Source organism: Ammospiza nelsoni, chromosome 11 (genome assembly GCF_027579445.1).
Source record: "Ammospiza nelsoni isolate bAmmNel1 chromosome 11, bAmmNel1.pri, whole genome shotgun sequence".
Classification (NCBI taxonomy): domain Eukaryota; kingdom Metazoa; phylum Chordata; class Aves; order Passeriformes; family Passerellidae; genus Ammospiza; species Ammospiza nelsoni.
In genome coordinates this window covers 2,885,830-2,957,918 of record NC_080643.1, presented here as the reverse complement: position 1 = coordinate 2,957,918, position 72,089 = coordinate 2,885,830, and the positions used below count along the sequence as shown (strand labels likewise).

At 41.7% G+C, this 72,089-nt stretch overlaps 1 long non-coding RNA gene across 1 annotated transcript; it reads left to right on the top strand.

Annotated features, from left to right (window-relative positions):
- The first annotated feature begins 44,060 nt into the window (after positions 1-44,060).
- Positions 44,061-70,406, top strand: LOC132078325 (uncharacterized). The gene is made up of 4 exons (XR_009419245.1): positions 44,061-44,132; positions 67,680-67,736; positions 68,669-68,745; positions 70,309-70,406. It is a non-coding gene; the product is annotated as an uncharacterized LOC132078325 (long non-coding RNA).
- Positions 70,407-72,089: the final 1,683 nt, after the last annotated feature.

Genomic DNA, 72,089 nt, shown 5'->3' with positions numbered 1-72,089 from the left:
TTTCTGTGGGAGCAGCAGGAAGGGCACCAAACCTTCAGATAAAATAGAAGATGGATAAAGCTGAGATGATATCACAAAGTGTGGGTATAACTCGACATCTACTGAGTGTGAGCTGTATTTTCACTGACATCACACAGCTTGAACCAAATGGATATTCAATTTGGACTTTTTTTTAATCAATTCTTCACATTTTTAACTGAGAAAAAAAAAAGGTGACATGAATTAAAGATAATAGAGGGATTGTTACAACTACTATTGATCAAAAAGCAAAATAAGTATTATTAAATAAATTACAGCCAAGGCATGACCTTCATCACAAGACTTTTTATCTGTTTGTAATTTGCTGGATACATAATGCTTTTCAAAAATAGTTTAAAATATGATCATTTGAAGAGCCACCTGTTTTGAGGAGGTGTAAGTTAGGTGTTAGTTAATGCCAAAAATTGCAGCCTTACATGACATTCAAGTCCCTGGGAGGTTCATATTCAAACAAACCAGAAAATCATTGAACTTAATTTCTTCTGGTCAGAGGTCATCAAATTTATAGAGCAAGAGCACAATAATTCGGGAGGGAATGAATTCTGAAATGCAAATCTCAAACAGGAGGCAAGAGGGCATTTTATTTTCCCCTTGCTGTTATAGTTTTGGGGTTTAAGTCTGGCTTCACCCCTCCATCCTTCAGCACATTTGGGTGTTTTATCATGAGAGACACTCACAAATGTGCTCCAGCTCTGGATCCCATCTCTCAGCCAGGTGCACACACCTTGATGGGAGCTGCTCCAGTTCACACCATGGCACGTGCAGACATCAGCTCCTGCCAGAGGAAATGTCTGCACCTGGATTTGCAGAGAGAATTTTAATGTTTGTGATCTCAATTAGAGCAGGTTTGCTGACTGCTGGGCTGCCCCTGGGATGGATGGATGGATGGATGGATGGATGGATGGATGGATGGATGGATGGATGGATGGAGCAAGCTCCTCTGCACGGGGGAAATGCCATTTGCAGCAAACATCAAAGCACGTTCAGCTGTTTTCCAAGTGACTGCTCGGCCTCCTCTCCTTCCTCTCATGTCACTCAGTCAAACCCTCACCCAGCAGTGTGGGCTGGGGCAGCTGAGGCAGCAGGACCCTCAGCTGATGGCATCCTGTTGGCTTTTGTTGCCAGCTCTTGCTTTCCTCTCCAGCCTCTGCTGGCTCCGTTCTCCAGCTCCGAGCATTTCCTGCACCCAGATCCCCCCAGAGCCATCACCAGAGGCACTGCACAGCATCCTCTGACAGCACAACGAGCCCTGGGCAGCCTCAGTTATTGGTTCCATACCCCAAATCCAATTTATGATAAGATTATTTTGATTCACAACACCTTGAGTGGGTCTATCACAGAGTTGAAATGCTTGGATGAAGACTCTGAGCATTGTTGGAGTTGGAAGAGCCTTCCTGTTCCACTGAGTGCTCCACAAAGACACTGTGACAGTTTTTCCTTTCAGATTCTCAGAAGCTGAAAATAGAGGAAAAGTCAAAACAGGCAGGAAAATCCAAGCCTCAAAGTAGAGAGTTTGTAAAGCTTTAAATGCATCCCCTGGGAATTGCTGTTCATCCTTTTTCTATAAAACCCCCAAACTTACAGAGTGATTCTCATATTGGCTATTTTATTGTTCTTTTATGCAAGAACAGCCTAAAGTACTCAGGGTTTCGTTTGTTTTGTTGTTTTGTTGGGGTTTTTTTTTCATTTTTTGGTAAGCACAGAAGCTCTGTTCCCTTCTCACCAGCACTTTCTTTAAATGAAGGCAAAGTTTGAAGCTGACTCATGCTATTTGTATGTGTTGATAAATCACATTCAGCAGCTTTCTGCTGGTGGCTCAGTGCCCCTAACCAGTGAAGTGTCAGGATCTGCCATGGAGGGGATGCAAACCTCAGGGTATTGATACCTCCTGGCAACTACAAAAATCAAATGGGAGAAAACTGAGAATTCTACAGCATCCTGCAGACCAAACCCAGCAGCAGGGAGGCTGAGCCTGGCTGTCACTGCTGCCTGGGCCAGGAGTGATCTGCCTGGATCCTTCTTGCTGTTCCACATCTGAAAAATGAAGTGCAGTGGAGCTCTGTGGCAGCTCTTTGAGAGGGTGAAGCATCAGTCATGCCGCTCCCTGAGAGCTCTGCACTTCCAAAAGCCTTTTGGAATAGTCACCAGCCCTTTGAGGGACTGTGAATGCACTTGGCTGGTTTGAGCAGAGATATCAGCACACAGAATTACACCTTTAAGTAAGGTATAACCTTCACAATCAGAGTCAACACAAATGTCAAAACATTTCAGAAAATAATTAATCTGAGCAGTTTCTTTGAGTTGCTAAAATGGATTTTGGTACAAATTGACTCACCTGTTTTTTTCCCTCCTGGCAAATCCACATTGTGCTTCTCTCTAACATTGTCTTTGCTTTTTCAAGAGCATATCAGATTTGATTTGAAAGTAGAGCAAACAATATATTTTTTTAAAGTCTTCATGTATATTTTATCCTAAAGCGATCTGTATCATTATTGATTGTTCCTGCAATAAGAAAGTTAATAGGATGAATTGCAAGTAGTTGCCATAGAAACTACCATTGGTCTCTTTCTCTTGGAGAGGAAGCACACAATTAATTTGTCTTTTAACCTACTTTATTGCTGCAAAGTCCATACAAATGCAGCAGCACAGGTCCAGATTCATTATACACTTCTGTGTCATTGTGCTCCTAAATCACCTCCTCAGATACACTTCTGAAAGTGTTTATTGGAAAGAAAGTTTTGATTCCATGTATTTTTCTGCTGTTTAATTGGCCCTGGATGAGAGCAGAGATGGTCAGGCAAGGAGGGCCCATTCTTCTTCTGCCATTCATCCAACACTCCACTCCCATGCCCTGCTCCTCTGCCAGCAGAGCCCTTTGGATCAGAGCATCCCTGGGGCAAAACCCATCAGCTCTGCCTAAAGACAGAGGCCAGACAGAATTAAGGGAATAAAAAGCTGTTCTATTTATTGAAGGGCCTTCAGGTACATTTAGGGCAGACAAAGCCCCCAGGGGCTACACCCAAAAATGGATGATGGGTCAGGGTTTGCACACTTTTATTAATTTGGTCCATTTGCATATTGGGGGTGAATCTGCCAATTCCAGCTGCAGGTAATGAAGTCATTGACCCCAAGTTTGCTCCCCCAACTCCCTTTTGTTCCCCTCTCTGGGCCTGAGGCAGTGAGGTGTCCTTGGTTGCCAGGCCTGCAGAGGAATTGTTGTGTCTGCCCCAAATGGGAAAGCAGCAGCTCACTCTGTACTAGAGTTTTACACTAAAGAATTGCAGGATTACAAATAGATGAAAAAATATAAAAAGCAGAACCCTGAGGCGTGAGGGATGACCTGGACAATGGCACCGAGCTGCCCCTGTCCCTGCAGGCCTCAGGGGTGACAGCAGTGCCGGGCAAGGCCGCGGTTCCAAGGAGGCGCAGGGGAAGCTCTGCAGGACACACTGGGGGCTCATCTTCCAATTACAGCTCCTGCTAATGAAGTCATTCACCCCAGATTTGCTGCCCCCAACTCCCTTTTGTTCCCATCTCTGGGCCTGAGGCAGTGAGGTGCCCTTGATTGCCAGGCCTGCAGAGGAATTGTTGTGTCTGCCCCAAATGGGAAAGCAGCAGCTCCCACTGAGTGTGGGGTTTGGAGTTACACACCAAAGAACTGCAAGGTTACAGATAGATGGAAAATAGAAAAGCTGAAATCCTGACGCATCAGGGCTGACAAGGACACCTTGCAGCTTTACCCCAGATCTGCCCACAGAGCTGTTTGGGAGCTCATGCACAACATCTGCACACAAAAGGACAGGAATGGGGGGGGAAGAGGAAAGCAGAGATACCACAGCCCCTGAAATGCCCCAGAGGGGGAAAAGGCTGAGGGCATCCAGAGGAAAGAGGTGAATAAAAAATAACAGAGGGGTCAGGGAGTGAGATCCTCACAGACACAGCTGCAAGAGGGGAATTTTAAGCAAATTCCTGTCAGAGGAGAGAGCAGAGGTAAATCCTTGTAGACAGGTAATTCATTTTTTCCACCTCCAACAACTTCAACCCTCAATTTAAACCCTTATTAGATGTCTGGACATCAGAACTTGCTGAAACATGGCACAAAATGTGGGGTCTCTTGTTTTTTTTTTAATAGTTTATTTTTGGATCAGCCGATAGAATTGTTTGTTATAAGCATGAAAAGTGAGATCATGCTTTTCTTCCCCTGTAAGTGCTGTAGCCAGAGCAGGGAACTTATGAGAAGAATGGCTTTTCAGAAAAACAGCCCAAAAGAAAACAACATGAAACAAACAACTGAGGATTTAAAAACCTTAACAAATGAAGTGGAGCTCAGAAATGAAAAAAAAAAATCTGAAGATTAGTACATGAAAGAACAGTTGAGGTAATTAAAATAGGAATACAAAAGTGAGATTTTATTTTTTTAAAAGTGTGGATTTTTTTCCCCCTCTCCTTTCTTATGAGTGTGAAGTGAACTTTTGTTTTGCTTTTTAAGACAAAGCAGTGGCTGATCTATTCATGTTTGTTGACAAAAGCACTTCAGCTCAAGGAGGAAGAAAGGCTTGATGGAAAAGAGGTGTCAGTCACTTCCCACAGCAACAGTGCTGCCTCTGAGAGGGAAAGACAATAGAAAAACACTTTCTAAAAGGACTTACATCCTGAGAGGCAATAAAACAACCACCCCAGACTCAATTCTCCATACTAAACTGATTTTCAAGCGAATGATTCCTCTCATTTCAGTCCTTCAAGGTCTGCCTGTGTATCTGTGGAAGAGAGAAGAACCACAGCCAGGCCAGGCTGTCCCAGACCTGCAAAGCCCTTGCCCCCATTTTTGTGTATTTTAGCCAAACCTGGCTCAGTGTACCTGTGTCAGTTGTGCCTTTAATCTCAGCTTTAATTGAGGATTTCTCATCAGCAGGATTAGATGTCTGTCTGCTCCCATCATCTTGTAAACACAAGGATAAAGTGAATTTAGAGAGAAGATTCCCAGCCTTTTATAGTCCTGGTAGCCTGCAGGCCTCATTCAGCTGTTTTCACCCACCCAAAGAATGCAGACACCTTGCCACAGGACAGCAGCTTTATTTCCTTTTCTGTGCCTAATTATCTTTCAGGAAGAAAACAGGGTTTTTTTCCCCTCAGGACTCTGGTGCACCTGGAGAGAGCAGAGCCTGTGTGTTTGAGAAGAGTGAGCCTTAACTCTGTGGGGAATATGTGAGATGGCACCCAAAACCAGGACAAGCTTTTCAGAGCTTGGAAATCATCCCATCCCATCCCATGGATCCCATCCCATCCCATGGATCCCATCTCACCCCATGGATTCCATCCCATGAATCCCATTCCAATCCATGGATCCCATCCCATGGAATCCACCCCATCCTATGGATCCCAGCCTATCCCATCTCACCCCATGGATTTCATCCCATCCCATGGATCCCATCCCACCCCACCTCACCCCATCAATTCCAGCCCATCCCATGGATCCTATCCCACCCCATTAATCCCATCCCATCACACCTTATCCCATGGGTCCCACCCTATCCCATGGATCCCATCTCACCCCATGGATTCCATCCCATGAATCCCATTCCAACCCATGGATCCCATCCCATGGAATCCACCCCATCCTATGGATACCAGCCTATCCCATCTCACCCCATGGATCCCATCCCACCCCACCTCACCCCATCATTTCCAGCACATCCCATGGATCCTATCCCACCCCTTACACCTTATCCCATGGGTCCCACCCTATCTCATGGATCCCATCTCACCCCATGGATTCCATCCCATGAATCCCCTTCCATGGATCCCATTCCAACCCATGGATCCCATCCCATGGATTCCACCCCATCCCATGGATCCCATGTCATGAATCCCAGCCCATCCCACCCCATCCCATGGATCTCATCCCAGCCCATGGATCCCAGCCCATCCCATTCTATGGAACCCATTCCACCTCACTCCATCCCAAGGATCCTATCCTATCCCATGGATCCCATCCCATCCCATTCCCCTCCCATCCCATTCCCCTCCATGGATCCCATCCCATTTCCAGAGCTCAGCTGCAGCACCTGACTCCAACCCCACTGGGATGGGGATGCCCCAAACCCCCGATCCCTCTCCAAGCTCTGCCCCACACCCCATCCTTCATTCCTGGAATCTTTCCCTCTATGCTTAAATCATTCATCTGGCTGAGACAGCAAATCCTCTTTCTGCTGCTGGCAGCCATGCCCAGTCTGGGGATGTTTTTAACATCCCCCAGTTCCTCCAGCCTACAGGAACAGGAATTTCCACAAGAGAAATCAGGGCTTTGTATTGTCACCATTATTTCTGCATTTAGGACATAAATGCTGCAATCAAACATGTAGATTATCACTGCATCTTCAATCCATGGCTGCATTTTAGCTGCTCCACATCTTTCAGTTATCAACTTTTTGTGTGTTATCAAAGAAGCTTCCAAATTAGAAAAAGAAAAAAACAAAATCCTTGCTCCAGCGTTTTTTTAATTATGAGGATATTTATTCAGGTTTCCCCTCATGTTTCTTTTGTGTACCCCAGGCAAGTTATTTATGAATACCAAGGGACTGGTTCTATTTTTTCTTGCCCCAGTGGGCTGTGATGTCAGTGGAGTTATTTTGAATAACCCTATTATAAAATAGGTCAGGATCAGGTAATTTTAGTTGATGAAGAGTGTGGTGATTACCCCTTATTAAAATTTCTCATTGAGCTTTATAAACTTTCACAATGCATCAGCAGAACTTCTGATGAAAGCTCTAAAAACCAAAGCTTTATTCATTATTATTATTTATATATTCAATGTTTTGGTGCTATCCATTGCCCTGCAAGTCTCATTTCATGGTCTAGCCTGAAGGGTTGTGGGCAGTTTTATGATTTGGTTGCTTTGCTGGACTCTCCCAACACCTCCTCCATTGGAATTCTTCACAATTAAGTTAATTATATAACAATTTCTACTCTAACCTTATCTAAAAGTGCCACCATCACAGCAGAAGATGGAGGCCAAGAAGAAGGAGGAGAAAGGCTGGACACACTCAGATCCCTCCATCTTGCCCCCTGAACCCCCATTCTAAAAACCCCAAAAATCTATTTTTCCACTCTGTAATAAATTCACTATCATTCTACTTAAACCGTCGTGGCTTGTAATTCTTCATATAAGGTTGGTTATTGTTTTTTCCAAGGGCTAAATCAAAGGCACAGGGGTCCTGGGCTCTGTGCCAGGGTCTCTGAGCCCCCTGGGCAGGGTCTCAAGCCCTCCAGGCCAGCCAGAGGAATTTCCTGGGTTCCAACGTAGCTCAGGGTGTCTCGTTTGTAAGAGAGAAACACCTCACTTACTCTTCTCCGTGGTCAATTTCTCAAACAAAGGCCAGTAATTAACCCCAGGAGATTGTGCCTTTTCCCAGCTCCTCCTGGAGGCCACTGGGAGCTGCCTGATTGCCAAATCAAGCCTGGATACCTGAAATTACGAGCAGAGCACGTGCAGGAACATGGCAAATATAGCTTTTTTAAGACCTTGTATTTCTTGCAGCAGGGATGACAGAGCTGTGTGTTCCCATTAAGGAGGAGGTGGAAGGCTGGAAGCCTCCCTGGAAGTGTGGTGCTGCTGCCTATGCTGCCACACACGTTTGGGATCATTATTTGGCTAATGACATTAATGAATATGTCCAGCCTGCTGCAGCAGTTCAGTTCCATCATCATTCTCTTCTTTGGGAAAATGTTAAAAGCATAAACGGAGGGGGAAAAAAAAAAATCAAACTGATTTCCCAGCCAGAGAAAACTATTGCATCTAAATTGTACATTAACTGGGCTGTGTTCCACACAAAGGAACATGAACTTCTGCTGCACCATTTTTTTTCATATTCAAGATAATTATGTATTTGTCCTTGCCTTACCTTGTTCCTTTTTTTGCAGCTCTAGTTACTTTTTTTCTAATAAGAACTCATTTAAATGCTCAGATTAACAAAAGGACTGGTCAATGTGATAGGTTATTAGAACAAAATCAGCTGCTAAATCCTCCTCTGCTGTTAACTGATTCCACTCCAAATGATGTGCGGCAGCTGAGGGTTCAGCCCCACAGCTTTTCTGGATGAAAAAAATACCTCTGTGTCTCACTGGTGTGTCCTTTCTGGGTGGTTTTTAATGTTGATCATTGAGTGGGAAGAGGGAACAAGGGTGTGGGGGTCCTCAAGAGCATTCAGAGCCATGGAGGACCTGACCATCTGGGTCCCCCCAGGAACCCCTGAAGGACCTGACCAGCCTCACCTGAGTCTCCCCAAGAGCCCCCAAAGGACCTGACCAGCCCCATCTGGGTGTCCCCAAGAGTCCCTGAAGGACCTGACCAGCCCCATCTGGGTGTCCCCAAGAGCCCCTGAAGGACCTGACCAGCCTCACCTGGGTCTCCCACTGGGGTTTATATTTAAGCTCAGCCCTTGGATCCTAATGTGGCTTGACTCTGCTGAGGGAGAGGTGGTTCCTGTCTTGGCTGTGACCCTAATTCAGCTGGATTGGCTTTTCCAGCTGCACCTTGGAGCTGCTTTGTCACCACAGGGTGGTTTGGTGCTCTCTCTGCCCCTTGCTCTCTTTACCCTGCTCAGGTACTGTGGGGCGGCTCTGGGAAGGGAAAAGCTCCAGGCTGAGCTCCCTGGCAGGAATTCCCACTGCAAACCTGTTGGGAAGAACCCAGAGGCTCCTTGGGGTGGGCTGCTGAGGGAGCTTTCCAGCCTTAATGATTCTGTGTTGTGGAGGAACTCTGAATTATTTTTAATATTTTTTTTCTACTCGTATCTTGAAACAATGTGAGTGTCAGTACTTACTGCTCCTGTTTTTGCACTAGAAATCCCCAGGTTTTATAGGCATTCGAACACCTGTGGGTTGCTCAGATGGTGACTTTACACCACTCGTCACCAAAAGGGTTTTGCCCTTCTCAGGCAGCATTTCACAGCAGTTTTCCTGGTCCACTCTTCCTCCCTGGGGCTGGCTGCACCAGGTGGCATCTGCTGTGCTCCCCTTCCTGCATCTCTGGTGGGAGTGTTGCCTCGTTCCAGGGGTGCTGTTTGTCAGCAATCAGCAGGGCTCTTGTGTCTCCAACAATGGAACCACGGCAACAGAGCCCTGCACAAAAGACTCTGCAAAAAAAAGCAGATTATCGAGTACAAAACCCATAATAATCCTGTTCTAATTCCACAAGGTAAATTTGCTCACGACTCTGACGGACAATAGGATTGTCATGGCATTTGGGGAAAATAAAAGCAGCTCTAATATTGCATGAACTTCCTCCTTGGTTTTGTTTTTTTGTACCTTCTGCTGGTTTGTCTCGAGACTGCTGCAACAAATCCTGCGTCTGAGCAAATCACCCAACGTGATTAGACCTTGGATTCCTGCTTGTAGATGAGCCTAGAGGAGAATGTCCAAGATCTTTGAAGCTGAAAATTGAAAAATGAATAGCAGAGGGAAGCCAGATCTCAGAGCTCTTGTACAGCACTGCAGAATGCTTCACAAAACTCCTCAGTAATTGCACTTAGCACATCAGCTGCTCTCAGGGTGATGCCTCGCCCCTTACCTTGTCACTGGTGAAGCAGGCAGGAAAAACCAACTCATAAGCATGTTTTAACCTCTAAATTTCACTCTACCTGTAAAACAAGAGGTTGCATTAACCTTTGCGAGGGGGAGTAATAGCTGGTAATTTATCTGTGCAATTTGAGGGAAGCACAGTTCCATGGGGTGATTACTGCAATAAATAACTGGAGTAGAACACCCTTGTCCTGACATAAACCCAACTTCATTTTTGCCAATCCTCTGTGTGGGGAGTGGGGCTGGGAGGGAAGGAAGCTGGAAGGGAAGCATTGCAATTTCCTCATGGAAGCCAAGGAGATGTGGAGGCAAGGATTTAAGACCCAATAGATGAGGCCTCAGTTTTTCCTGCAGTAACATCAGTGTCTCCCATTGTGTTAGGACAAGCAAAAATAGAGAGGCAGTAGCAGAGGCAATATATGCTATTGTACAGGTAAATTGTTTAGGGCAAGAACTGTCCTTTAGTTTTATGGGAACATTACCTGCCACAACCTTGTTCAGCCCAATGAGTAGAATTTCCCTGAGCTGTGAGCCAAAGTGATGGCAATATTATTACACAGGTAATAAGAAGTCTATGACCTTTGATAAATATTTTTGGCTTAGCTTCATTTTAATTTAAGAATGTCTGTATGTAACAGAAACATCCATCAAGGCAAAACCTCCTTTCTAAACCAGCTGAAATGTTGGTTCCCTCTGCCAGCCCTGCAGTGGGCTCTGCTGCAGGAGCAGTGTTTGGTTTATCTCTTTACTGGCCCTTCTGTAATCTATATTTTTTCCCCTGTCTGTTGCTAAGCTTAATTGATAAAATCCAGGATAGCCCAGCAGGAAATACATTCCAGGAGAGAATTTGCTGGGGATGTGGTGTGGAGAGATTGCTGTAAAGAACAGTGGAGTCTCTTTACACTCTTTTCTCAATTCCCCACCATGACAGCACCTGGCTGTGCTTGGGAATTGGGATTTTGGCACACCCAGGCTGCCCTCACCTAGCCAGCCCTCTTTTTTCTGGGGCTATTATGGGAGAGCTGGGGTGGCTGTGATTACTGTGCTTTTAAATGGTTTTTTTAATGCTTAAAACCTAGCAATAACTATCTAGCAGCCTTATTCCACTGGCCTGGTGCCTGTGGCCATAATGAGCATCTCTAGCAGGGAATTGCTGCACACTGCAGATGAGGGAGCCTGTAGTTTAGTCCTCATCAAGCTCCTGGGTGTATAATCAAAGAGAAGTTGACAGAGAAATTAGAGTTGAATGCAGAAATGATTTATTGGTTTTCTTCCCACTGTGAAGTTTGGGGTTTTGTTTTTTGTTTTTTTTTTTAACTTAAAATATTTTTTCTTTGCTGAAAATCCAAATGTGTCATTCATTTTTTGAGTTTCTAACACCTTTTCAAACTCTGCACACGGAGTTCTGGAAATATTCTAAATTAAGAAAATCAGAGTCAAACTGTTGTGGGTTTTTTGTCAAGTGACTATTACTCAGACATGACCTACCTGCCAAATACTTCATGATTTTCTTCCCTAAAACTGCATTTCACAGTGCATGAGCTCTGCTGCAAAAAGCTCACGCACCCCAACTGCCCACAGCCTCCTGAATTTCTGAGACAATAACACTTAACTCAGATGTTTCAGAAAGAACAGACCTCTCCCCGCCCTCAGCATGCAGATTCCACCTTTTCCAGCCAAATAACCAGCCTGGTCCTCTCAAGGATGTTTGGGGCTGAATTTTGGATTATCAAATGGAGACCAGCATGTGTGGGTGACCCAGCGCAGACCTGGATGGTGAAACTCAATGAGCTGTGGAGGTGCTGCTTGAGGAGCTGGTTAAGCTCCCCCAGTCTGGTTTTGTGGCCATGAGGGAGATTTAAATCTGTAATAAAATTGTCCCTTCAGGGATTTATCCATTAAGATTTATCCATTAGGATTTCCCAGTTTTGTGAGAGAAAGGATTGCGGGAGCCTTACCAAGCTGTGTCCCTCCACACACCTCCAGCTTCCTACCCAGGCAAACACAATGAAATTGGACAAATACATCAGAAATCTTGCTTAATGATGAGGGTTTACTTAGAGCAGCCCTCTGTTAGATGTGGAAATGTGGCTTTTTCCTTCAGGGAGCCTTTTCCTGTTGGCTGAATCCCTGGGTTATGATGTTTTGCTGTCACTCATTTCACCTTCTCTTTGAGATGATAAAATACTTCATCAAAGCGAGTGGGGCTGCCAGTAAAAACTAGCATGATTCCATAGTTTATGATATAAATTCCAATATATTCCAAAGTTTTATACTAGATCTTCAGTTATTTTTCACTCGAAAGGTGTGGTCTGCACCATAATTATCAGAGAATTCCAGAATGGCTTGGAGGGGTCATTAAAGATCATCCAGTTCCAAGCAGGGACACCTCCCTCTGTCCCAGGTGCTCCAATTCCCAATGTCCCACCTGGCTTTGGGCATTGCCAGGATCCAGGGGCAGCCACAGCTCCTCTGTGCCAGGGCCTCCCCACCCTCACAGGGAAAAATTTCACTTTCCAGCAGGCATTTAATGAAAGCATCAACTCCATTTGTTTCTCCATAACTTCCTATTAAAAAGCAAAATAATCAAGAAATCAAATCTTTCCTGGAAGGTTATTTTTAAGCATTTGTTTGTTGCTCTTGCTGGAGAGGTAAAACAGCCTTGTTTCCAATTGTGGAATAATTTGTGTAATATAACAGGATTTCTGGATTTATTGTCTTGTGTTTTGTTTAGCTCCTGACAAAAACAGTTTGTTGTGAGGAGAAATAAATGCACGGTGCTGTGGGCTTGATGGGGATTGTTTTTGGGGAATTTTTGCCTGCTGAATTCACATTTTGTGCACTGCTGAATATTTGCTATTGAAGGATTTAGGACTGAGGCATTAGAATTGGTGAGAAAAGAGAGTGAGGGGTACTGGGGCACCTGGGAATTTAACAATGGGGCTTGCACTGGGGAGGAGAAAAGATTGGCTGCTTTTTATTAAAAATCCTTGTCCAGGTGGTGAAGCTGCATGAGCTCAAATGCTGAATATTTCCTTCTGTTTCCCTGACACAAAACTGAATTTCACAACTGTTTTTTTTTTTTGGTTTTTTTTGTTTTTTTTTTTTTGCTTCTGCTCAATCCCATAAATACTGCATGTTTTTGAAATGGAAGCTGTTCCATAAAGCTAAAATTAGTTTAGACTCTGTCATACTTTAGGAAGGAATTCTGAGTGCTGCTCAGTGGAAGTGACATTGGGTTGTGCTGGAGCGAATGACTGGATGATGGTTTAAATGCCCCTCTGGAACATGAATACAGACATTTTGATTAATGTCTTTGTCATGGGCAAAGATTATTTAGTTAATGATTTGCAGTTTCCTTTGCCTGGCTGCAGGAAATGGCCAAATCCCTGGGTGCAAGGGAGGAACCAAGCAGCTCGAAGCCTTTGGGTTATTCATGTGCTCTCAGCACGTGCCCAAAGCTCCCCAGAGCCAGGCTTCAACTCACAGGGGAATAAAGCTCATGAAATGCCAAAAATAAAAATATCTTGTATTCATATTTTGAATTATGGGGCTCAGAAGGCCAAGGTTATTTGGGAAGGCAAAAGCCATAGCTACGAAGCTATGTGTGAAGCTCCTCTGCTTCACACGCAGCGTGGGTTCCTAGTCTGGAATGTCCTTTTGGCCATGTGGGACCAGCTGTCCTGGCTGTGTCCCCTCCCTCTGTCCCCCTCAGTGCCCTGGCCACCATGGCAGCCCAAAAACCAGAAAACACCTCTGGCTCTGTGCTCAGCAGCTGCAGAACCTCCTCCTTTATCTCCCTGTTTGCGAAGCCCTGAGAGGGGAAAGGGGCATCCTCAGCCCCAGGCAGCATCATGGGGGTGAAGAAGGGGGACTGGGGTAGAGGGGAGGGGACAGCTGTGAATTCTGTGCATTAATTTGTACTATTGCAAATTAACATTCTGTGAATTCTGTGCATTAATTTGTACTATTGCAAATTAACATTCTGTGAATTCTGTGCATTAATTTGTACTATTGCAAATTCAGAGTCTATGAATTCTGTGCATTAATTTGTACTATTGCTAATTCAGAGTCTGCGAATTCTGTGCATTAATATGTGCTATTGCAAACTAACATTCTGTGAATTCTGTGCATTAATTTGTACTATTGCAAATAACATTCTGTGAATTCTGTGCATTAATATGTACTATTGCTAATTCGCATTCTGTGAATTCTGTGCATTAATTTGTACTATTGCAAATTAACATTCTGTGAATTCTGTGCATTAATATGTGCTATTGCAAATAGTCATTCTGTAATTCTGGAACAGGCTCAGGTGACAGGACAGTGCCACCAGCATCCTGCTGCTTCCCTCCAGAGGCTCAGACAGAACCACAAAACTTCAGTTCTGCAGTGCTAAATGCCTTTATCACTAGGGATCTTAATGTTCACTTTTATCAGTAGGACCAGCTGTGATAATTCTGTGTGTGTGAAGGAGCAGCCCCGTGCTCGGTGCCATTTTTAGTTTCAAAGCTCATTTTGAACAAAACGTTTCCATGTTACGTGGGAAATTCTCTGTAAGCAAATTCATTTCTCCAGCCCTGTTGTGTACAGCCTATCTCCTTCTGTTCTAGATGCATTTTTATTTTATTTTTCTTCTCCTCCCTCTTCATTCTCAGCTTTCAGAAATGCAGAAATGGAAGCAGCCATTTGAGGTTTAAACAACTTAAGCAGTTACTTTTAAATTATCTTAACATGTTCAAAAACCTTGCCAGATTTACCCTTTGGAAGGTAATAAAATAATTTTGAATAGAATGTGACCAGATAAAATGAATATGATTTTATTATTCATGAATACTTTAACCTGAATGCTTTAATGCCTACATCTCTCTATTATATTAAATAATGGGGAAACATAAAACTGTCACACTGGGGTTTGCAGATTGATTTTCCCTATGGATTCCCCTTATGCTTTCCTATAGCTATCCCTGCTGCTGCTAATGGAACTATTCCTTGGATACCTTTTTCTCGTTATCTTCTCCCTCTGTTGAATACTCCAAGCCCCTTCCTGTCTGGTTGGGAGATTATTCCTCTTTTCACAGGGAACACACAAAAAACTTCATATATTCTGACCCACATGGGTACTTTTGTATCTGCCTTCTTCTTTGGTACTTCTCTTCTTTTTTTTGGCTATTTTTCAGATGTTCTCTGGGCATTTTTTTCCCCAGACATCCCACTTGAGGGTATGGTTTGGGAGTGATGCTGGGATATTTAGGTGAGGCTCCCATTAAAGTTAATGAGACGTGTTTTAATGCCTGTGCACTGTGTTAACAATACCCTTTACTGTTTATTGTCTGCCTCAGAGGAAAGGTCACTTTCTCCTTGCTCCTGGATCTTTACCTTCTCCTTTAGATCTTGGAGGTCACTGAAAGGGAAGAATGAAAGAACAGGACCTTGGAAATCTTTTTTCTTCAGCTGCCCTAATTGTTCTGCAGCTCCAGTTTCTTTTGAGAAGGAGCTGCAGGAATTACAAACCTAAGCAGAGCATTTATCCCAAGTTGCCAAAAGCACAGTGAGGGCAAGCTGCTGCTGAAGGAACACAAGATGAACTGTGGTGTTTTGTGCAGAAAATTCCACCAGAACCAGGAGGGAATGGCAGATTTCTGAGAAGGAACTTTTATCCCACTGTGTGCCTCCAGAGCCTGGCCCAGCAGGGTGCTGCCTCTGGGCTGGGCACAGTTTGCTTGTGCCAGTCTGGATAATTCATATTAACAATAAATATTTGCCCAGGCACTCTGATTGCACAGCACACACCTCCACCTGTGTCCTTGCCTGAGGAGTTTTGGGTGGAAATTCTGCTGCTGTAGCAGCAGGAGGAGATGAGCACAGGTCTGAGCTGAGCAAGGAGAGAGAAAAGGAGAAGAACTTCAGCTTCAGAAATGAATTCCAGGGAGTGAGAGTGAAATTCCAGCCCCTCCATCTGGGCTTGGGTTAGAGTAGCATCCAATTGATCAGGAAATTGGTATTTCTAAACACTGTTCTTAAATGCTCTAAAGAATAAATGTTATTTAAGTTCTTTGCCCCCCTGTCTTCTCACGGGGATTATGATATTTAAGTCTTGGTAAACATGAGCTGAGAGCCTAAGGTGAAACAAGCAGTAAATGTAATCTTTGTAATGCAAGCAAGAGTCCAGCTTTAGATCCTTCTTTTCATTCATTTATTAGCCCAAAGGTGATCTCTGTTCTCTATTGTGATGGAGTTTATGTGGTATAATGAGAAGTTAGCTATTCAATACAGCCCTCACCAACACTGCATTTTTTTCCTGTTTCTAAACCTCAGTGGAAAATGACATTAACCATTGTATTGAGCTGAAGAGCTGAAGTACAACAAGGTTAAAGACAGCTTTTGTACTAAAAGGAAAATGAGCCTGGGATTAAAATTCTAAAGTAAAAAAAAAGAAAATACATTGGGTGAAATGAAACATTAAAATTAAGTGACTAACATGGGTGGGTGAAGTTCAATATAAGTAGGAGTGTTTAAGATGAGAAGGCTTTTATCCAACAGTGAATTGGCTAATGATGTTGCTAATGTGGAATCCCAGAGCTGACAGCTTGTTTCTGAAGGCTCTGTCTTAATGTTGCTGCCTGGAGAGCTCCTGGAGAAAGAAGAATATGGGAAGGGGCTGTGTTTGCATGGAAGACAGGCTCAGACATCAGAATCACAACAATGTTTTCCTTTTGGTGTTCCTTGAGGAGAAAGAAAATCTAAAACCACTGCCAGGTAAACTCAAATTGCCTGATGGAGAGCATTTCCAAACAGAGAGCAATGCTTGCTGACTTTCCCTGGCAGCAAGGTGAGCTGGGATATTGGCCCATGTGGACAGAAGAATTTTGCCCTTTAGACAGGGAAAGCACTAGTATTGCAGTGCAGACAGCAGGAACTAATTAATTGGTTAATAATGGTGTCATTAATATGCTTATTGCTCATTTCCTCGGCGGGATCACACAGGTGTTCCAGCCCTAAATAGCTGCAGTGCTGGGGCTGTGCATGCCCAGAATGAGAAGTGCTGTGCAGGAGAGGAGCAGTGGCTCCATGGTGATGCCTCAGGATTTCAGATTTTCCATTTTCCATCTATCTGTAACCCTGCGGTTCTTTAGTGTGTAACTCCAAACCCCACACTCAGTGGGAGCTGCTGCTTTCCCATTTGGGGCAGACACAACAATTCCTCTGCAGGCCTGGCAAGCAAGGGCACCTCACTGCCTCAGGCCCAGAGATGGGAACAAAAGGGAGTTGGGGGCAGCAAATCTGGGGTGAATGACTTCATTAGCAGGAGCTGTAATTGGAAGATGAGCCCCCAGTGTGTCCTGCAGAGCTTCCCCTGCGCCTCCTTGGAACCGCGGCCTTGCCCGGCACTGCTGTCACCCCTGAGGCCTGCAGGGACAGGGGCAGCTCGGTGCCATTGTCCAGGTCATCCCTCACGCCTCAGGGTTCTGCTTTTTATATTTTTTCATCTATTTGTAATCCTGCAATTCTTTAGTGTAAAACTCTAGTACAGTGTGTGTTGCTGCTTCCCCATTTGGGGCAGACACAACAATTCCTCTGCAGGCCTGGCAATCAAGGACACCTCACTGCCTCAGGCCCAGAGAGGGGAACAAAAGGGAGTTGGGGGAGCAAACTTGGGGTCAGTGACTTCATTACCTGCAGCTGGAATTGGCAGATTCACCCCCAACATGCAAATGGACCAAACTTATAAATGAGCAAACTTGTAGGCCAGGGGCTACACCCAAAAATGGGGAAAAATGCCCAGAGAACATCTGAAAAATAAAAAAAATAAGAGGAGAAATACCGATTAGGGTTTTCACACCTGACCCATTGTCCATTTTGGGTGTAGCCCCTGGGGAGCTTTGTCTGCCCTAAATGTACTAGGAGGCCCTTCAATGAACAGAACAGTTTCAATAAATAGAACAGCTTTTTATTCCCTTAATTCTTTCTGGCCTCTGTTTTTAGGTAGCCCAAAAGGCATCAGTGGGATCCCTCTGATGATCTCCTCTCCCTTCCCAGCAGATTTCCAAGGACCTTTCCTGTGGGAAGGGTGGTCCTGAATATCCTCACAGTGCTGTTTTCTTCCTCACTTTGTTCAATACCTGTGTGAAATAGTGCAAATTAAATTAGGTGTTTTAGATAGAAAACTGATGCTTTTAAGGTATTTTTCTCTGTCTCCAGCCATGATGATACCTGAGTGAACAATGGATGTTCACTTGCACATGGAGTGGCAAAATTCCCTGGTATTTCCTTATACGGTAACATATAAGGGCAATTCTTTCACATCAATCAAGGTGATTTGGAAACCTGAGTCCTTATTTAAAAAAATATATGAGGAATTACTGCTGGGCAGTTGATGAATTGTGAACAAAATACATCTTTTCAAGGCTTACAATGTGTCACTGCAACTTTGTTTTTATTAGAATTTATATTTCTGAGCAAAGCCACAATTTCTGATCCTTCTGAAAGTTAAGTTTGATGTGTAACAGGTCATTGCAAGTAATCTTAACATGCAAGAAGTTTGGAATTATCAGCAAGAAGTTGAGAATCAATATTTTTAGAGAGGATGGAGATGGAAATGGAGATGGAAGGAAAAAATTTGAACCAGGTGTAACAGGAATGTAAGAGACTGATCTTACTGAAAATTGAGGGCAGTTAGGATCTTGGTTATTCATGTGTCTCCAATTCTTATCAGAAGCAAAAAAGAAGGTGCAGCCCTCTATTTTCAAAGTTTATCAATTAAATTTGTAGGGAAAACTGATCTCTCCCTTGGATTCTGGATATTTCCTTGACTTTGTGCCTTCACATCTACAGCTTTGTCTGGGCTCAGATTTGAGACTCCAGCAAAGAGATGTAACCAGGAGAAGGATTGAGGAATTGCTGGAAATGGATTTACCAGGCAAGTTTCTTAATTCCCTCAGTCTGCCTCTTCTCTCAAGCAGCAAAAAGGAGATTATTTTGCCCTTTCTTCTCTACTTCTTAATAAGTGTAAATTTGCTACAATGCAAACTTTTCCTGTGTCCTGAAAAGTAAAATAAGGACACACCTGCTACCCAAGAATAATAATAATAACAATAATTGCATGACTAATATAAAAGAACTGTTGATGAGGCCTCAGTGGAGTTAACAAGTGATGAGGATGCTCAAATGAGCAGCTCTATTTGCTTACAGATCCCTGTGCTCCAACTTCTTCACTTCAGCAGTTGTTGGAGTGTTCCATGGGAATTTGGGAAGCATTTTTGGACTCATAAATGATGGGGAAAATGTCAGTCATGCTGAAAGATCTCCTCGCTCCTCAGCTGAGAAGACTGGGTATTGATTTACACAAGACTGCATCACATTCATTTAGATAGGTGTTCTGTGTGTTGTATTTTTTTTTCCCCAAATCAATATTTTTTCCAATTTGGCTGCTGGTAACAGTCAGGCTGCAGCCCAGCATTCCCATGTCAGCACAGAAAAGCAGCCTTTGCTTTAATTGTCAAGAGCATCTGGCCCTCTTTGCCTCTTGCTTGCCCCATCTGAGCCCCATCCTCTGGCTGGCCAGAGGGAGCCTTAAATTTGATAAAGAAGTTGGTTACAATGCAGTCCTGCAGCTTAAATGCCGTGACATTTCCTAGGCATTAACATAAGAACATTAAATTAAAATTCGGCTCCTCGGGGAGCGCAGCTCGGTGTGGCTGGGGAGAGTTCACTGGCTGATTCACTGAGTCTGAGTTCCAGCTGATTGCAGCTACAGCTCCCACGTTCCTTCCAGGGCAGCACACAACCAGGAGGCAAATTCTGCTCTGAGGTGCCCTGAGACAGCTCAGAACCACAGAATGAACCAGGCTGGAAAAGACCTTTGAGATCACAGAGTCCAACCCATGACCTAACACCTCAACGAAAGCATGGCACTGAGTGCCAGGTCCAGGCTTTGTTAAACCCCATCAGAGATGGTGACTCCACCAAGTCCCTGGGCAGCCATTCCTGTGCCAAATCACTCATTCTCTGAAGAATTTTTTTCTAATTTCTATCCCAAGCTTCCCCAGTCACAGCTTAAGGCTGTGTCTTCTCATTTTTTTTTTTTTGTTTGGTTTGGTTTTTAATCACAGAGTTACAGGTTTGAAAGAGACCTTTAAGATTGAGTCCAACCCAGCTCTGACACCTCAACTAAACCCTGGCCCCCAGTGCCACATCCAGGCTTTGTTAAACACACCCAGGGATGGTGACTCCACCACCTCCCTGAGCAGAACATTCCAGTGCCCAATCATTCTTTCAGTGAAGATTTTTTTCTGATGTCCAATCTAAGCTTCCCCAGGCACAGCTGAAGGCTGTGTCCTCTGGTTCTATCAGTGGTTGCCTGGGAGAAGAGCCCAACCCTACCTGACTGCAACCACCTGAAAAAGGTGATTGAGAGAGATGAGGTCACCTCTGAGCCTCCTTTTCTCCAAGCTGAGCATCCCCCGGCTCTCCTCACAGGACTTGTGTTCCAGACTCCTCACAAGCCTCGTTGCCTTTCTCTGCACATGCTCCAGCCCCTCCATGTCCTTCCTAAATTGGGGCTCCAGAACTGGACACAGCACTCGAGTGCTGCCCAAATAATGATGAGCACAGGGACAGAATCACTGCCCTGCTCCTGCTGGCCACACCATTCCTGATCCAGGAGCCATTGGCCTTCTTGGCCACCTGGGCACCCTGATGGCTCATGTCCAGCTGCTGTCCATCAGACCCTGCAGGTCCCTTCCTGCTGGGCACTGTCCAGCCAATCTGTCCCTGTCCTGCAGCTCTGAGGGCTTGCTGTGGCTCCTGGGGCTCTGCCTTGGCCTGGTGGGGATTGATCTGAGCCAGGCCCCTACACCCAACAGCCAAGAGCCCCTCCTGGATGGGGTCACTTTGCACAGGCCTCATTGCCTCTGGTGTGGCTGTGACAATGACATCAGCTCAGCTGTGCCCACTGAGTCCCAAATGGGCTGAAAATGAGTGAGGATGGCAGCGGGGCTGGGGTGGGGAGATCTGGGCTCAGCCCTCTGATCAAAGCTCATTGCAATTAAACACATTCCTGCTTTCCTGAGCAGCAATTCATGCTCTAGAACCCCATTAAACACACACACTCCTGGCTTTTCTGTGCAGCAATTCATGCTCTAGAACCCCATTAAAGACACACACTCCTGGCTTTTCTGTGCAGCAATTCATGCTCTAGAACCCCATTAAACACACACACTCCTGGCTTTTCTGCGCAGCAATTCGTGCTCCAGAACCCTGAGTGTTGGCTTTAGTTGTTATCCACATCATCTAAGCACTGCTAAAGCTGGGATGGTGTTCCTGGAGTTGTTATGAAATAGGAGCTGTTGTTCTGCAGTAAATTGGAAACTATAACTCGGGCTTTGATTAATCTTTCTCTGAAACGTGGAGGTCATCCCTAATTCCCAGATATTTCTATTCTCTGTGTATATTAATTTCTAGTAGCCTGGGGTTTAATACATATTTCTCTGTTTCATTTCCACAATTAATGGCTCTAAGACAACACAGATAAAAATGTAAATGAGCAACTCATCTTTATGCTTTTCAGCTCCATGTTTACAATTGCAGTTACAGTGAGCTTTTAAAACTGCCCAAACAGCTTTTCCTGCAGATATGAAAATTATGAAGTTACCCTTCTAAATTACAGATTTTAAAAATTGCTGTCATTTTAAACACCCATATTTTTTATGTTTATTGGAACTCTTTTGAGTATAAATGCAACACACTCTTTCTTTTTTGTAATGCAGAGTAATACATGATATTAGCATAAAGAGAAGCCCACATACATATAAATATTTTTTTTTGCTTTTCTGCAATCTTCTCTGCAAAGATTTTAGAGTAGGGACCCATAAAAGAGAGCATTTCTTGCAATGGTTTTCTCTAAATTCTCTTCCAGGATGCACTGCTGTGACAGCATCTTGGAATCAAATGTGAAAAAGAAAGTATAAGAAAATTGTGGATCTTGACAAAACCACGGGGCTGTTACAGCTGCAGCATAATGGGGGCACTGGGAAATTAAAACTTCCCACTTTTCCCTGAGCTGCATTTCTACAGCTGGCAGTGAGAACTTAATTTCCGATTATGTGTTAGTTAAAGAGCTAATACAGTTGGGAAGAGGCTGTTCTAGCACACAGATAAAGTTTCCATTCACCTTCTTGCAGCTAAACCAAGAACTGAACTGGGGCAAATGGAATAAGGAGGTCACAAACATTGCAAATGTGCTGCCTTGGATGGGCTGGGCTTTAAAGGGGTTTTTTTCCTGTCCTTTCTGACAAAGAATATTCTGAGGCTGAGATGGGTTTTTATTTAAGTAGTACCAGGTTAATTCTTCAGCAGAACTTATGGCTGTGTCTGAAATCCAAGGAAATGTCAGCCCTTGGTGTCCTTGCTCATGGCAGGGGTTTGGAATGGGATAATCTCCAAGGACACACTACAGTGGTAATGATAAAATGCAATGGTAATGCTAAAAGTTGAGTTGAAGGCAGAAATGAAAGCACACTGGAAACGTTTGGGGGATTTTAATACTCAGGGGGTAAGAAAAGAAATACAGGAAGTGAAAAAGGAAGTGTTGGCTGGGGCAAACAGAATTTCCTCACAGCTCTCAGCAGGTTTGGGGTAAAGAGGCAGGGAATATCCCTGGAGTGACATCCACCCCTGTATGGAGCGGGGTCTCCAGCACTTGAATTAAGGGAATCAAAGCCACCATTGCATCCTTTATTTCCTGCAAATATCAACAGTAAATGGGACCAGAACTGGCACTGAGGCTGCAGTAGACTGGCCTGATTTGAGGTTGTTTCTGTCATTCCAGGTAGATAATTTCCATGTAACTTCCACTGAGTGGAAGGATCATAGCCTGGACTTGGGCTGGCACTGAGTTTTTAATCCCTACTTTTCTGTGATTCCATTCACTTTGCAAGATGTCAGAGCTCTGTAAGTAATGAACAGAGATCTGTAGAGGTTTTGGTGGAGATTCCTCATCACTTTTGTGTCAGATTCAGCTGAGCACGGAAAGCTGCACTAAGCACAGGGATTACAGCCACAGTGAAGAGCCTAAATCTCTCCTCTCTTTCCTGATCACATCACTGTGACTGGAATTAAATCTCTAAATGATGTCCTACTCTCAGCTCCTACCTGCTGGAAGAGGGTCTTTGTTTTATCCTTGGTGTTTAGCTGTTTTAGGCAGAGGGGTTGGCAATGTCCCTCTGCTGCTCTATCCACATTTAACACTTCATACCAATTAACAAATAATGGCACTTGCATTCATATCTTTATTTTGGTATTTTAATTACCTGTTGTTTGAGGGATAGGAGGCGTTCTGAATTTTTACTCTTTCACCTGTGTTCTCAAAATAAAATACACTCAAGGCACACTTATCTGGGGGATGTCTTTGCTGCCCAAAATTGTTTGTGCTGTTTGTCTTTGCAACACAGCTTCTGAGGGAGCACTGGCTGCATTTGTGGCAGATTTCTCTTGGTGTAGCAGTGCTGCAAGAGGCACCACCAGTGTCTGTGGGAAGGTGAAGCCCTGACACCCACAGTTCTCCAAAAATAAAGTATTTTGGCATGGCAGGATGGAAGGTCCATCATTGTCTGGTGTTTCTCACCACGTTCCTGCCCAGGACCTGGCCAGGCTCTCCTGTGCTGAGGTAAAGCCTTTTCCACTTGCTTGGACTAGAATTTATCCTGCTAAAATCAGGTTCCCAGCTGCTAGTGATGAACTCAGATCCCTTTTCACCATCAAGGGATCCACATTGGAGAGTAATCTCTATTTCTTTGGACTTTGGTAAAACCCTGGTCCTGGGGAATTCAGTTGCTGAGTTCCTGCTTATCAGGAGGAATAAAGGGGAAAGGTGTTAAGCCCTAAATTTGTGGCAATTCACCTCAAAAATAGAGATCTGCAGTGACTGTTTACAAAGTGGGAGAGAGGAAACAAACAATACAAACAGACACTTTTTAAATTTTTTTAAAGAAGGCTTTATCAATAAAACAATCTTGGTTTTTTGTTTTGGAAGAATGGCTAGAGATCCTGAAAGTGATACCTTATTATATTTACTGGGCTATCTACTGCATATTATGCTTTCCTTTCTATCTTTGGGTATAACAGGGCCATCTATCAAAAATATTGGTAATAGAGAAATACACTGGATAAGGCAAAAGTAATTACTCACTTTCCTTTGGTCTGATTTACAACAACTTAAATAAAAGAGCAAATAATCAAGTTCCCAGGCAAAATCTGAGTGCTTTTGGTATCATTTTCCCCCCAAGTTTGCTTTGCAGAATATAATTAAATCTGCCCTTGGTGGATAAGGAACAGCCCTGCCCTTTCCCATCCCACACATGGGCACAGTTTGCTTCCCTGATGTTGTTTTGCAGAGTTGGCAGGAGGGATCTGTGCTGGTGCTGCCCCAGAGCCCAGCCCTGGAGCTGCACAGCCCTCCCAGCTGTTCCTGCATCCTTCCCACCCTCTGTTTGCCATCCCAGAGGCTGCCAGGATTCTCTGGGCTTCCTGCAGGGCTGGTTTGGTACAGGATGCTCAGCAGCCCTGCAGAGCTCCCAGCTGGTTTGTGGGATGCCTTGGAGAGGCTGCCTAGAACAGAGGCTGGACAGGATTGAGAGAGTAAAATGGGAATTTATGGAAGGTCTTTCATAGGCACACCTTGAGCAATCCAAAGCCTGCCAAGATGGACGATGGTCATGAGTTTTTCAGACATTTATAAATTTGGCCCATTTACATATCAGGGGTTAATCCTCCAATTACAGCTTCAGGTAATGAAGTCTTTACCTCCAGGTTACTCCCCCAAATTCCCTGTTGTTTCCATCTCCTGGGGCCTGATACAATCAGGTGTTCTGGGGCCCCAGGCCTAGAAATGAATTATTTTATCTGACCAAAATGGGAGAACAGAGATGACAGGCTCTGGAGTTTAGAGTCCTACACTAAAGCAGTGCAGGAACTGAAAAACACAAAAGCTGAATCCTGAGGCATCATGTGACTGCTGGGTTTGCTCTGGAATAATTTTGAATGTGAGGATGGGAGGTAATTCTTTATTCCTCACTCCTGCTCAAGATTCCAGGTTTTCCTGGGGATTTTTCACACTGTGCCGGTCCCAGCAGAATTCTCCCATTCTGTGCAGAAGTTCAGAGAGATGCCCAGATGTGGTGTTTGTGAGGATCTCCAGGACGAGGTGAGAGATGAGAATCTGACTCCATGTTCTTAGAAAGCTGATTTATATTATATATTATATTATATTATATTATATTATATTATATTATATTATATTATATCATATCATATATCATATCATATCATATCATGCTATACTAAAACTACACTAAAGAAAGAGAAAGGATACATCAGAAGGCTTAACAAGAATGATTAATAAAAACCCGATTAATAAAAACTCCTCACGGCCTTGACACAGCCGGACCATGATTGGTCATTAAATTAAAACAATTCACATGGAACCAATCAAACATTCACCTGTTGATAAACAATGTCCAAGCCACATTCCAAAGCAGCAAACACAGGGGAAGCCAATGAGATAATATTGGTTTCATTTCTCTCTGAGGCTTCTCAGCTTCCCAGGAGGAAGAGGATTTTTCAGAAAATGTCATCGTGACACCCAAGTCCTGGAAGAGGAGGAGTTTCCCTGGAGCAAACAATGAAGCCCAGAATGGACGCTCTTGCCAGGCTGCTCTTGGCTTTGGCTGGGAGTTTTGGGCACTGAGTTTTCTGGGGTTGGGTGAGGATCCCCTGCAGCCTTGCGAGCTCTCCAGACCCAGCTCATGGCACAGCCTCAGGCAGGTGATGCCTCTCGTTGGGAAATTTATGTTTTTCACACCAAATCTAGGAGGGAATTCCATCCCTTGGGTTGACTTTTGGACAGAAGAGCTCTGGAATGAAGTCAATGTTTCTGCTTGAATGCTGCTTCCAGCTTCTGCTTATTTGGGAATGTATTTGAATATTTTGCCCACAAATTTGAGACAATACAATGTAACTACTAAAATATGCTTTACGTGCACCATCATTTACATCACTGGTAATAATACAGAAATATTCAACAATAAATAGTTCCTGGGCACTAAGCAGAAAAATTCAAAGCCACTGAAACAATGAGAGATATTTCTATTTAGTGGCTCTTTTCTGTCAGTAGAACATGGTGGATATCATTTTAATGTCCTTTCTTTGTAAATAACCTAATTACCTCAATGAACTGACTTTGTGAACAGAACTATTTTTGTCTGGGGGAGCGAAAGGGAAATCAGAACAGGAAAGAGAACATTAAGTTCATTTTGGGTACACACATTTATCTGTAATTTTATTGCTCCATCCCCAATTTTTTTCCTTTCATTTTGTGCAGCATTGAGTCTCTCACTCTCCTGCAATTGCTGTTTGCACTGGTCCTTTCCTTTCCTGACTTTCAATGGCAAAATAAATGTGGTTATTTTCATATTTCCACTAAAGGTTTCGGGTCATAAATTTGCAAAATATCATTACAATTTGGTAGAGGAAGAAAGGTAATTTTCACTGTTACTTTCTAAACAGATTTTAACCTCAAAAAATGCCACAATTTGGATTTTTCATAAAGTCTGCTGGAGACATTGTGGCTTTTACACAAATTATGTTGTTACCAGTGGCTTGAATCTTCAATAATCCCATGGAGTTTTTATTTCATGTGCCCTTTGGATGTGACAGATTGCAGGTCCTGTCAATAAAAGGGACATTTTATGGTGGAGTCTAGTGGTCTGACATGGGATTCTTTTCTCTATGAACACACTGGGTAATTTTTCAGTCAGGATCTGTAATAACAGTGAAGAAGAAACTGCGTAATTCAATTTATTGCAGGAACATCCTGGAGCCTGTGTCCACCCTTTTCAATCTTTGTAAATGAAATTAGCTGAGGAGTTACTTCATTTTGGGATATTTCAGAACTCTCCCCATGTTTAGGAAGCCATTGGAGAATGGGAGGGTTTAATGCATCCATTATTAAAATTAGACCTCCTTACTTTTGAAATGTTCATGTGGAAATAAGTTCTGCCACTATTCAGGGACCATAAACCATCTAGGCACAAACAGCCTGTCTGTAAAAGAATGGAATAAGGCAAAATCCCATCCAAAATTATATTAATATAACTATAAAAAACCATATCAAGGGAAAGAAAATATTCTAAAGTAAATGTCTTGTATAGATGTCATATTGGATCTAAAGATAAGATTTATACCTATTTAAACACATGTAGAAATCAGATTTTGAGATAAGAAATTGTTTAATAATATTACTAGAGTTAAAATATTGCTGTCTCATTAGGGCAGGGGTAATATGAGCTAGTCTAAAATAAATTAAAAATATTTCATTATCTTTTAAAAATGGTATAATTTGGAACTATTTTTCAACAAATTTATTCTGGAGATTTAACCACTTTTTTTCCCCATTTCTAGCATTGAAATACTGCCCAAAAGGTCGAGTTTTATCCTACTGGGCTTAAAGATAACTGAGAATGGCTTCTGGAAGCAGCCAGGCTTGGCTTCACTGCTGGGCTCAAAGCCTGACACATCCTCCATGTGCCACAGGGACGTGGGACAGAGCTCTGCTTCCTCCTGATGCCTGTGACAATAAACTTCCTTCTTTCATGATGAAAATCCCCTTTAAAATAAAAGACAACGGAGGCAAACAAAAATAACTCTGCCATGAAAGCAGCAGCAGAAGATGTGCAGCAGCTGTTTGCCACTGAGTCAAACCAGCCTGAAAAAACCCCAATTTTTATGCCCACATGTAGCTCTTTTTAATTATCCTATTACTTTAATCACACCTGCTGCCTGACATCCCACTCTGTGCATCCCAGCCTTGCCAGGGAGGAAAGTTGACTGGAGGGAATAAAATCTGATTTTTGAATGTTTTTACCTATTGTTCCTGTGATACTGAGGCTCTGTTGAGCTGGTGCTGATGAGAAAAACTGAAAATATTTCTTTACTCTTCTTGATGGGAGCTTGGTGGAATTAAAAGTGACAGGTCCAAAATCTGGAGACCCTCAAACCTATTTCTTACTGAAGCAACAGGAGAGAGAAGGGACAATTAAACAGCTTGGTTGGTTTGGGTTGTTTGGTTGTTGTTGTTGGGGTTTGGGGTTTATTTTTTGCCTTTTTTTTTGCTCTAATCCAGCAAATTCTCTCTTAAACCTATTCCATTTTCTCTAAATCCCCAACAGATCATTCAGGCTTTAGGGACTTGATACTCAGGGCAAGCTACTTCCATTCTGTCTTCATCATCTGCTGAGTGGGGATAAGGAAAATTTTCAGGGATTTTTACTTTCTCGAGAGGAGGTTGAAACAGTGATGTACTTCATTGCTGCCATAACTTGCTTTAAAAGTCATGAGCAATCTGTTAAAATTAACCATTTTTAATGTATCAAAATTTGAACAGCGCTGACAGAGCTTAGGACCACAGAGAGAGAAACTCCTTTATTGCCACAGCTCCTCAAAAAACCCATTTTACAAAAATTTTTATCAGGTTGGTGTTTTCACTCATGGAAAACTGAGTTTGTTTTCATTGCTTATTTCTGTTTAGGAATAATTAATATATTAATTGTTAATTTATAATTCCTCTGTGGAAGTTTCTGGTATTTTCAAAGCTCTGACTGGAGTGAACCAGAGAAGGAACCAGGAAAATCCCAAATATTTGTGCAGTGCAAATGCACCAGTCTGGAAGGTCCTCACCAACAAAAACAGCTGATATTGCCTCCGGAAAATAATTCTTGGATAACACTTGGATTTGAAGAGGGAGCTGGGATGCTCAGCTGGAACCAGAGCTCATTTTAATGTTCTGGTTTTATATTCTGTATTCCTTACATTCTGCTCCAAACATCAGTGCTGCTTCACCAAATGTGAATAAAAGAAGGGAAAATCTTCACATGGAGCCAGAGAACCTAATTAAGGCAGATCATTAGGGAAGGGGTGGGGAAAGAGGAGCAAATAATTGGGGTGTTCTATTCAGAGTGCCACTGTAGTAATTTGGCTTAAATTTATGGATGTCAAAAAGGTATTTAATTTTTTTCCTTAGCAGTGAACCATCTATTTTGACTGATTTTTTCACTTTAGGGTCTCACTAAGATTGGGATGATCAGGAGAAAACTCTTTCATTGCAAACTACAAAAGATTTCACCCTTTAAACAAGACAGTGAGAGAGAACAGAACGGAGTGAAACTGTAAAGGAAATGAAAGGATTCCTGTAAATTACAGAAATATATGGATAGATTTTAGTTTTTCTATAAAAATAAAGTTGCAAAGCAGTTGATGGCACCTCAGTGAATGTGCACAGGTCTTACCTGCACTTTGTTAAACAGCCTCAGTTATTTCAAACTTGCCTGGATGTTTAAAAAGGAACAGCTTCACAATATACAGAATTTATATTGGAATATGGAGAAGGCTAAATGTTACAAACAGCTTGAAATGCTGCTGGATTCTTGCTGGTGCAGTAACAACTCCAATCTATAACTGGAATATTTCTATACAGGGATACCCCTGTGGGACACTTGGGGATGTGCTTATTGGAAATATTCTGGAAACAACACTGGAAGTGTTTTCAGTAAGCAGTGCAAAATCACTTCATCCTTTTCCCCTGTTCCTGTGAAATCATCCCTGATACACCACTGAATCTGGAATTTTAAGGGTAAGATTTTAACTCTGTTTTAAGGTCTTGGCACAGAATGGAAAGAAACCCAAAGCACAAATGGGAGAATTGTGCCTTCATTCCTTCTGTGGCACTGACATTGGTGTTTTCCATGATTTCATTGATTCAGAAGAGCCTCAGTTTCTCCACACACTCCAGTTTTAGTGTCAATTTCCTGCTCCTTATTTCTCTGCTCTTGCCCAACAGCAGAAAGGAGACACTGGTTCACTGTAGTGGATGGAACAACACAAAAGAAGCAAATTTCATCAAAAATTCCTCATTTTTTTGGCTGTGCCACCTGCAGGATTGGGAAGCCTGGATTTCTGAGCCAGAGCAGTGCTACAGACACACCTGAGCTGAATCTCCAGGGCATTCCAACAGGCTGAGTCCCATCCTGTTTGAATATTTAATAATTCCATGAAATTAGCATCGATTTCCGAACGGAGCAAAGGGAATTAAAAATTGCCTCCAAAAAATTGCAGAGCAAATTAGCTGATCCTCTGAACGTCCAGGCATAATTAGAAACCAATAACAGCTGGAAAACAAATGTCAGCCTCAGCTGGAGGTGTCAGGAGGAAGTCATCAGCCAGCACTCCTTTTCCTTCCCCCAAGCCAAACAGCAGATGAGTTATCCCTAAAATAAACATGGCCCAGCTGCTGCTCTGGAATTCAGTACAGAGGGAAGGTGAAAATGGTGTGGAAGAGGCTCAGACTCATGAGTTGTTGGGAAGATGGAGAATCAAGAAGGTTTTTGGGACCAAGGGCCTTGCCTGGCTGTCTTAGGTGGTAAAATATGGATGGGGTGTGTGTTCTATGTCCATCTATCAGAAGTGGGGCAGTTATCTTCTATTCATTGGGCAATTTTCTTTATTTCTTCCACAACCAATCCTCCTCCAGGAGATCTCTGCTGTCCATGGCCAGTGAGTGTCCCTGCATGGCTGGGATTCCACAATATTCCACAATATTCCACAATTCCATCATCCCATGGGGGCATGCTCCTTGGTTTTCTTACTGCCTTCAGCTTCATTGGTTTATTTCACCAGCACTGGAATTGTCTCCTGCACTCACTGAAATCAACAGCAAAATTTTAATTTCTTCATTTTGAGCTTAATATTTAATTAATGAGACATTCCAGAATATATTTCCTTCTACCAAAACAAAAAACAAAAAAAACAAGCACTCTGTTTTTTTGAACTTCACCTGGGAAATCTGACAAATATTTACAAGTTTCTTTTAATTTACATTGTTAAGTGTCTGTATAGATTTTTGGTTTCTGTAAACTCTGGATTAAGTTTTTAGAGCTCTATTTCAATGCAATTATTGGTGTTTTGTGATTCAATAACCAAAAACTGGAACCTATTCAAGTGCCCCTTGTCTTTTCAGGAATGATAAACAGAAACTGGACTATTCCTACAATTTTTACTCTTTCTGTTCTTGCAAACCTCAAATTCCACATGAAACATTTCAAATTCAGGCAGATAATGGGAGGCTGAGTTTACATCTAATTTCTCATAAAACCCTGATTGATTCTGGTTGATCTCCATTTAACTTGTCAGGAGTTTTTGCAGCTGGGTAATTGAAAAAGTTTTTGCACAATCTTGTATCTGAAAAAAAAAAAATCTCATTTATTTATTGAGTGCTTAGTTATATTTACAGGACTTTGGTTTTCAAACAAAAATTTCATATGTGCTTCCAGGTTTGGAAATCCATATTTTTTTCCCTATTTCCCTGAATGTGGAGCTCTGTTTTTTTTCCCCAGTGATGTATGAGCTTCATGGGGGCACAGTAAGGACAAATCAATGAGCCAGGTGTGCACAGTGAATCAGCAGGGGCTTAAAACTGCCTCAAGATATATTAACTCAGGGTGAGTTATGCATGAAAATCTCCATTCTCCTAAATATCTGTCAGCATGATTTCTGGATAATGGAAAATTACCAGTTCTGTAATCCTTATTTCATATAATAGAACTGGGACCAAATTTATGAAGTCTTGTTGGGTTTTAATGGAATCCTTTGTGCCAAAACTGGGGAGAAGTTTAGAAAAATATTGACTGAAAAAGGCTTGGTCTGCGTGTTCCAGACACCAAAATCACAAGTGGCACTTTACTGCAACACTGAGGGAAGGAGACCAAACAAAAAAGAAAAGCCATATTCCACAAATCCTGCATGAAGCTCAGGAAAACCTCACAGATACCCATTTATATGTGCAAGTAAATCAGATAAATTCTATTTACTTGGCGTAAGCTTCCTGTTTACTTTCAGATGAAAACAATTTTTTGCTCAGCAATTTTCGTAAAATCATGGAATCCCAAAATGGTTTGGGTTTGGAAGGACCTCAAAGCCCACCCAGTGCCATGGCAGGGACACTTCCACTGTCCCAGGTGCTCCAGCCCCAGTGTCCAACCTGGCCTTGGGCATTCCAGGGATCCAGGGCAGCCACAGCTGCTCTGGGCACCAGGGAATTCATCACAGAGAACAATTCCTTTCTAATACCCAACCTAAATCTCCAAATCTTCCAGTGAACACAGCTTTTCCGCTCCTCCCTGGAATATCTTTTGCACTTGTCTTCCTCTGCTTGGCACTCAGCATGGAATAATTATTTTTATTTAAGATGCTGTGAGGTTTTTCCCTGCAGGATCATCCTTCATTATCTCAGAGCATCCCCAGCAGCTCTGCCCTGGGACAGGAGGTTCCACAATCTCCATTTCATTTCAGGAGTCCAGATCTGACTGCAGCTTTATTTTTTTCCCCTGTCCTTCAAATAAAAAACAGCACCATCTGCTCTGTCTAAAAACCTACCTTAGGAACTATGAGTTAAGAAAATCAGGATAAAAAGGGTTCAATTCAGGAGCCACCTAAAGGTTAAACCCAAGCCTATGCAAAGAAGTGCAAGAAAGATCCCTTGTCTTAAATCCATTTTTCAGTCTTCTTTCAGTCAATATTTTTCTAAATCCATTTAAAATCATCCAAATGTGGCTGTAGCAGGATTTAATGCACTGAGCTTATAAAGCTCCAAAGTAAAAGGGAATTTCAGCACCTGTAGGAACCTGCATTTCTCAGCCGTTATATACCAGTGTGAGGGGAATTTTGTGGAAATCCTGAACAGCAGCAACACCTGAGGGAAAGAAGGAGCTGAATGAATGAGGCTGCACCATCAGCCCAGGAAAAGGAAAGGTCCTGGAAGGGAACTCTGTCCTCCACTAAACCTCGTCCCCAAGTGCCACTTCCACACCTTCTGTGACCCTTCCAGAGATCCCACCATTTCCTGGTCAGTCTGTTCCCATTCGTGAGCACTCCTTAAGTGAGGGAATTTCTTCTGGGCAGTGTGTCCTGTTAATGGAATATTGATGGACAGGAGAGGGTGGAGCTGTTGATGTCGGACTGTGATTCCCACATTTCTCAGGTCTCAAGGAGGTGCTGGTTGGGCCTGGCTGTCCTTGGAAGAGCTCAGGTGTGATGGTGTTCACAGGGGTCTCAGGATGAGGGAAGAGACGAGGATCTGACTCCATGCTTCAGAAGATTTGATTTATTATTTTATGATATATATTACATTAAAACTATACTAAAAGAATAGAAGAAAAGCTTCTCATCAGACGGTTGGCTAAGCTAAGAATAGAAGAGCAAAGAATGACAACAAGGGTTTGTGTCTTGAAGAGTGAGTCCAAGCCAGCTGTGATTGGCCATAAATTAGAAACAACCACATGAGACCAATCCCAGATGCACCTGTTGCATCCCACAGCAGCAGATAACCATTGTTTGCATTTTGTTCCTGAGGCCTCTCAGCTTCTCAGGAGGAAAAATCCTAAGGAAAGGATTTTCCATAAAAGCTGTCTGTGACACTCCAGCTCTGCTGGAACCTTCCTTGAAGCATACCAGGTGAATGGATAAATTCTTTGATTGCAGTGCACCAACATTGCAAATTTAACCAACTTTTCCAACATCACAACACCCGCCTTGAAGCTTCAAAGGAGGAAAAAGGCTGATTTAAGCTGCATGAAACAACAAAATTCACAGTGTTCATCATGACAGCAGAGAAATGTAGCATTTCTTTAAAACCCAGGAAAGTTAATATTTTTCCCTGGCTGAAGTTGGGTAAAATCCCAGATTTTTATGAAGACACTCATTATAGTTGCATATATTAAATTATGATTTCAGGGGAAGTATGGCTGATGTAAGTGAAACCCAAAAGAAATCCTATGTAGGGTGGAAAAGTACAACTCGAGTTTTTCTTTAAAATCAGCTTTTGTGTTTGGAATGTGTTAAAAGAACCTGCTGGTGGCAAAAGTTTCTTTTTAAAATATTCAGATTCTAAAATAATATTTTAAAGGCAAGAAGGAAGATTCAAAGGAAAAGGAAAGTTGTTCCACCTCTTTGGAAACCAAACATCATCCATGAAATATTGAGCAGATAATTTATTAATTTAGAGAAGAAGGAGTTTTACATGAAAATAGTATTTTTAGCTGGGCTTTGGCATTAAAGTGTTATGTTAAATTCTCAAAGTCCTTAAAATATGGAGAGTGCAAGAAAATATTAATCTGTTTACTTTAATTTTTCAAATATATGAGTCACAGTCACATATTTCTGTCTTTTGTGCCCATAATTTTGAGTAGCTTTAAGGATTTGTGACTAATACAGGGCATGACTGTCATTCTTTTTTTCTCCCCAGTGTTAAATATGTGTTTATATTTTTAAAGCCTGTTTTCAGAATTTGTTCTACATTTTCCCTGAGTTCTGCTCTGAGTATCTTTTTTCTGCAGTTGCTCAGGGTTTTGTTTAAAGTTACCTAATAAAGAGCATGGAGTCAGGGTTCTCACACTGCAGGAATATTAGACTTTAAACAAATATCTTTATCACCCTTTTGCAGTCAGTGTTCAACTAAACAGATGAATATTTGACGCAGTGTTAAATTAAAAAAAATATTTGTAAAAGTGTTTATAATGTATTCCCTTTCCTTTCCCAAGTGCCATGAAAAACAATTCAGGTTTCAAGAGAGCCAGGAATGAGAGTATGAAGAATATTATGCAAATATGAGCATAACTATGAATCTTCCTCAATATTTGCAGTCCTTCTGCTTGTGATTTCAGCCATTGAGGGAAGAAATACAACCTGGCTGCAGCCTTGGCTCCCTTCATCATTTTAAATCCTGCTAGGATAGGGGCAGTGATCCAACAATAAAATCTGCCTCTTCCTCCCCCTTTTCCTCTGGGAATTATTAATAATTATTGTCATTTTTTATGATTCAGTTTGTCATTAAAATAAGGGTGGTTCTTACTACAGATCTGCTCCATCTTCTGCTCCATCAGCTGGGGGAGAGCCTTGCTCAGGGCACTGGCCACAGTTGGGTAAAACCCCACATTTTTATCAAGATACTCATTATAGTTGCATATATTAAATAATAATTTCATGAAAAGTATGGCTTATGTAGGTGAAACCCCAAAAAAATCCTAAAAGGGTGAAAAAGAAGAACAGCACTGGTGCCTGGAACACCCTGAGTGCTGTGGAAACCCAAAATCTCCTTTTCCAAAACCCTAATCCAGAGCTGGTCAGGAACAGCCTGTGAGCTGCCAAAACAATGCAGATATTTTAATGTGTATAAACCCCACAGATGCTGGGTTTGTGTTACTCAAGTTTATATTGAGAGATAAATTTGCCTTGTCTATGATTTTAGACAGAGGTTGTTTGCCAAATTGCTACAAACATAAACAGAAAACTTTGATAAGATGACAAAGATTTCAAAGACAAGATCTAATCAGTAAATTGGATTAACTTTCCCACCTTTCTCAGAGCCTGTACAGCTTTTGTGAAAACTCTGCTGAGATTTCTTCTATTAAAGGAGACTGGTGGCAGCTCCCAAAGGCTCTCCAAGGCAGTGAACCAGGAATGTGCATTTAAAGCTGGCACTTTGCCTCAACTGCTCCCTCTCCAAAACCGCCATGGACACCCCAACAACCCCACCCTGTGCCTTAAAGCTCCTTTTTTCCTTTTAAAATGCAGTTGGTAAGGTCTCACCTATCCTCAGCAGCAGCCCTGGCTTTATTTCCCATAAATGAGGCTCATCATTCAGATGCTATCTGTGCTCTGGAGCAATTCTTCATTGCCTCCTTCACCTGGCACGTTGTTTTCCGGCCTGCTTGATATTCTGCTGCCTCTTGGCATCACAAAGAATGTCCCATAACCTTATTTCTGTGGCCTTGAAAAGCAGACCTTGTCCCCCAGAATATCTGAAGTTCTTGAGCCATTGGAATGTGTGAGGGGAAGCAGAGGGGCAGAGACTGATCTGTTGTCCCTGGTGCCAAGGAAATGGCTGGAGCTGTGCCAGGGCAGGTTCAGGGTGGATTTCTGGAAAGGTTCATCCCCCAGAGGGTGCTGGCACTGCCCAGGGAATGGGCACAGCCCCAGAGCTCCAGGAGCCTTTGGAAAACCCTCCCAGGGATGCCCAGGGTGGGATCTGGGGGCTCTGTGCAGGGACAGGAGCTGGATTGATGATCCTTGTGGGTCCCTTCCAGCTCAGGTTAATCCATGTTTCAAACCACAAAAGCTCAGGCATGACATCCTCTCTGAAATGCATTATGAGCTTGATGTGGAGAGGAGTTCTGTGACAGCAGAGAATGGGAAGGAGAAATTAGCACCAATTCCCCTTGAAGGGCCAGCTCACCCTGTGGTGGCATCTTGAATCTGTCACTTCAGAGCAGCCACCAGAAACACTCCCAGCTCTTTAATCTGACATTAGCTTTATTTTCTGCACTATTTTCTGCACACCCACCTGGGCTGGGAACGCTGTGGTACCACAGGGCAAGCACCAGGAGAGGTGTTATCAAAGGCCTTGATATAACTTCACACCCAAAGTCATAATTATTTCATTTTATTCATGTGTGGAAATGATTTACCAGCAGGTCTTCCATGAGAAAAGCTCCTGCCTTAAGTGCCCACACTCCTGAGTGCTTGCAAACAGAATGCTGCTTGCCTCATGAGCTCACAATGCAAGGAGAACCTGTTACAAATTCAGTCAATGATCCAACAGGAAATTAAACCTTTTAAAAATGGATGAACCAATGAACCAAGTGTAATGGAAGAAAATGCACAAAATGGGAAGAGTGAGTCATTAACTTGATTTAAATATGATTTTTTTTTCTTTCTTTGGTGGTACGGCACCAAGGTCTGACATGATTTCCTCTTTCAAGAATGCAGCAAGATGGGAAAAGAATTGGAATTAAACACTGCAAAGATACAATTTTTTCTTTTAATTAGAAAAAAAACCTCAGTGTCATACCAGGCAGGAGAAAAATACTAGAAACTATTTAAACCTGTGAATCTCAGTTTAATATAAAGTCACCCTTTTCTGTGACCCTGAGGGGGAATGGACTTGTTCTTTTTCTATAATATTTAACTATATGCAAGGACAGGAAAGACAGAGAAAGGTCTTTTACTCTGAATCTGAAGAATTCAGAGCGAGCCAAAAATGCCAATTATTGCACAATTCCCACTCCCAGACCACAGCACTGGGATTTGGTTTGAGGAACCTGGCTGATGATGGTGCTCTCACTACAAATAATATCCCAATCTTGAAAGAAAAAATTCATTGCTATTTGCAGATGAGGCCCTTCCCATGAACACACACGTCATGAACATCAAGTCATGAAAATTTCAGAGGTAGTGATTTGGTTTTAGGGGTTTGGGTATTTTTTCTTTTTTTGTTATTAAATTGCTTTTAAGGATTTTTTTACTTTTAGATTCCCTTTAAGTTTTCCTTTCCTTTTCTGATTTACACCCCATTTTCTCTGCCCCTATGAATACCACCTTTGGGAGGTTTTTTCCTCCTTCAACAAAAGTTTTACCTAATTTCCCTTTTAGAGAGGTAGGAGTGCAAGGAAGGAGCTGAAGCATCATCTGCGTTCTTTTGAGGGGAGGGGTCCTGGAAAACAGCTATTTCCTTGCTCAGGATCTATAAGAGGGAGAGGGTTGAAAATGGAAAAATAAAATAATTAACTGAGCCACAATGGTCAGTGGAAATTCCACCAGAGAGAGAAAAGCTCATTTTGGGGATGTTGTCTATGTATGATTTGTGGTGTCCTCTTTGGCACCTATTTAGGATATAGATTGTGGAAGACACCTTTGTTTTAATGGAGCTCTTCACATTTTGTGACACATTACCAGAATAAGAGGATGGTTGGAATAATTAGAAAACCACCCTTTAAGGGGAGATTTTTAGCCACTCGTTTGGCTCTAAAGCCAAGAGAATTCACTGATAAAGAGCAGAGTGACTCGGGGCACCTGAGTAAATCAAGGAATGGGAGTGTCTGGTAGTTCCTGGGAAGTTTAATCCCAATGTCATGTCCTGCTCAGAGCTGTTCCTGATGCCCTGTGCAGGCTGTGCAGAGTCACAGAATAAAGCAGGGATTTATTCAAAGCATCTCCTCCATGGACCCACCTTGGGCAGCACCAGAGCCCAGCCAGGGCTGCACCCAAGATGAACCAAAATGGCCCCAAAATGCACGGCCGGGCACGGGCTCTGTCCCTGGGATCAGTTCTGCTCCATTTGCCCCTTGCAGTTCATTGTCCCATTCCAGCTTTAGCCCTGCAGTCCCACCCTGCTTGTTTTTCTCTCTCCAGCCCACGGGGTTTGTGCTCCTGGGCTGAGATTTGGGTCATTTGTCCTTGGTGCCCAGCTGGAGCAGGAATTGTTTTGTCTCCCTGCTCTGTGCACAGAGCTCACCATGCCCTGATATGGAGCTCAGAACTGCACACTAAAGCAGCACAGAACCTGAAAAATAGAAAATCTAAACCTGAGGCATCATTCCATCCCAGGCCATGTGAGGAGCAGGAGCACCCAGGTCTGTTTGGGGCTGCTGCTGTTGCCAATGGGATTATTCTGCAAATGAGGCACAGCCCTGCATTTCCCAAGCCATAAACACAGGGATGCAGACAAATCCTATTAACAAATAACAGGATTTGTGCTTGCACTGTACCTCCTACTCACCACCTTCAAAATTTACCCCGTGCTGGCTGAACTGTTGTTCTGCATGAAATCGAGTAAATTAAAACCCATTTAAAAACCCAGCTAAAAACCCCCATTGGATTGCACTGAAGTGTGAATAATGATTCAACATCATCAGCTGTGGTTGCCATAAGAAACAAGATTTCATAATCTATAAAGTGTAGAAGAGACAGAAATGCCACAAGCAACATTAATCCACTAAAACGATAACCCAAATGGGATCTTATTTTCAGTGCTGGGATAGTTTTTGGTTTGTTGGTGTTTCTTCCCCAGCTCCTATGGTTTCTCAACAAATCAACAAAAGCAGCTGTAAACCTAAACAGTTTTCAGAAGCCTGAAGGCTCAATCTGATTGACTGTATTATCCACCCTTTGTTAATAGTCATAAATTATTTGTTTCTGTTGGAGAAAATCAAGAACTACAAATAAAGGACTTTTATCTGAGTCATAAGTCACTTCATATCACTGTCTGCTGTTCCACAGTCAAAAATACCATGCAGAAGATGAAATTTGCTCTGAATATTTGCAGTGTTTAATATTTTAGAAGTCCTAGCGTATCACTTCGGGAGAGCTGTGTATAAATTAGCATGAACACAGAAAATGTTGATTTTATTAATAAAAAGTAGAGCAAGCAAGTAGAGTAGCTTTGTTCCTAAGGATTCACTGAATTTTAAGCAGAAATCTCTGGTTTTATTTCTTATTTGTGTGATGAGGATAAATCACACAGCCCAAGCAGGTCAGTGGGTGATCCGCGCATGAAGACAAAGCAACGTGTGACACACTGTCAGGAGGAAAACCAGGCTGATGAACACTGGGAGATGTAAACTTTGAAATGCAATGAAGGTTGTCAGGAAGGAAGCAGAACTCAGGGTGTTTTGTGCAGGCTTTGACAGCCGTGGCTTTCAGGAAATCCTCGTGTTTGGGGGCAGAGCAGGGTAACCAGCACAGGGATGTGATGAACTGCCCAGCAGATCCCAGGGGAAGGGTTTGGATAGGGGGAAAGGTGGTTCTGGAGTAAAAGATAACCCACTGAGCTCTGTTTTCTACATTTAATAAACCCCTCTGGAGAGGAAATGGGTTTTGGGAGGGATATTTTTATGTTTTAATGCAAATGGGTTTCGTGATGTTTTCCATCCTTCCAATGGCGTTGAACATTTGATGTTGGCTTCCAGAAATTCTTGGGTTAAAACACAACTGTCCAAATTTTCCTTTCACTTAAATAATTAAAAAAAAATGTGTTGATTTGGATAAGATTACTCTTTTCTGCATGCACTAATAAACTTAGGACACTGAATGTCTCAAACCCTCATTATTGGGGCTTCAGGTAAATAAACACAGAGACACTTCATCAAAAGCAGGAACAAACTGAGACTGAAGAAGTTAGGAACAGAACTTAATTTCATTTCCTTTCTTTAATTTCCATTGCTTTCATACTTGATTTCTTTTCCTTGCACAATGGCATGTTCACACACACAGTCCCAGCATGGAGTGTGGCTTTGCACTGCACACCTGTGCAAAAAGTGGATTCAGAGTCAAGCACAGCATGGCAGGTGAGCCCGTTCTGCTGTGTACTCAGGTTTTATTGTTGCCTGGCTGTTATTTAAGCCTGCAAAGCAGTTGGTTAATGTTACATGGATTCATGGAAGATGCTCCTCAGTATTATTTCTGTCAGATCCTGGCTGAAACCTCTCCTTGTCGAATGCATGCAGGACTTAAATAATTCCTGTTTGTGTCAGCTACTCAAATGTTAATACCAGGCTCTGTTCTGCTAACACCTGCACATCAGTTTTTGATGAGTAGGAGCCTACTAAAATCATAACACTGTCCTGAATTTCCAGAGCTGGACCAATATATTCAAATGTTTTGTTTGGGTAGCTTACATCTTCCTGCTTCAGTTTTCATTTTTGCCTTCTTTACCTTCCCCCCCTTAATTCTTCAGTTCCCTTCTTCTTAGTGTGTAATTGGACTAAAAATATTTAAGGATGAGAAGTGCTCTCATCTAACTGTAAATTCCACAGAGTAGGCTTGGTAGAGCAAGATAAATAACATAAATTATGATAAGGATACATTTAGGGCTTGATTTTTAATGGTGTTTTTTTACAGACACCTGTCCTGGTTAGTTTGCAAGATAAATAACAGAATCAGATCTATCAAGGAACTGGTTTTTATATGAAATGTGAACCTGGGAAGTTTGGGCAGGCTGACAATATTGAAAAACTCGTGGGTTTTGATTTGCTAAAGGTTCTGTTGATTATTTTATATTCTTGATTGTCCAGTTGTAATAATATGAATCCTCCTACAGTTCTTCTGTGGGTCTGCTCGACAGCAAATCATGCTCCTACTCAGGAACTTGGAGAATCTAATTTATGTATGTTCGTTAGATGTTTGTCAAAAAACACAAACTTTACTCATGAAGCTTAGCTTTTGCCCATGATTACTTTAGATGAGCAGGCTTTCATTATGTTGTAAGAAATAAATCCTTTTAAAGACTTAAAACCAGTGCTCCTCAGATCCAAAATTATTAATTCCCCTACTTAAGGAAGTAGAGCTTTCCTTAAGCTGGTGTGAATGCCACAGATAAATGATTAACATTGCCTTTTGCATAATTGCATGGCCAGGTGAAATGCTTCCATATATATTTCATTGATATAAAAGGTGTATGAATCCATACATTGCATTTTAAAGGTAAAAACAAATGAGAGCTGCAGCAGGCTGGCACAGAATGGATTCTGCTTTGCATTTTGGAAGGGCTGTAAATCACTGGAGCTCTGCAGTCAGAGTTTATGATTTCCATCAAAGAGCACGAGGGACATATTTCACTGTAGTCTATCCATTATTCTGCACATACTTGAGAAGAGAAACTCAAACAAAGCTCTCATTAGGAAACATTGACAGAGGACCAGCAGAGAATTCATTTACTGGTACATGGTGATACAGCAAAGGAGGCTGCTAGAGCCATATATCAGAGTGCCGTGGGGATGCAGGGCTGGGCAGGAGATGTGCATCTAGACAGGGGTTTTTGTACAGCTCTTCCAAGGTTTCTGTTTGTTCTGATTTCTGGCAGCTTGAAAGCAAATGAAAATTTATAGCAGAGGTGTCAGGGAGCTGGGAGGGCTGGCTGCTCCTGCAGGAACAGGCAGACAGGCAGGACAGCAGCCCTGTGGCTCACAAAGGACATTCCTGGGGCCACCAAAAGTCAGAACTCAGAGTGATGGGGCAGCTCAGCAAGGATTTGAGGCAAGAACAGGCCCAGAGATGAGAACCAGGGTCAGCCACACGCCCTGGTCCCCAGGCAGGGACAAAGGGAAGAATTCTGTGAATTCTGTGAATGCCCAGCTGGGACAGCAGAGCCCAGGGCTGGGGACAGGACCAAAAGCAGGACCAGGCACAGGTGGGTGCCCAGGTGTGGCTCAGGGCAAGGCTGAGCGCTCACACCTGAAATGGGGCTGGGGAGGAGCCAGGGGAGCTGCCCAGGGCATTTAAACCCTTTTAGTGCCCTGGGGGCCCCATAATGCAAATCTGAATCTCTTGAAGGACTGCTGGGTACCCAAGAGCCACTCTCCTTGAGCAGGAGTGGTGAGTATTGTATTGGTTCACACCCAAAGGGGTCTGTGTGTTTTACAAATGGTTTTTTTCCCTTATCTACACCAATTTCATGTCTTCTCTGTCTCCCAGGGGTTAAGGTTGATGCTGCTCTTGGGGTTAAACTCCAGCTGTAGTAACAGTGTGGAAAGCACTGACAGCATCTAATGGCTTGGCAAGAATAAATAAAAAATAGGCAAGGAAAATATTGGCTCAGCTGCTGAGGGTTTGGGTGCTGCTGTGGTTTTGGGGATTTTATTTTGTAGGTTTGAGAAAATTCCGAAAGTGCAGCATAATTTCTGCATAAATTCTATGGGAATTATTTTTTAAATATATCTTGCTGAAAATTTATTCTAGTTTTGTAAGTATTATTATCAAAATATATGTAGCCTGAATAATATCTAAACTTTAATTTACACTAAATGAAATTAATTTTGTTGCTCATTTGACACTGGGGATTTTGTGTGTTATTAGGATGATGTGATGTGTTCATTTGGCTTCATTATAGTAATGATCCTTATATAGGTTATTGCTGGTACCATACCCTGATACCTCCACTCATGGAGATATTAATAATTGGAAAATTGAGGTTGTGTAAGGATTTGTGGAGATAAATTCATAACTTTGATAGAGCCTTCCCAAAGCAGTATGGACTGAGACACTCTGCTGGTCTTTATGGGAAATAAATTCATTTTTCCCTGATTTGGAATGATGAGTGAATTGGGGAAGAAGCTGGGATAGAAACAGACACTCAGAGGCCAAATGTGTTAAGTTTTGTTATTCAGCCTTGCTGTAGCCCAGTTTTAATTGCTGCTATGAATCCTGATCTGCTTTAGGAACAGATCTGAAAGCTTTTCCATCAATGTGCACATACAAACCACTCTAAAGGGTTTTATCTGCATCGGCTGCAACTGTTGCATTTCAGATCTGTTTTGTATAAAATCTGTCTTCTGACCATTTGTTTTTGTCCCAGCCAAGCCGTGGCTGTGTCAGGGGGTGAAATGATTAGTCCTGTGTTAGAGGTTGTGGATCAAGGTCTCTCCAGAGCAGCCCTGTGCTGCCCATGGCCATTTCCAAAGGGAATTGGGAATATCAGTTCCCTTTAATTGTGTTCACTGAGAGCGTGATGCTTTTTTTTAAGTGGAAGGTCAAGAGAAGCTGAACTCATTTAATATGGACTGAAGTAAAAAGGTAAAACACTGACTTTGCACAAGGGTAAAGTGAGAGGACAAAGGAGGGTTGAGTTAAATTGGATATTGGGAAGAAATTCTTTTTTAATGGGGTAGTGAGGCACTTGATGAGTTTCCCTGTGGCTGCCCCTGGATCCCTGGCAGTGCCCAGGCCAGGCTGGACATTGGGGCTGGAGCAGCCTGGGACAATGGAAAATGTCCTTGCCGTGGCACTGGATGAGCTTTAAGCTGCCTCCCAACCCAGACCATTCTGGGATTCCATGACAAATTCCAGGGACCCTGAAAATGTTTCTTTGCCTGGCAAAAGCCCCAGGAGTTCATGAAGCCAAAGGCACAGGCTCATGGCACTTGTGACTTAAGTTAGATCAGAAAAACCCTTACCTTTCTTGATGTAGGATTAGAGAATGGTTTGCTGCCATGGCAGAAAAATCATACCCTCTGCCATGGGTGTGGTGATGTCATTTATCAGGATTTATGGCATGGAAAATTCAGCCACTAAGTTACATTGGTGTGAGATGGAAAGGAGGGAAAGATGTGTGGGAGCCTCAGGAAGAGGACCTGGGTTGGGATTGTTGATCCTGGGAATATTCTTAGTAATTTGTATTATATGCAACACAATAGTGGTCTGAGGGCTACAGACTTAGAATACAGACTTAGAATTTTATTCTCCACCCCATGTTGTATAATATATATACACTATAATATATACTTACTGGTGTAACTATTTTTCTGATAAAGAGATGCACAATTCCTTGTCCTCTTCTTATTCCCCATCATACGGGACATAAGTATGAATATCCTAATTCTTTTTAACAATTGCAGTAGAATTTACAAATTTACATACTTTGAGAACATGTTTGTGTTCAAATTACCTATTATTGAAAAAGGAGTTGAAACTTATACTAATGAAGTCCTCGATCTTCAGGTTTAACGTCCTTGTAGGTAGTGAGAAAATCTGTTTTGGCAAGAAATTCTCTCTCCCAACTCCCGTGGACTGAGGAAAGGAGCTCAAAGTGCCACTTAGGACACTCCTGGCTGGATTTTGCCTCCTGAGCGACAGCAGAGGTGAGGGTGAGGGCTGGAGGGGGAGAAGGAGTTATGCTCACAGTGATTTATGAATTTCAAATAATTGATGTTTCCAACCAGTGTTCAGTTCTTCATCAGTGAGAAGCACAGCTTGTTTATCACCTTCTTAAATGGATGGAAGGAAATATGTGCATATTAATGTGGGGAGAAAAAAAAAATGGCTTATTTATAAAAATTTATAAATGGCTGAGCGAAAACTTTCCAAGAGATTTTAATGAGGGTAGATAATAACATGGAAGAGTTTAACCAAATTTGGTTTTCAATCATATCAGAAGGGACACTTAGTCACAGTCTCCACACACTTGATCCTCTAAGGGGCGGTTGTGTCAAAGAGAAATCTCCAAATCTGCTGGATGGGGATGAAAGGCAGCTCTGGCTGCTTTCTCGGCTGGTTGGCCTCAGATAATGGCATTTCAGGCCTAGGAAACATTTCCATTTACATGCAATACTGACAGCTGAATGAGTGTCTCTTTGCTAGCTCCAAACCTGAGCATCCTGAGCTTTAGTTTAATCTCAGGTCAGGCTGCCAAGTGACCTTTAGATCATGTTAGTATTTGAGCTGTTTTGCACTGTCTGTGAATAAAATCTCTGGTATCTTTATGGATTTAAGGAGTTATTGACCTGTGGTTCAGGCATATTTGCATCATTTAAATAATGAGGTTATTTATTGTTAGAAGCCAAGGAAGAGAAGCATGGCCCAAGTCAGCCAGGGGCTCAGGCTCCCTCTGTGTTCCAGGTGTCACAGTGAGGCAATGTCCTGATTTTTGTGTGCTTTTCCCAATAATAATAATAATAAAAGGAAACTGCTTGGCAGGCTGCTGGTGTCTTGTTCATATCTTTAATTTTTGCTGCAGATACTGGTCACTGGGACATAAAAATTGCATTGGGTTAAGGTTTGGGTGTACAAAACTTCTTGACTTTTAAACTGACCCCAAATTCCAACCCTACAGTTGGAGAAATGGTCAGTGAGAAGGAAACCAGTGCTCAATGTGGTTTTAATTGTACAGTGGGATGCTGAAAGTTGGGGAATCTAAAGAAGCTGCTCTCCAACAGCAGGAGAGGAGGGTGGAAACACCAGGCTTGTCCCTAATGGATATTAAAGCAGTTGGGGCCTGAAGCTCTCAGCTCCAGTATTTAATAGATGAGCAGTAGCTGCTGCTGTCATGCTCTATAGTGGAACAGCACTATTACTATTTTATTACCTTTGATTAGCTGAAATTGGATCTTATAGCCAGTAACCTCTCTATAAATGCATTTAGCAGCAGCTGTATTTCTGGCCAGCCCTGGCACCATGAGGAGCTGCTGCATTAGAGAGCCCCCATCCATCACACTTCAGATTTGAAGCAATATCCTCTCCCTAAATTAACGTCATCACCTCCTAACAGCTGTGGCCACCAGCTCAGGGATGCTTGATGAGCTTGTCAGTGTTTCCAATATAAATTCTGCCTTTAATAGATTTATTTGTGAGTTAGGCCTACTTAGCTATAAAAATCTGCTCTGGGTTGGAATTTGGCATGGAGGGCTCTCCCTGGATGATTTTCTTCACAGTCCTTCTGTGCTTGATTGAAAACTTTTTGCCAAATCCAGTCAAGCATAATAAACTCCTGGAAATAGTAATTAAGGGCCTTGATGGCTCTGTGGCTGTGGTTTTGGCCAAATGGTTTCTTTTGGGGGGAGCAGGCAGAATCTGTTTATTGCTGATGGGATCTTCTGTCTCCAAAGGGTGCTTGAATATTATCCTGCCCTAAATGGTTCTTTGAGAAATGTAGGCCTCCCCTCTCCTTCCAAAATATCAGCTCTGTTCCCTCCTCTAAGAATAACAGAAATTAGAACAAGAAAATTTTGTGTGGATGTAACAAAAATGTAGGCCTGTGTCTTTATTTTTAGTTTAACATATGAAATCTCTGAGTTTAAAACGCTTCAGAAAGAAATAATTCCTTTATTTTGGATGTAGTGAATCATTTCAGCTTCTCTTCTTGGATGATGCTGGACAAAGAAAACTCAACCTGCAAATATGCATTTGGATTTAGCTGGAAGATATTTTTTGCTAAAATGCAGTTTCTCTGGAAAACATAAATATCTGGTTTTAGTCTTTAGTCGATACTGTATCACCTGTTAACACAAAACTTGTCCAACAATGTCCTAAAATGAGAGTTGGTAACAACCACGCACTCAGCATGTATTTATCAGCAGAAATTTCAATATGAGCACGTGATGGCCAGATGTTTCCATTCTTAGAGCAAGATAAGACATCTTAGCAATCTTTGTGTTTGAAAAGCAGGTGATTCATCAGTTTGTGGGTTTTTTGTGAGTTTTCATCTTGGTGAAATAGATTTTCAGGCAGAATTCATGTAACTGCACAGAGAAGGTGCAGTGGATGCCAACCCAAGTGTGGTCCATGCTTTTTCTTCCTCTCTCCCTGATTTGTTTCCACTCTGCAGGTTATTGTGTGTCAGGAGTGATCCAGCTTTCCATGGAAATGGGAAAAACTGCCAAGGCAGCTCAGCTTAGCATCTCATTCCCATTTATCTGCCTATTGTAATCTGTAATTAGCTGCAATTTCCTCAAATGCTCCTGGCACAAACATTTTCAGGTCTGCTTTAAACTCAGGTGTGCTTTAAACTCCATCTCATTAAAACATCAGGAGAAGCAGTACCTTGACACCCTTCCCGTGTCACTGTGTGGTGGCAGCTGCTGTTTATTCACTCAAAGTTCTGCAAGAACTGTTGGGGGTGTGTTGCCCTGGGTTTTTTTTAAGTTTTCTAAGCCTTCTGGTGTTTACATTCTTGTAATGAACTTTCTCATGCACTTTATGTAAATAACTTATTGTGTTGCGTTTTTATGGAGGAGGAGAAATTTGGACTGTTGGTTTGTGCAGTGTCATTGGAGAGGTGGCACTGTCACCCTCCAACCCACTGTCACTTTTGGAAATCTATAAATGCTGGAGTCAGAAAATAAACACTCTCTTTTTTTACCTTGGAGAGTGGTCGTTTTATCTCATGTCCTACAGCAACAGGTGTGAGTGGCCTGGAGGGATGAGAGATATCTGAGTTTGGCCTCTGAGATGAGCGTGATAAGGGTTTGGAGTAGTGCAAATCCAGCCTCCCTTCTGCTCTTTGCAGCTGCCTTTAATGCCTTCAAAACATGTCAGCAGTGGAAGGAGGAATAATTCAAATAGTCCTGGAATACGAGGGGAAAATGAAAAATGGGGAGCTCTGCACAGAGCAGCAGCACCATGTGCTATCAGCTCTCTTGAAGCCTTGTAAACCTGTCAGAAACATTCTTGCTAATAGTCCATAATACCTTGTTGTAGAAGTAGTAATCAGTGATTTCTGAACCAAACAGGCAATTCAGAAATGAGTCATTGCTCGCATTGATTTTTATTTTTTTTTATGTGGTCGGCTGCAGTGTCAGGCAGTAACAGCAGCAGCAGCGTGTTCCCATCCCATTGTCACAGGCACAGCTCAGGTCTCACACAATGAGGCACCACTTTGACCTATTGCTATGCAAATTCCCTTCACACGTGTGTTGATAGTGCATTAAAACATGTTTTGACTGGGATCTGAAAGCAAGGCCACTATCAGAGAGCTGAAATGGAGCCATTTAGGGCTGAAACTAATAATTTGTTAGGAATTGCTCACCAAAACCTGTTCTTAAAAATTTCCATTAAGAACAGACTGTGGGTCTGAGGAAACCGGTGTTTTCTGTAAACATGGCAGCATTCAATGCAGATGGGCAGGGACATTATGGGATGTGTGTGCAGCTGGAGATAAGGAATGTTTGCAGGTGTTAGGGATGTCTTCTGTGACTTTGGAGGGGCATTGGCTGGGAATGCCACCAGGATCACCCAACCCAAGCTGTCTGCAGCCTGGAGCACTGAGTGACACCTGCAGGGATGGGCACTCCAAACCTCCCTGGGCAGCCCCTGCCAAGACCTTTCCATGAAGAAATTGTTCCTGATGTCCACCTTGAGCCTCCCCTGGCCCAGCCTGAGGCCATTCCCTCTCCTCCTGTCTCCCTGTTCCCTGCAGCAGAGCCCCTGATCTTGTTCCACCCTCCTGTCAGGAGCTGTGCAGAGCCACGAGGACCCCCCTGAACCTCCTTTTCTCCAGGCTGAGCCCCTTCCCAGCTCCCTCAATCCCTTCTCAGCTCTGTTCCCTTCCCTGGACCTGCTCCAGCCCCTCAATGTCATTTCCCATCTCTGGAAATCTCCAGCCACCTCTAATCCATCATTTTTTGGGGTTTCCTTCTCTCCCCGTCAAAGAGGAAATTTGAAATTTTACAGCCCCCAACTCTGGCAGAGTTGTGATTGTGAGATCTATCCCAGGGCTAACATTTCATGACTTTTGTTCCCAAAAGGGAGCAATCCAAGTCAGGAATGAGCCCTTTGTGTCCTGAGCCTGGCAGGGGCTGAGGCCGTGGGTTATTGCGTGCCGTGGGTTATTGCGTGCCGTGGGTTATTGCGTGCTGTGGGTTATTCTGTGCCGTGTTCTCTCTCAGTGCTGTAGGGACGAGAGTAAGGTTAGGAATTCTATCACAGTTTGATTTTCTAGCACCATTTCCCTCTCCGGCAAAAGAGGTTAAACTCAGCACATAGAAATGTTTTCTTTTGAAGGCTTGACAATGGTTTCATAAGCATTTCATGGTCTCCACCAGCATTTCTACTGAGATAATCCAGTTGGGGTCAATATTTGCAGAGCTGAGAGTGGCCCAGATACCAGAGATGGGCTGTGAAATGTTTGCAGTCCAAAACCGAACAGCAAACTTGCAGGCCTGACATTTTAGTGATAAAGGAAAACATTCCTCCAGATGTTTGCCAGGAGAAAAGTGAAACAGAAAAAATGAATGTTCTTAATTTTTTCTTTGCCCTGAATAAATGTGGTTATGGAAATAGATAATAATTGCAAAATATAATTGTTGGGTTTAAAAGCACCTGTCATGTGGACCTGTACTGAAAAAGGTATAATGAGGCTGCTTAATGAGATTTTTCTCATATTGTTAATTCTTTGCTTAGGATTAGTTTCTGGGGGAATAAATAACATCTGAAATCCCATTTTGAATTACAGTACTCCCTCTGTCCTGTCTTTTGTGACAGTAAAAATGCACCTCAGTATAACAAATGAGTTATTTCTTTATTTCCACTCTGACACTGAACTAAAAACTACAAAAAAGTGGTAGAAGATGAAATAATTTTCTTATTCAGGAGCCAGTGGATATTTATTTGGTATCCTGGAGATGATTAACACTGGAGAGGGAGATCAAAAAAAGGCATGCAACTAAAAATATAAAAAGGAAAGAGTAGATATTAAGTCAGAAAATTTCTCCCCTTGAGATACTCCATGAAACTCCCATATCTTAACTCTAGTTTCTTTAACAGAAATTTTCAGAAGGCTTGATCTTTCTGTGTACAGAGGAATTATCTTTTATTAATGCAGGCTATTAAGCTGTGTGTATTGAATTGTTCATACTGGTGATAGTTCCTAAACTTTCAAATTTCTGGAATAGCTTTTCCACTAAATCCAAGACCCGTACATAATACATGATGGTGTGCTGGGGGCTGGAGATTTTAATCTTGGTTTGGATCAGCTGGGTCCAAACCAAACCAGTACTGCCCCTTCAAGGCACCAATTGCTCACAGAACTCTGTTCCTGTGTTCTTCTGAGAAGAAAATAATGTTGGGCAATGATGTTGGTGAGGGGCTGGGAACACAAACCCTGTGGGGAAGCCCTGAGGGAGCTGGGGGTGCTCAGCCTGGAGAAAAGGAGACTCAGGGGTGTCCCCATCACTCTCACAGCTCCTGAAAGGTGCCTGTGCTCAGCTGGGGCTGGGCTCTGTCTGCAGCAGCACTGACACAGCCAGAGCACACAGCCTCGAGCTGTGCCAAGGGAAATACAGGTTGGAGAGCAGGGAAAAGTTTTTTACAGAAAGAGTGATAAGTTCTGGAATGGGTGCCCAGGGAGGTGGCGAAGTCCCCATCCCTGAATGTGTTTAACAAAGCCTGGATGTGGCACTGGGTGCCAGGCTTTAGTTGATGTGTTGGGGCTGGGCTGGACTCAATGATCTTGAAAGTCTCTTCCAACTTTTTGATTCCGTGAAGGTTTGCTATTGTTGTAAAAGAATTAGGAATTCGCTCTTCCCCAGTGTCCCCAGCTGTTTCATCTCCCTTATTTCCCCCTCCCCATGGCTGGGCTGCAGATTTGGAAAAGCAGGAATTTGGTGCTCAGACCCTGCTGGAGTCCCACAGGAATAAAGAGCATTAAAGGCTGCAGGAGCCACCCCCCAAGGGCCAATCCAGCAGCACCAAGGAGGAAAATGTAAATCTATGGAAAACTCTGCGTTCATCCCGGCTGCAGATAAGGCCTGGAATGATAAGCAGCAGATAGGATCAGACCACAACGTGAACTTGCAACAAATTTATCAGCAATACATGGTTGATATACAAAGGGATGCTCCCTTAAATCAGTAGGGAACATCCTAATCACAGCTTCAGAGTTCAAAGTGTAGTATCTTTTATCTGATTCTTCTATTTCTTTTTTCCTTCTGAAATATAGTTTCCTGATCTAAGGAAGGGCCTTCTCTTCACTCTTTGATTTTTTTTTTTTTTACTATTTATTTTTTCATTAGCTTTTCTATTTAATTTGTTTTCCCAAATCACACTCAGTAGTATCAGAATATTTGTGGAACAATCTGAACTCCCTCTGGTGGTCAGCTAATACTTTTGGAGTTTTACATCTTAAACCATCAGTTCAGGGATTTTTTCAGTGAAGGGTGGTTGCATACTTAGCTGAGAATTTATGGTATCTCTCATCTAATTCTGTGATGAATTTGGCATTTATGAATTTAATATGTCCTAGAGAAAAGTAGCTGAACCACTGTAAATAGAAATTAAATTCAAAACTATTCACCTGTTGGATAAACAATCTCCAAACCACATCCCAAAGCATCAAAACACAGGAGAAGCAAATCAGATAATTATTGTTTTCATTTTTCTCTGAGGCTTCTCAGCTTCCCAGGAGAAGAATCCTTGGGAAAGAGATTTTTCCAGAAAATCTGACAATCATAGGTCTTGGCTTTGGCTGTTTTTGGCATTGAGCTCTCCTGGGCACCAATTACAGGTGCAGCCCTGAGCAGAGGCAGCAGCAGAGTTTGCTGTTCCCGCCTCTGCCCCTGGGTGTGTGAAATCCCCTCTCAGGTAACCCTGGGCTGCTGATGGGCACAAGGAAAACACTGCACAGGTGTTACAGCTGCTGGAGTCACCAAAGCAGAGACAGAGGCACCAGAGCAGGGCTGAAGTGCAAAAAAGAACCCTGCTGGGGCTTGGTGTTGCTTAGGAAATGCTCAGAGTGTTGTATTCCTTGAGTGTTTTAAATATACCTGAAATGAAAGTGCTTCCTAAACTTAAACTTGAGGATCTGCATGACTGCACTGACCATTGTCAGTGCTGAGCAGAACTGCAGAGCTCACACCAATCATGCCATAAATTTATTTCTGATCTGCTTAAATGTAGCTCCAGCAGCAATCTCTGAGCAGAAGTTCAGGCACAGAGTCAGTGAGTGCCAGTCCTGTGTCTATTAGAGGCACAGCATCATTAAGTGTGTCATTGCCTCTCAATATCACAGCTGATGTTAACAGATAAAAAACCTTTCTGGGGATATCTTCATTCTCAGGGACATTTTGAAGCCATTCCTAGGCGAGGGCTCCCTCTTCAGTCCTGCAGCAGAGATCAGCATTCGTTTCTCTTGGCAAAGAATGTTGGGTGTTTTATATGAATAATGGCAAACATATTCATCATCTTTTGCAAAGACATTTACTCCAGAAAAACGAAACAAAATAATGTGCTGAGCACTGAAAGTTTCATGACAAACATCATTTGCTGCTCTTGGACTCTTTCTCCTTCTTGGGTTGTTTTGTTTTGAGTTATTTGCCCTGGATGGAATATCAGGTCTTTGGTCTCTGGACGGGTTATGTGAGGTTAGCAAAATAATTGAAATGGAGGAAAACACAGCTGATATAAGAAACAAATGTACTGAACAATACAGTGTGTATTAAACTGGCAGTAAAACAATTAGGATGTGCACTCATGCAATGAGCAAACACAAAAATATCTGCACACAGAAGCATCTCGAACAGGGTGAGCAGAGTGAACAAAGCTAATTCCAAGCTCAGGATGATCGTTTAGGCCATTCCATGAGCTCATCCTCGTGTTGTTTGACTAATATCAGCAGTTTGCTCCCATAAGTACAAAATGATGTTGAATTCTAATGGCCACTTAAGTCATGGAAACAATATAATTAGAGTAATAAATACAACTTCATGTTTTCATAATTAGAGTCATAAATACAATGCTGTGTTTCCATAATTTACCTGATTGTTATCTGCAATTTATTGTTATTATCCCCTGGCACTCGAGGGCCCAGAGAACAGGGTAGTGAATAGACAGAACATTCTGACTGTCCTGAAAATTATCCTGATTCCAGAGGGGGAAGATGGGGAAAGGGCTGGAAGTGTCTGGGAAGGTTGTGGTGTCTGCAATAATGACAGAATAAGGGGTGGAATCACAGAATCCCAGAGTGGAAAGGACCCTCAGCATCATCCCATTCCCACCCTGCCATGGGCAGGGACCAGGCCCCATCCAGTCTGGGCAGCTGGAATGTGGCACCCAAAGTTTAGGAGAACTGCAGATTTTGTGAAACACAGGATGTGCTCAAATCTACCAACATTTATGCCCTTTTTCTCCCTTTTTTTTTTTTTTTTTTTTTCCCTGTGTGGAACCAGACAATCCCCTGGCATTTCCTCTCCCATGGTTAATATTCCTGTGTTCCTCTGAAGAATTGGATATTCTCTTAACACATCCCTGTGAGTTCCCATGCTGTGGCCAGGGCACTATATGGAAAACCACAGTAGCCCCTGTCACTGTGGGGTTTTCAAAAGGAGAAAAAAGCCACTGGAGCTCTGAATTCCCATTGATACCAGGGTGACACTGCTTCAGTTTTATCTGGTTTTTAAACTGTATTTTTAATGCAGTGTCAAGTCACCATTAGCTGAGGGCTGGGTGGATGTGGGTTGATATTGCTTTGTTTATGATGTGGGAGGAAATTCAGGTCTGGGTGTGATCCACTGAGTGATCAGATCAGCTGTGATCCCCACAGCTGCTCCAGAGCAGGTAAAACCCAGGTAAATGGTTTTTACCACATCCCAAGAGCTGCTGCTTCCATCCTTCTTTTAAAGGACAAATATCCAGGGACACTGTCACCCTCCCTATCCCCCAGCTGTGGCAGCAGACCTAATTCTGTTTATTGATACACATTAGAGTGGCATAAATAAGTAATGTTGTGCTAACAGAGAGTACAAAACTCACTTTGTAATCTTCTAAACGTGCAGTCCCTTTTTGTGGTTGGTTTTCTTCTTTGAAGTTGGTAAATCCTGTGCTGCAGTAGCTGAGTCTCACTGAGGTGTGTTTGGAACTCCTCATAAACACACTAACCTGATTTGGGGATGAAAGGGGGGAACTTCCAGGGTAAATTCTAAATGCTCCAAGTGTGCTAAAAGACATAATTTGGATAATTTATGAACAGGCAGCCTGCCAGCCCGGGTGTGCATCAGTGTTCTGTAGCCTGGCACCTGCTGCTGCTGGGAAGTAACAAATTGATTAGGAATCCTGTGACTCTTTCTTTTCCTTTTTGTGCTGGATAAATTATTTCTGTATATTAATAGACACATTAGGCAGTGAGGTATAAAGTTCCTCTATAGATTTTTATTCCTGGAAGTGACAGAAGAATAATTTGAGTGTCCTACTTACCACTTGCTTTTGCCTCATCAGGAAATGATTCAGCCATGATGCTGCTGATGCCAAAGCTTTGTTCAGAGGGTGACACACCAGAGGTTTTTGGGGTTTTATTTTGATTTTTTTTCCTTTTTTTGTTCATTAGCAGTTTAGTTGCCTATCAGAGAAAACCCATCATTAACCTATCTGAAGGAAATGATGACATCACAGTGCTCCAAGGCAGATAATTATCTCTATTAATTACAGAAATGTGGAATCATTGTCACAGGGAGTCCCCCTGAAGTGTCCCATGGGGGTCACAGAACCTTCAAGCAGAACAGAGCAGGCCAATCCATGCAAACAATTATTCCAACCAAAATCATTCCCTAGCTGCTGGAAAAGCAGTGAATAATTTACTCAGGGTGTGCTATTTGAAAAGCTGAGCAGTAGCAAAGTAGCATGAAAACATTATTGTCAAAAAATGTATGAGATCAGCAGTGGGTAAGAAATTATTCATATAAATCCTATAGGATTCACTTCAACAGCTCTAATTCAAGTTTTCTGAGCTTTTAAAGTCATTGCACTGATTGATCAGCCTTTGATCACTGTTTATCTCAGGACAGGAATGTGGGGACCCTTTCTGCTGGGCACTGACATTTATGGTTTATTTCCTTGTGTTTGGTGGCACCACAGGCACAGAATTCCAGGAATTAGCACCCAAAAGTCCCTCAGGCCTGATCTTCTCATTGGTTTCTCCTGTTTAGGGAAAACTCTTCTCCGAGTTTTCTTTGCTTTCTTTCAAGAAATATGAGGCAGTCTGCCTTGCTCTCCTTTAGCAGAACTCAGCAGAAATGACATAATAAATTAGTATTTTAGTTCTGTTTGAAATGCAGGTGCTCTCTTGTTCCTCTTGCCATATCTGCTGCCTTGGATTTCTATTTTCTCTTGCTCTGCCATCTGTTTTTAACAATAGCAAGATTCTAATTTTCAATTTTCGGTGAAATAAAGTGCCTCAGGTGTTAATTCATGCTTCACTGGTAGCATCCTCTGCTTTATCAGTGCTAAATATGGATCATTGTCTGACTGCATCCTTTTTCATTAGACAGTTTAGTATTCTGCCATGATTTGATTCACCTTATTGGACTGGAAATAATGGCCACAGTCTGATTTCTGTCTAAACCTACACTACAGGGAAAGCTGCCTGAACTTATGCATCCTAATTTGGATCCTGGAAATATTGCTATAACCACATGTAGTATTTCCAAATTGTCAACTTAATTTCAGTTTGGAACAACTCATTCTCAGTGCAATGGAAATACCCCTTCCCCTCATTTTCCTTCCTTATTGTGCACATGGAAATTCCAAGTTTTGCTGGGAATAACAGACACAGTTTATTCTGTTTCTCATGTGGCAGAACAAACTCCTTTTATTGAGTGATTGCCACAGTCAGTCCCCAGTAATATTTTCTATTAGTGCTTTATGTTTTGATGCACCTTCAGCTGTATTGCACATTGTGCTGCAATTATTTTGCATTTTGTGTTGCTGCAGAAGGGTTCTGAATAAATGATCCAGTGGAAATGTCCCTGCCCATGGCAAGAGGCGTTGGAGTGAGATGTCCTTTAAGGTCCTTTCCAACCCAAATCATTCTGTGCTTCTGAGATTTGAAGCTTCCATTGATTTAGAAGCAGCTCTAAGTTGATTTCTGTCCTATTAATTAGTTTTCCAAATTTTGTTAAATATCCATGCTCCTCCCTGCTTTCAGCTGCCTGAGCTATGAAAATCAGCTCAAAAGTACAGATTGCAAATCCTGCAAATCCTCCTGCCTGGCCATGCTGAGATTCCAGACATCCAGTGCATCCTGGGTGATGTTCTTGATTACAACATTTTATTTGATTTACATCATTTTCCAAATTCACCATGGACAAAGAGCTGTTTCCTCCACTGCAGCCTGTGCAAGGAATTCCTGGAGGAATGAGCTTCTTCAAGTAACCCCAAGATTGACAACTTAAACAATTAAAACTCAGGTTCAAGCTCCATTTTTAGGGCAGCTGTGACAGTCATTTCCTCAGGTGCATGTGGAAACCTTAAATACAGCTCATTTCTAAGTTATTTTAAATTTTAGGAGCTGGACTCTGGTTGGACAATGAGCTGTAAGTGCAGGAATCTGGGCTAGAGGAAAATCTCTGTTCCTGAAAAGTGGATTTCCAGAGAATTGCACATCATTTTATGATATTGCATAATTTTTAAGGGATGCTGTAACAGACAACTCTGTTAATGCTTATCCAAACTGTTGTAACTCTTTTTAGAGGAGGATTTCACTGTGCTATATTTGGAACAAAGTGCCTTCCAGGAATGATTTTAATAGCCAAGATAAAGAGCTTGCTAGTTAATAAAAAAATAGAAAAAAAATCCCAGAAAACTGTTGAACATGAATGTCAACATTTTTAATGGATTACATTTTTTATTGTATGCTTCATGTTTCTGTCAGGGGAATATGATAATTATAAACTAGGAACAATAATGAGGGTTTGAATATTCATAGGCAATTAAAATATGTTTCTATGCATTTTGTCAGTGCCCTGTGGGAAATGTTGCTCATTTTTTAGGAATAAATGGTTCACAATCCTTGGTGAAAAATATGGGGTGGAAATCAAAACACCAAGCAGGGCACAACACTAACAAAGTTCTGTTGATGATGGGGAAGGGAAAATAAATGTTACAGCATTGATTAGAAACAGATTAATGTGTAATTCCCCGTTCCTCCTGGCAGTGGATTATTAAAATTGTGGAATATCATGAGTTAGAAGGGATGCACAAGGATCAATGTGGAATAAAAGTACTGCAGCTCAGGTTTTAATAGGTGTAGGGACAATTTCCACAACTCTAAATATTAAATATCTGTTTAGGATCAAAAAATAAATGCAAAATATGGGAAAAAAAATAAAATAAAATGCAGATATGGAAAAAATGGGATGACCCAGAAGAAGGTAAGAAAATAAAAGGCAGTGTTAATATAACTGGTGGATATATGTGCTAAAAATCCTTGAAGCAGCACTTGAAGCTTTATTGTGCTTATTTCTGGTATTTAAACAGGGATTCCTTCAGAATTGCTCCCTCTTTGGAAGTGTTTTTCTCAGGAGATATTTTTATTTTCTGGTTGATGTTCAGGAAACATTGATGGCACATTCATGTGCTTTGAAATTGAGCTGTCAGAAGCCAAATTTTGCTCTCATGCACATCAGGGCTTGATGAGAACCTTTAGCAACTTCCTCAGGCACTTTTCAGGAAGCAGGAAGGCAGCAGCAGGGACATTTTGGCAGGAATTTTCCTGGGCTGACAGCACCTGTTGGAATGACACCTGGGGTTCTCCTGCAAGCAATTCCTGAATGGCCAAAATTCAATTTTGGCCACAATTCCTTGGCCAAAAATGCCCCATAAAGGTGAAGTGTGATGTCAGCCTCCTCTCAGAGCTGGCTGGTGAGCTTGCAGGATGAGCTGCAGAAGTTTTCCATGGCAGTGGTTCCAATCCACTTTGGAATTCTGCATTTTTATTTAGGAGGAGGAATTTTAATTCTATTTAAAGCTGTGTCCTTGCCAGCAGAAAGAGGTGAAGGAAATGGAAAAACAACACAGGCAATGTAGATAATTTAAAAAATTTAATCAACCCAAGGACTTCAGATGTGTCTTAGTTTGTGAGGTTGTAATTTGTACTTGAGGAGTCAGAAAAATGAGGGTTTTGTATTAACAATGTGCAATCTATGTACTGTTTTCAGCTTTCCTCCTTAACACAAAAAATATAGAATTACCAAAAAAATATAACCCAAGTCCAAACCCTGATAAACTGTTTAATTTTGTTCCCCCAAACAGTTTCCATCATTTATAAATACTAAGTTTCAAACTGTGGCCATTTGCTGCACGACTTCTGGGAAGTCATTTTCCAGCTCGCCTTCCTTTGCCTGCCTCAAGCCTGAAATCATCTGCAAACTCAACATTTCCCATCTCCCTTCCAACTTCTCTCCTCAAGGAGAGCTCGGAGCAAACTCTCATTTTTGTCAGCAAAAATTATATTGGCTCTCCGAGGAAAGGAACACAGAAACCCACCAGGGACTAATTTCTTTAATATATTAAAACCCATTTTTACATGCCAGGATATTCCATTGTTCTTTGATGTCCCAGCATGTAGCAAATGATTATGGTTTTGTTGTGGCTGTTTGCAGGATGATGAGTGATAAGGTAAGCTCTGTGCTTCCCAGTTTTTTCTTTGCTTCTGCTTCGTGGGCCTTGATAAATAATTCATGGAGCAAAATTACTGTCCCAGAAAAAGGCAGTCTGTTTCATCAGGCCTTTCACACTTTATTGATTAACACTTATAATTTTTTAATGTGCAACTTCCCTGGAGTTTTGAAGAATGGGGAGTTTGTTGTTCTCTTTCTTAGAATGCTCCAGCAAGGACTTCAGGAGAACTGGGACAGCCATGGAAATGTTCTTTTAGGCCAAAGGAGAATAATACAGCCAGAAGTGGGATTGATGCTGTTACGGGTACATTTGAATTTTCACCGGGTAATAGGAGAACACATGCAAAATTATACCAAATGGAGAAAGAATGATAAGGAGGAAAATGGAGTTATTTTGAGGAGTTAAGTGCTGGGTGTGCAGCTCCTGAAAATCCTCACTTTTTCTTTCCACTCAATAGCCCCGATGTTGATTTTTGCTGGTTGCAAATTTGGTATGTAAAAGGAGTGAGATCTGTGCTGGAAACAGGAGGAAAATGGAGAAAACACTTTCGATTCCTGCACATTTGCAAGACTTAACAAGCATTTTAAGAGTCTGTCCTTAAAGGCTGTTTTAAGGCAAAACCCCAATAAACCATCAGTTCCTAATCTTGTCCCTTAAAGACATGCTGGGCTTTTTTCCCACCCCATTTTTCAGTTTGTTTGAGGCTCTGAGTCTCTAAAGATCAAACTCTGTTCACCTTCAGAGTATTTGATTTTCTCTTATTTAGAGTGGAGCTGTATTCCAGTTATTCCAGTGGATCCAACTCTTCTCCTATCACCTGTGTTGTGTTTCCCCACCCCAAAAATCCTCCTGGAAGGTTTTTTTTCCTCACCTGGCCCAAAGTGCTGTTGGTTTTTAATGATGGAACAAACCCAACTCCTTTGGGCTTCCTGGCACTGAGCACTGGGCAAGTTCTGAAAGAAAAAAACAAAATAACCTACTTTCAAATGTCTGCATTGTGTGAGAAATGATGGCAATTGTTCTCCCAGGTATTAATCAGTTCCTTTTGATGTGGTGGTTAGAGTTTTTTAAAAGGAAATTTAAATACTTGGGAGTGACTGTCTGCAGGTGGGCTGTAACCCTGGTCAGGGATGTTCAATGAAGTGTTTCGCCCAGAAGGAAAGGGAATTTTTAATAGGAGTGTTAAGGTTGTCTAAATTTATAATGCAGAAATTAGAAGTATTTTGGAAGTTGTCAAAATAAGTGTTCCTTTAATTTTCAAAGCCCCATCCATACTTGTTCTGGAGCTGTTTTTATTTAAAATTCATACCCATAATGTGCTACTGAAGGTTGTCAAGATTATAAAAAAAAACCTTGGAAGAGCTAAAATGCTTTTCTCTGATCATTAGTTCTTATTCTTTCTTGCAGAATATTTTAGCACTTTTATTCTAGCATAAATACAATAATGCTAAACACGCCAATATTTCTTTGCCAGTTATTTGAAATATTTATGTGTGTACTTGAATTTATGAAATTACTGTAGTGATTCCATTGTGATTTAGGAACTTTCAGAACATGGATTAAGACCCTTTCTTTTCCTAAAGGAAGAGCACTGATAGATTTAAAAACTGAGGTATTTTTCAGTTGAAAATGGGATGTAGAGCATGGATGGCCCAGCCCCTGTGATGTCTTTGCAGCTCTCTGTTAATATGGAATCGCTGTTGTAAATTTTACATCAGCAGTAAATGGGGAAAGGATGAAATTTGGGTGATGGTTGGTTTAAAAATGGGTTTTTTTCCTAACACAGCAACACTAAATTGTCCTCTCTTCTTTTTTAGCCACTAAAAAAATGTAAAGATGGTTATCTATGTGTCATTCTCTGTATTTTTAAGCAGACTCTGAACAAGGTTATACTTTATTCCAGATGCATCTAGGCAAGATTCCAGTTAGGTATTTATTTAGAAGAAAGACATTTTATTTACAAGGCCTCCAGGATGTGTTCTGCTTTATGAGAAGAAATTAATGCAATTTTGAAAGCTAGAGAAAATAGCTGTAATTGCAACAACGGGATTGTTGTGACAAAGCACCTGCCAGGTGATACAGAACCCTGTGGAAAAAGAGAATTTCACTCAATTCACCAACTCCAGCCCAGCTCTGACACTGGGAATAAGAATTTTCTCCAGGGCTAAGGAGCAGCAGTGCTACAGGTGCCTTGTTTATGTTGCATTTATGACTCTGTGATCCATTGGTTCAGGGTTTGGAAGCTGTGGTCACATCCTACATCTCTTCCCCATAAAACTGGCTCCCCTGCCCAGCTGTTGGATTGTTTAGGATCTTTATTATCCCCATTATCCTTTTGTTATTGCAGGGATGGGAGGGGGCTGCGCTTTGTGCCTCTGCAGCTTTTGGCAGTAATTAATTCCTGCACTGCAAATTTCTTTTTAATCACGTCGGGGTCAGCAGCCGATGAGTGGCCTTTGCTGGTAAATATCTGCTTCCAGTGCTGCACGGGCAGGAGCTCCCTTCCTGCTGGGGTTTTTTGGGATAAAGAGCTGCTGGTTTATTCTATCCTGTTGAATAACTCAGAGTTAGAAACAATTCTGGGGTGTTGTGGTAACTTTGGTTACCTTGCAATAATTTCGAAGAGCAGAAATCGGATGTTGTGCACCATTGTTTATTATTTTATTTAACTTTGATCAGGCTCTAAAGGTGTGGCAAATTGAAATGTGACTAAAATGCGTTAAAGTAACAAATATTTGATGTTGTGATGCTCAGGCTTAAAACTTTTGGGGGTTCTCTCAGGTTCCCCTTGCTGGGAGCTCTCTGCTCAGAATTAAGCCACAGCTTCAACTATTTCAAGGAAAATCTCAGCTTAAAAATGAATTTTTGGTACCTAACTTTTGATCCAGAATACTGATTTATGTTGTTCCACTCACCAGAACATTCAGCCAGCCAATTGTAACAAACTTTTAAAAAATTTTCTTCACAAGATTTTCTAATATTTGGGATCTTGTTGATGTTTCATTGGCAAGTTCAAATCTCAATCAATTTCTACTGAGAGGTTTAACTTTGTTCTTGTCCTGAAATTAGAAGATTTCTCCCCAAATTTTAGCAAAATTTATTGCAAGGGAGTAAAACATTTCTGATCTGTAAAATGCTGCTTCAACTCAGACTTAAGTGGAAACAAGGATTTTTTTTATTTCAAATCTTGTGTTGTAATGACAGTAAGATGTACCAATAGGATTTTTGGTTCAAAGATGTTTTTCCTTTAAGTTGTGGATTGGTTTTGGGTTTAGCAAATATAAATTAATTTTTCCAAGGGAAAAAAAAATCAAAAATTACTTAAAGATGGGAAGAGAAGTGTTATGGGACTGGGTTGGTCCGTTGTTAACATCTTCCTTTATTGGGAAATCAAAATAATAATTGAAATCTGCTGGAGAGGACCTGATTAAAAACCATGTGGATAAAATCAATTTTGATGGTTATTCCATTCCTTCTTCAGCCAGAGGTTTTGCTCACCACTTGCCAGGTGGGAGCTGAAGACAATAAATATCTATAGAAGATGAGTTCTTTAAAATTAAGTGGATTCAGAAGGCCCCATTTAATTGAGCAACTTTCTAAGCTTGTTGTTTTGTTTTTTTTTAGTTTTGTGTAGTTGTTGGTGTTTTTTTAGTCTCAACATGATTTGACAAGATGAATTCTTACTTTGTAATTATGTCTGTGCTAAATTCATTTTCCACTGATCATAATTCTTCAGGGAAATCTACTGTGTCAGAAGGAGTTTTCTGGTTAACAGATATAACTGGAGCTTGCTTTGAAATGTGTGAAATGTTGCAGTCCAAAAGCAAATTAAGAGCATTGTGGTTGCATATTCAAGTAACATCTTTAGCATCACATTCCATAAAGAGTTCTAGTTTGAAACCTACTGTCACTTGTGAAAGCAGATGCAAAAGAATGAGAAAATATCTCTGGCATCACACAATTATATCTAAATAACTAAATTTATCTTAAAAACATGAAGATTATAGTTTGCCATCTGTCATGGGCTCGTCTCTGTTACTGAGGGACATGTTTTGTTTGTGAATAGCAAAAAGCTGGTGATGACCTGTGTTTGTACAGCGTGTTTTTAAGTGCTGGAGGTTTTTCTGGCCTTAATTTAAATTTTGATGCAATCAAGTCCTGACAGGAATCTGTGGCCGTCACCCTTCACCTCAGCTGGGGTGGCTCTCTGGGCTTTCCTCTGCTCATCCTTTCTTCCAAAATCACTTCTTCTCATCTTTCTTTACTTGAGCCAAACCTAATTCTAAAGAACCTATCAAGGAGGGATCACTTTATATATTGATTTATGTATTGATGCTCATACATGAATATTCTAGCTGATACAAATGGATTACATAAATTTTATCTCTGATTTCATTTTCTCCCACCACCCCATTCATCCCTGATGTTCTTTAGAATGTGTCAAGCCAGCAAACATCATTTTCCCATGGGTCAGAAACATCTCTAGAGGAGCTTTATTTCTGATATAAAAATAAAATAAAAAAATATATAAATATTTGCTGCATTTGTGACCCCAGTGAGCAGCAGCATCCCTGCAGGGTGGGATGGGCTCCAGGACAGGTTCCTCAAGCTCCCTGCAGGGCCGAAAGCTCCCAGAGCTCTTTTGTCTTGAGCTGGATGTGGTTTGGTTTGGCAGGACGTGTTTTATGTCAGCTGCAAAGCCCTGTGGAGTGGTGATAACCTGCTCAGCTGCCAGGGAACTCCTATTTCACAGGGCTTTTAGGTGGCCACAACTGCTCATTGATGATTTGTAGCACAGGGCTGGGGCTGGTTATGCAGGTTATATATGGACTCTCATAGATGGGCTCAGTATTTCCACACAGGGTGGCTGAGATATCAGTGCCTGAACCATGCAAAATGACAGGGCACCCATCATCATCAGCTAAATATTTTGGGGATACTGTGAAATGTTGGCGTTTTTCACTGTCTGTGAAATCAGCAATGGAGAAAATCTCAGTTTTTCTCCCTCTTAATGGGACAGATCAATCAGTTCAAAGTGGGGACAGCGTTCTGCACAGCAGAGAGAAAACAAACGTTTGGGAACTAAATGGATGACAAATTTCTCTGCGTTTTATAGGCCATCATACACCAAAATTGAAGTTTTTATGGCTGGTGGTGTGGGGAAAGCAGCCAGCCCTGTTTGGGAGCTGAGGGTAAATCCAGGGGAGCAGAGTGCACATATTTCCAGGAGAGGGAACATAAAGAGTCTCTGCCTCGAAACACCAAATGCTTGGTTCAGTCACACTCTATTTTTGAAGCTTTCAGCTCCCGCATTTTGAGATCTACTGTTTCATCACTGTGTGAACCAAAGAAGATTGTCAGTGTCTAGACCACATCTCCACCATCGTGTCTCTCTTGATTAATGACTGAAATGTGCAGATGAATCGCTTGGATTTTGTCCTTGAGAGCTGCAAGGGGAAGGTTGCCAGCAGGGAATGGTATTTCTTCCCGTTAGACACATTCCTTGGAAAAACTGATCCTCTGCTGTACTTACTGAAACAATATTTCTCCTGATGTTATTGCCCATTTCTGCCATTTCCCCGAATAAATGAGTGCAGCTCCCATTTGTCACGGGGCAGCACTGGCAGGGAGGAGCAGCCTTTGCTGTGATCCCCTCAGCCAGGCAGAGCCATCCCACCAGCCATCACACCCCCTGATTGCAATTTGGGACAAAATCTCTCAAAAAACCCCAAGATTTATTAAAGAATAAAATCCCTGAAGCTTCCAGCGTATTAGAAACTGGTGCTGCGCTGGTGTGAAATGGGTAAAGATCGTGTTGCTTTCCCCATCCCATAAATTTGTCCAAGGAATAGACTCTTCCTTGCAGTTAATCAGAGTTTTTTAACCACTGTCTCCATATTTTAAAGGGGTTTTTTTTATTATTCAGGATGAATATAAATCACTCTCCCAATACAAGCAGATTTCAGCTAAATGTCATGTTCAGATGAATTATAATGATCACTAAAAAAGTACACGACACGAAAAAAAGTCTGGAGAAGAAAATTCATATAATGAATTCATTCCAGGCTTGTGTTTTGGAATTAGATGAACAAGTAGGGAATAGGAAAGTTATGATGGAATAGCTGGTATTTTTCCAGAAAACCAGGGGAGGTTGTAAAAATAAATCCCTGAATTTCTAAGCAGAGAGGGGTGTCTGTGTAAATCTGCTACCACTAATATTAGTTAACATTTCAGGGATGATTTGATTCAGCCTTCTTCAGAAAAAAACCCCAATTATAGTTGTTTTTTTCTTGATAAAGTTAACAGGCAGAGATCAATAATGTTAACAATTATGGGAAACTTGCTTTTTGTAATTGTGTAACCAAAAAAAACCTCTTTCTGGATAAGAGATATTTCAGAGTACATGTGGAAATACTCATCAGCTGGGACAAAGAATTAATTTGTAGCTCTTTCCTTACACTCTGGTCTTTTATTACTGAAATGTCACATTAAGAGACTTGTAATTCTTTGTGCTAAATACATGAAGCTGAAGGGAAAAATAGCAGTTTCCATCCTAATGGTGGTTTCTTTGTGCACCTCTGAGAATAAATTATTTTACTCCTGTGAGTAAAATAATTGTAACACAAGTGTAGAATCTTGTGCTGATTTCAGCCAAGAAGTAGTCACAGATATTTCCCCAAATATATTGATTTACAGTAATCATTTAGCTAGCAAATATGGATATATTGTTATTTACTTGTTGATTCTGGGGAGAAAACATTGTCCCACATTTCAGAGAGGGATATTTTATGTAATACTAAAGGTTTAACATAAATCCATTAAAGGCAGATAACCCCAGATATTTCTGCAGATGTTTTGGTGTCAAACATCACTCAGTGGGAGACCCAGGAAAGCTGCAGCTCTAACCAGAGCTCTCCTCTCATTTATAACATCTCAGTGGTGTCAATTCCCACCTAGCAAACAGCAACAGAGCCCCCAGAATGAAGATTAATGAGCATAATTGATGCACCACTGGACTGGAAATGGGATGGAAACCTGGGGTTTGGGCACTGCAGTCACAGAAAGGAGAATTGTAAATATTCTTGGGAATGTTGCAGTCTGACTTACAAACTTTTACTGAAGTTGTTGCTCTTCCAAAAAAAAAAAAAAAATTAGAATATTTTAAGATTTCTACTCATGGCTGATGTAGATTTTAATTCTCTCAGTGATAGATGAGGGTTATGTGTGTGAAGAAGTGAGGACAGTTGTGCCTGTCACTTCATTCCCCTGAGCACCCACGTCCCAGCCCTGCCAGGACTTCTTGCCTCCCAATCAAACATTAATGAAGCGAATCACTGCTCTGGAACTGCTTATTACATCTGCTTTTAACTATTTCAAATTAAAAATAGGCCAGAAATGTACTTTCCATGCTTCCTAATGGCGTTTTCTCTCATTGCCCCTCGTTTGGAGTACAAGTTTTGAGTGGGAATTGGAATAATCAGTGAAAAAAGTTGGAGTTTTAAGGATGAAATGCTGGAAGTGGAGATGTTTTAAGGGCTACATAATTTTAACTGCCTAATAATAGAGTAAAATGTTGTAATTATTTTGTTAAGTTTTTTTGCTGTGTGTTGTTCTTAATCAAAATGATTTCCTGCTTGAAACATTAGCCATTAATTTATGCTTAATACTGAGAAGGATAAAGATTTTCCCTTGTCAAAATAAAATTTGTTTCTAATAATAATGAGATTGTCACTTCTCCTATTTTCCCTTTGCTTCCTCTTTTGTTTCTCCAAAATTAATGTTTTCTGATACTTTTTAAATACAAAATTGAGCACACAGGAAAGAAAAATCAATCTCATTAATTACAAGGCAGCTTTGTCCCGAATTCATTAACGTTAATATCTTATTTTCCATTGTGCATTTTACACGGATTATTTGCGTTCACAGATACTCATCAACAAGTGCTGGCTGAGATGGGGCAGGGAACAAAAGTGGCAGTGACCTTGTCACGGGTGAGAGAATTCAGACCAAGCAATGGTGGAGTCACCATTTAGTGACAGATCCCAGGCCCTCAGCTCCAGACTGGCAGGAGCTCCTTGGTTTTGGCCTTGGGACAGAATTCATGGAGTTATTTAGACAATTCTTATTGGGATCCTTTGGACTAATTACCCTCAGCAAAGAATATTATATTTTTGTTGAGTTTTCCGGTGTGGTGCTTTTGTTTTCAGGTTGTTTCGTTGTTTTGCAGGCTTTGTTTTTTGCACTGATTTTGACCCACAGCACTTGATGTTTTTAATTAGTACTTTTGTGAAATCCTGTGAACAGTGGTGGTAGAGGTCCGAACCCATTTTACCCAGATATATCCAAAGTAGATATATTTCTCCAAATCAGGTTTCTGTAATGTGAATATATTGATTTCTCTTAATTGTAGTGATTTCTGTAATTTCATACACTTTTGGTTCCATGTTGGTGTGCTTGTGACATAAATGTTGTGAACTCTCGCCCATTTTCAAAATCCAAATTCCACAGAAAACACTGACTTGTATTGGGTAGAACCTTTTGTAAAACAGCTCCAGACACCACATTTTGTGAGACTCCTTTAAAGTCTTTCTAGGAGGAGAAAATTCCTTCCTCCTTCTTGCAAAGATGAGATTTTAGTTAATAATGATAATAATAGTCACTAACAATGGCCACACACGTCCTTTCTTCAAATGAGTCGTTTGGATTTAGAGACCTTCAAATTCTTTGATCTCCTGATTTACCCAACAGCCAGCAAGGTTAATGCTTAATAAAGTAAAATGCCCTTTTTATAATCACTTCATTAAAAGTGAGCAGCAAAAGGTACATTAAATTAAAGTGTTTGTGATATGGGATCAATTTGGTGGAATCCCAGAGGCCTCACTGTGCCTCATAAAGAGCTCTCCACTTTGAACATATCCGTAAGTGACCCATGGAGAATTTCTGTTCTCTTTAATTTGAGGAATTGAAATTGCTTTTATTGCCTCCAATGGTAGGAAGTACTGAATTGAGGGATAAATTGTCCTGGAAAGGAATTAGGCTGTGGGTGTACAGCTTTAATAATTCATACTCATTCAGCAAATGAGCTATTTATAAATGGGAACAAAATTAATAATCATATTCCTTAGAAAAAGTTTCCTTTTGCTCCTATAAGTGGATAGGATTTGTGAAGGCTTGAATGAGCATTTCCTGGATTATCCACAAATTGAGGGGAAAGATAAAATCCTGATTTCTTGGCCCATTTTGAATCCTTACACCTTATAATTATTGGACTGAAGCTCTAAAAGCTTTTAGTGGCCCCGCTGTTTGCTGATTAATTGCCTCCAGGTGTTGCAGTAGTTTTTCTACTTAACATAAATAGAAAGCAAAACTAAACGTATTTTACACATCTGTGGTGATCTTGTGGCTGCTGGGTTTTTTTAAAAAGTAATTCAATGATGCTTGTAAATGTTTAATAGAATTAATTAATATAATTAATATCTGTCTTCATAGCTCTTATCTCAATTAAAATTGGGTTTTTTTCCTTGCAGCTGGATCATTTTTGGGATACGGATAATTTTTGGAATATGGAGCATTAAAAGGACAAGGTGAGGTACAGAAGCATCTCTCCCATGCTTGGCTTTGTGAACCAGGGATTTTCTCAGTCAGGGTTTGACATTTCTGTGCCTGGAGCATCAGGTTCTGGTCTGTCTCTCTTTGGGACACAGAGCAGAAAGCAGAGGGCTCTGCATACTCCACAGATGCCCTCAGCTCATTCATGACCAAAATGAACCTTTGCAGCCTCTGCTGCTTCCATCATTAACAGCCTGCTCTAATTACTGATGCTACACATGAGCACTTCCATTCAGAAATGCAGAGGAATCCTTCTCTCCCCTTGTTATCACCGTGCAGCACTTCATCCTCGTCCCTGTAATTAAAATTATTCCAGGTTCTGCCCCATTTCTTCTGGGTATTTCTCACTGGCAGAGCTGAATAACCAGGCCTTGCTTTGGCCTTTTACATTTTCCACTCCCTCAGTTATGACTGGGAGCTGTAATTTATCAAAGGCACAATGAGAGGTTATCAAAGTCTTGTTTCAGGAGAAGAAAGAGGAACATTACCCTCCAGAGATAAATCTTTCATTAAACTTTACAAAGACCTTAAGCAGTTCTTACCCTATTTATCTTGCCTGTCTTTCTTCCCCATGCTCCAGCTGCCAGTGTTTAGAAAGCAGCACAGGGCAGAGAGCCAAAACAGGAGCTGATTTCCCAGCCAAATGCAGAGACTTCCCCTTCCACAGCTAACGTTCCACTTCATATCTAAAATTGGCCTTAACTCCCAAAATTCTTATTTTTTCATGTCAGGAAACTGTCCTGTGCAAGACCAATATTTTTAGGATTCAGAGAGGGTCAAAAAAAATATTCATGGAACACAAAAGATTAATTTGGTCAGGAATAAACTCCTCTGGTTTTGCTTTTTTTTTTTTTTTTTGTAATTTGTCTTGTTTAAGAATTTAATGTGTCATTTGCCATTTTTTCAGGTAGACATTGGAATATGAAGGAATTGGATGAGGAATTTTTTCAGGTGGATCACATGGAGAGGAATTGCAGAGGGAAAGTAGGCATTGAAAATAAAAACTCTTATCAGCTTCTGGAAAAAGACATTGATTATTTTATAATTTATTATTTAATATTTTTTTTTATTGCAGTGCTTTTTTTCTCTTCCTTTTTAAAAGATGCTATTGAATAAGAAGGAAAAGTATAAATAAACTAGACAAGAGCAAGGATTGCGGGGAAGAGAAATTATGGAGTTGTGACTTCAGTAATACCATGGTTATGATTAAATATGAATTTAATTCTTTGTAGGGAAAAAAAAAGGACACAATATTTGTCCAGTCCTGACTTGGGCAACGCTAAAATGCAGATTTTATTTTAGATCTATTAAGTTTCTTCTCATCCCATGGACACTTTCAGTAGGGGAACAAGAACAGGATGAGTTTCCTTGGGGAGTGGTGGGGCTGGGATGAGACTGGCTCATTCCACAAGGACCATTCCTGATTTCCCTGAATAAATCAGATTTCTGTGGGGGTTTCCTTGCTCCCCTTTGCACTGAATCCCAGGGGATTGCTGTGGGAATTGCAGGAATTCCAGCTCTGCTCACACCCCTGATCTGCACAATCCCCAAGGCAATGATCTTCCTTTGGGAAATTCATTTTCCATCCTCTCCCAAAATGATGAAATATTTCATGGATCTGTATCTTACCCCTATATGGGCTCTGTAACAAGTGGCTGAAATTGTATTTAGTTGATTAATTGGTTCTGTCATGAAGTTGTATGAAATTAGATTTCTTTTCAAAGTCTCCTCTTTTTCTGTGTGAAACAGTGATTTATTTAATGGCTGTAATGCACTCAGGCCAAATCCATTTAATGTTGTTATATCTATATTGAAATCCCCTCGTTTATTCATAAAAAAGAAGGTGCTCTCCCTTTTATTAAGAATTTCAGTCAGAAGACAAGTGAGGCTTGACCTCTGCTAATGCACTGAGCCTTTTCAAAATGTGTAATAAATGTTAATATTTAAATTCAGAAATATTTAGGGAAAATAAAGTTAGTAAAGGTTAACGAAGAATAATGGATATTGAGTCATTTTCAGCACTGGTGTCTAGAATACCACATTTATTTCAGCAAGAGGAGTTCCAAGGGTGACAGTTCTGATTTCAGGAACATTTTGAAGTGAGGAGTGTCCCGGGGGATTCCTCTGGGGTCTCCGTTTCCCCAAATTCAGGCTGTGACCCTGCAGGAGCTGGAGCAGTCCTGGGCTGGTTCAGGGACCTGGGGCAGAATTTGGAATTGGGGCTGGGAGAGGCCCAGGGGTGGCAGCTGAGGGAAATTCCCCTTCAGGCTGCACTTGGTGATCCAGAGCCACACAAGAGGTGAAATAATTCTGATTTTGTCAACAAGCAGCAGGTGCAGAATAGTTGAGATGAAGCCTCGCACTTTTCTTTTTTTCCCTTTTTTTAAGTGGTTTTAATGCGCTTTTAAAGTGTCCTTACATTAAAATACCTTCCAAAATAGCATTTCTGCCCTGACTCCTGCTCTCCCTGCCCTTGTCAGGATATTTCTGAGCTTGTTTTGGTGCTATTTAGACAAAAGCATGACATTGTGAGTTGGTTTTTTCCAGGTTTCCTGGCCAACGCTCATCTCCTGAATGACACAGTAAAATCTTTTCTCTGTCAGTTGTTTTGGCTGTTCCAGAGAGCCTCCCATCCCAAAGGACAGGTAGGAATGGGGATATTTCTGCTTGTGGGAGATCCTAGTGACAGATTTAGGATTGGGAATGGGAGCTGAGACAACAGTGCTGAAATTCAAGGTACATTCATGTTAAGATACATTCATGTTCAATTTCTACAAATGGAAGGAAACCAATTATGGAAGACCTTGGAAGGTTTTTCTCCACATAGTGCCTTGTTCCCAAACTCTTACTACAGCCCTAGGGCAAAGCAGGTAGTAGAAAACATTAAGAAATTTATTTTTAAATACTTTTCCTGTACTTTACTCTGGGAAATCAGTGGCAAAGCAGCCCTGGGTGCAGCAGGAGTCACAGAGCAGGGCTGAGAGCTCTGGGATGTGGATTTTGGGGAAGGTAACTCAGCTCCTGACATCAGGGATGGTGAATCTGGGATGTGGAGGGAGGCACAGAGTCCCACAGAGTCTGGCAGGGAGCTGTGAATAAAGGGAATTTCTACAAATGGAGGGAAACCAATTATGGAAGATCTTGGGAGGTTTTTATCCACATAGTGCCTGGTTCCCAAACTCTTACAACAGCTCTAGGGCAAAGCTGTTTTCTCTAGGTTGGAGAAAACATTGAGAAATTTATTTTTAAATAAAATTGACTCTGGGAAATCAGTGGCAAAGCAGCCCTGAGTGCAGCAGGAGTCCCAGAGCAGGGCTGGCTTTTGAGGATTTCCCCCAGGAGCCCAAAGCAGGAGGAATCCATCAAAAGCAGCTTTGAGGCTGGGTTTGGGAGAAGCTCCCACTGATTTTCCAACCTGAAATGGTGACAGGGAGTGAAGCCCTGGCTGCCACTCATTTCTGCAACCACAAGAAATTATTATTTCCTTAATAATTTCCACAGTTGTTAAGGAAAGTTCCTTTCCTTAATAAGTCCCAGATAAACACAGAGCTCATTCCAAACCTGAGGACATCAGGGCAGTGTAATCACCCTCAGCCTGCTCTGAACCTTGTTCACTCATGCTTTGCTTTAAAGTTTGCTACTTGGAAATGTTTTTACTGTGGAGTTGAAGGTGTGAAGCTCAAATGAAAGGAATAAGTCATCACTCCTCAAAGCAAGCCGCCAAACGTTGCATATTTTCCTTTTTTTTTTTTTCAGCTGTAGTTTTTAACCTAAGTCCTTTTTGTCTTGATGCTGCTGCAGTGTAGAGCTCCCAGATAAGCTGGGAGCAGCCTTATTAATCTCTGATTAGACAGGCAGCTCTTTAGTTTTTACCAGAAAGACTTAACAAGGGCAGGAAGGCAGCAAGAACCTCAGCTGAGCTCAGAGAACAACTCAGAAGCTTCACATAATGAGCTGCTTAAATAATGTCACACATTTTGCCATTGTCAAATTAGGCTATTTTTATTTTTTCCATGCCTTATTTCAATTGCAGGTGCCTAAAATATTGAAGGCTTCACTTACTGAGTTTTCATTTCTTTTTTTCTTTAAAATGGGGAGGGGATTTACCTCAAATAGGGTGAAAGATCACAACAAGGTTAAAGGTCTGGGAGTTAAAGGTTACACAAGGGAGTGAAATTTCATTTATATCAACTAAACCTTCCTGACCTTTGAGGTCAACACATCCATAGCAGTTTATTGCAACTCATGTATTTTATTAAATAATAATGGATGTTGGGATTTCAGACAGCACAATTCCTTCTCCCTCTTTTACTTGGCTGAGGTTTATG